At 34.4% G+C, this 72,089-nt stretch overlaps 1 protein-coding gene across 1 annotated transcript; it reads right to left on the bottom strand.

Moving 5' to 3' along the window:
- Positions 1-33,919: 33,919 nt before the first annotated feature.
- LOC100250153 (probable polyamine oxidase 4) lies at positions 33,920-54,319 on the bottom strand. The gene is made up of 10 exons (XM_059736335.1): positions 53,698-54,319; positions 51,220-51,344; positions 51,040-51,128; positions 50,489-50,602; positions 49,882-49,969; positions 49,690-49,775; positions 49,485-49,602; positions 44,338-44,435; positions 35,094-35,523; positions 33,920-34,431 (listed from the first exon to the last, which is right to left on the bottom strand). Exons 1-10 carry the CDS (start codon positions 53,720-53,722, stop codon positions 34,117-34,119), a joined length of 1,488 nt encoding a protein of 495 aa, XP_059592318.1. The 5' UTR covers positions 53,723-54,319; the 3' UTR covers positions 33,920-34,116.
- Between the last annotated feature and the right edge of the window lie 17,770 nt (positions 54,320-72,089).

The raw sequence follows: 72,089 nt of genomic DNA, 5'->3' as shown, positions 1-72,089 counted from the left end.
GGTGCCTAAGTGGGCCTAGGATGGTGCCTAATGGGCCAGGTGTGTCTAAATGGACCTAGGGTTCCTAAGTGGGCCTAGAGTGGTGCCTAATGGGTCAGGTATGGCTAATGGGCCTAAGGTGTACTTAAATGAACCTAGGCTGCCTAAGTGGGCCTAAGTCTAAATTAGGGCTGCCAAGAGTCACAATGGGGTTAGATAAATCCCTCAACCAATGTCCCCAAGGTGGCTTAGAAAAGATAGGCTACACAAGTAGTAATGGGCCACTAGAGAATTGTTGTAAAGTACTAAACAAACACATAATAGGGCATGTGCTAGTAGGACAAAATGGAGGGTCTACACCTAATATGGTTTTTTAAGCCATTATTCTCCACTATGTTAGATCTAGGGAGCCTTAAGGATAGATGCATGCACCCTATGAGATCCGGGCAATGAGAACAAAGTAATCTAAGGTTCCCAACATCACTTCAAGGCAACCCTTGGAGTACTACTTGGTCACATCATTTCTAGAGAAGACATTAAGGCAGATCTAGCAAAAGTTGAACTCATCTCAAAGTTAGCTTCACTTACTACTATTAAGAATGTGAGACAATTTTTGGGACATGCGAGTTTCTATAGAAGATTCATACGAGACTTCTCAAATATTTATCGACCCCTATGTGCTTTGTTGCTTAAGAATGAAGAATTTTTATGGACCAAAGCAAGCTAAGAAGCTTTTGAGAGATTGAAGTCACTTCTTACCACTACAGCTATTGTGAGACCTCCTAATTAGTCTCTACCATTTGAGTTGATGTGTGACACCAATGATTATGCAGTGGGAGTTGCACTAAGCCAAAGAAAAGATAATAAGCCATATATGGTGTACTATGCCAATAAGACCCTTAATGATGCTCAAAGGAATTACATGACCATAGAGAAAGAGTTTCTTACAGTGGTATTTGTGCTAGACAAATTTAGGAACTACCTTTTGGGAACATCAATCGTGATCTTCACAGACCATTCAACCTTGAAATACTTACTCAACAAGAAGGATGTCAAAGCAAGACTTATTGGGTGGATTCTTCTTCTTTAAAAATTCAATGTTTAAATTAAGGATAAGCAAGGGGTAGAGAATGTGGCTGCTGATCATTGTTCCTAAGTTAAAGTTGAGTCACATTTTGAGGAGCTTCAAATTAATGATGAGTTTCCTGATTATGCACTTTGTGCAGTGGAGAAGTTGCCTTGGTTCACAAATATAGTCAGCTACTTGGAAATTAGAGAGTTTCCCTCATAATAGAACATGGATACGAAGAAGTATTTTCTTTCATGAGCAAAACATTATGCTTGGGATGATCCATATTTGTATAAGTTTTTCCCAAATCAAATTATTCGAAGATGTGTTCCAGATGGTGAACAACAAGACATATTGCAGATGTACCATGAGGAAGCTTGTGAAGATCATTTTGCCTTGAGGAAGACATCAAAAAAAATTCTACTGAGTGGATTTTATAGGCCAACTATGTTCAAGGATTTTAACACACACTGCAAAAGTTGCCTATAATGTCAACAACTAGGGAAAATCAACACAAGGTATCCAATGCCACAAAATCTTATTTATGTCATTAAGGCCTTGATTGTTAGGGTCTCAACTTTATGGGACCATTCCTTCTTTCTTTTAGCAATCTATATATTTTGGTGGGAGTGGATTATGTCTTCTAGTGGGTGGAACCATAGCATGCAAAAGCAATATTCATAAAGTGGTGCTCAAATTTTTAAAGGAGTATATTTTCTCTAAGGTTAGCATTCTAAAAGCAATCATTAGTGATGGAGGTACACATCTTTTGTAACAAGCCCTTGACCACTCTTTTGCAAAAATATGGAGTGAGTCATAAAGTGTCCACCCCATATCACCCTCAAATTAATGGGCAAGTTGGCTAGCAAATTGGGAGATTAAGAGAATCCTCACCAAAGTGGTCAATACTACAAGAAAAGATTAGTAGTATAACAAGTTGAGTGATTCCCTTTAGGTATATAGGACAACCTATAAGACTATCCTTAACATGTCACCGTATCAGATTGCTTATCACAAAGCATGTCATTTTCCTGTAAAACTCGAACACCATTGATTACTACTCAAAAAGCACTATTTCATAGCTTGTAATTAACTCTTTTAAACACTTTTGAGTAGTAGTTATCACCTTTTAACCCAATTAACATATTAAGGACCCTTGCAATCAATTCTAATCAAATTGTGTTAAGTTTTGGTGTTTTGATAGCTTTTTGATCACAAAAGCAATCTGAGATTGAGGAGAGTTCTTTGGAATCCATAAGCAAATCCGGAATACAAGGAGTATGGGATCCTGCTCATTCCACCCGGACGGGAATCATAGCTCATTCCACCTGGGTAGGAATTCCATCCGGCTGCCGCCACTTTCCACCCTGATGTATCACATCCGGAATTCTGCTGCCGCCGCCATTCCATCCGAATGTATTACATCCAGAATTCTGACGTCGGATAGGAGAGGAGAGCGTTTCAACTTCCCCGATCAAACATATCCGGATCATTTGATAGCGCTCACCCGGAGAGTTTCGCGACCAATATTTTGAGATATTTTTCTGCACAGTGCCGCGGTGTTCTCCTGAAGCTTCCCGATATTTCCGACCGACACTTAGAGATATTTTTCTTTAGATATTTTATGTCTAAATCCCCAAACTCTCCTTGTAACCCACCAATTATAGGATTCCTTAGTTATTAAGTTTGGAAAAAGGGTGAAAAACCCCTTATAAATAGTTTGTAATCTTCTTTAGAAGAGAGATGTAGAATAGGTAGAATATGTAGAATCTGGGGAACTTGTTCCCAGAGACGCATCCTTTGTACAGTTTTGGAAGGAAGTAAAATACAGAGTATTTGCTCTACTTTTCATATATATTTTTGTTTTCTTGTTATTTTACTTTCTAGTCAATCAAACTCTGAGGAATTTTGCTCAGATGATGAAAGGCTAGGCTCTTTGTCTCTTGGAGAGAAGAAAGCTGGGTAAGTTTCCACATGCATAAATTGGAAGTTTTGTTGTTTTAGTTTTTAATGAAGAGAAAGTGTGACCCGTTAATGGTTTTTATCTTTTTAGTTAACTTAAAACGCCTTTAAATCACCTAGGCCAACACTTGGTAAGGCAAGTGATCTCCATCCATAGAGATGCACTAGTTTATCTCTTGCGAGCCTTTGGGAGGTGGTTTGAAGGTAGGATTTTCTAGAATAGCCAACACTTGGTAAGCTTTTGGATTCCAAGGAGACATCCATTAGTTATCTCTTGCGAGCTTTTGACGGATAATCCAAGGTTAAAGATCACCTTGAATGGCAAGTGCTAGGTGAGAGGTATTAGTCATTGCAAGGTGCATCAGTGAGAGGGATTTAGTGTTTGAACCCATTAATGGGAAGCATCTGTACAAAACTGGTTTGGGAAATAACTATATGTTAAATCCCCAATGCGAGGAAAAGAAACAAGTGATCGGAACTCTCCTTTTGGTATGAGGAACCTGAGCCTAGTGATCTAAACTCCAAGAAACACTTTTCTTTATAATTAAAATCAGTTATTATTTTTTGTTAGTTTAAAACCAAACCTTTTCCACCAAAAATTATGTTTTCTTTTAAAGCTAACCTTGAAATGAAAAGGCACCAATTCAGCTTTGAACTAATATCAATTGTGGAGTGAAAATCCATCCTAGTGAACGATCCTAGAGCCACTATGCTATAGTAGTTTTGTCTTTGCTACCCTAGTTCATGGTGTAATAGGTTATAAATTTTGTTGATTACTCCCTCAATCAAGGAGCACCAGCTGGACACGAATCAGCTGATACACCAAGTGGGCACGAATCAAATGGCGCCGTTGCCGGGGATCGAATCCAGTATAGGCGGATGCATGTGACACACCAATTGGGAACGAATCAAATGGTGTCGTTGCCGGGGATGGTGCCACTTTACAGTGATATGACCTCTTCAGAGTACTTGTGATCTTCATCACAAGTTTGGTGACTTTTCTTTTCTTTTTACTAACTCTTTTTATTTATTTATTTTTCTTTGTTCATATTTTAGTATATCTTTTATTTAGTTTTTAGTTAATCTTAACAATTTTTTTTCTTTAGAATTTTTTTTCTTCTTTTATTTTCTTTTGTTTTCTCTATTTTTAATTCACAAATTTCTAGTTGTGCATGCCATATTGAATACGAGATAGCAGAGGAAGCCATGAACTTCATGAGTTATGTGGCTAAAATTTCAAGAGGATGGGATGAACCAAATGCTAGAGATATGGGAAGAATGACGTCTCAACCTAATGCTAAGGGTGAGATGTATATTTTGAATGACGGCATAGACATGAAGGCAAAGATTGCAGCTATGGAAAGGAGATTGGAAGAGTTAGAAATGAAGAATATGCAACAAGTGCAAGCCATCTCTCAAACACCATTGCAAGCTATGCCTTGTGACATTTGTCTATCTTATGAGCACTTGGGGGAAGAGTGTCCTACCATTCCAGCCGTGAGGGAAATGTTTGGTGATTTCAACACCTACAATTCCAATTGGAGGGACCATCCAAATTTCTCTTGGAAACCACAGCCACCTCAGTATCAGCAACCTGCTCAAGCACCACAACAAGCCTCAAACCTTGAACAAGCTATGGTGAATCTTAACAAGGTCATGGAAGACTTTGTTGAAGCTAAAAAATCCATCAATGCTCAGCTCAGTCAAAGAATTGACAGTGTAGAGAGTTCATTGAACAAAAAGATGGATGAAGTGCAAAATGATCTATCTCAGAAGATAGATAATCTCCAAGATTCAATCTTAAGGTTTGCCAACCTCAACACAGTACAAGAGCAAGAAAACTACCCTTCTCAACCTTATCAAAATTCCAAGGGTATCCATGAAATGGAGGCTAAGGAGGGAGATAAAGAGGTTGATCTGCCCACATGCAAGCTAGAGCATGAGGTAGAGAGTGAAGCAGAGAAAGAAAAGAGGGAGGAAATCAAAGGAAAGAGAAAGGGGAAAAGTACAGAGAAAGATGACTATGTAGATAAAGAACCACAAAGGATAGTCATCAAGGAAGAAATGAAGAAACACATGCATCCACTTTTCCTCCAAGCTTTGTATGGAAAAATCATACAAAGAAAGTGTCAAGTGAGGGATGCAAACTTCAGATGGGATCTGGGCAAGCTAAATCAAGATCAAATTTTTTTATGGACTTAGTCTTTCTAAAGACTAGCTAGTCCATATCTTTTTATTTTATTTATTACTTGTTTTAATTTTGATTTTAATGCTTTAATTTTAATTTGTTTTTATGTAACATAGGTTTTTGGATGATCAAAATCAAGATGAATGTGCAAAGCTGAACGGAAATGTTGCAGCCACACCCCCATTTCGGAAACTGTTGGACACATTTCGATTACTTTTCGAAGTTCAAATTATTCATACTATATCTCGTTTTGAAGCTTGGGAAGTCAAGAGTCCATAACTTCAAACGGTGCTCGATTTGGAGTTAAAACGAAAGAGTTATGGTCGTTTGAAGACTATGCAAACAATGAGCTGAAATGCCAACAGAGCCCCGCGACCATGCATCTAAAGAGGAGAGCCCTCTCACTAAGATCACGCATGAAGCCTCTCACTCCATTTCTTACCTCCTTAAACCATCAAAGCCCATAGCTCCAGCTAAGGAGACTATGCCATCTAAGGAGACTACCAGAACAGAGGCCAAAGTCCTGATCCAACCCACTCAAGAGGCCACCACAGATGCATCAGCTCCATAGGACCTTACCATTATTTTATCATCTCTTTACTTTTTGTCTTTACATATTATATTAGTATAAATAATTCCATATTTTGATGTCTTATATTCTGATATTGGATGTATTACTGATGATACATCATATATAGACATCATTTTTTGTTTAAACTTGGCATTTTTCTATTTTCTCTACTCAATAACTCTTATGTTTTTTTGAAACATGTGGTTTCTCCTATACGTCTCAGACTCCATGTCACTAAGGAGGTACCACTTCCTCCCTATTTTTCAATCGCTTTTGTCACATTGAGGACAATGTTCAACTTGGTTGGGGGGAGAGTTGAGGAAGGAAGTTTTTGTTAATAATGCTAAGTTATTTTGGTAATTTAGTTGCTTTTTGCTTAATTTAAAATTTTTTTAAGTTTTTAATCTACTCTCCATGGTTATTAAGGAAAAATTTTCAAAATGAAAAGGGAGAAATTGAATTTTTGTCTTTTTACTTGACTTAGAGTTTGTATTATGCTTACTAAAGTTGATGAATTGTTGAAACTTCTATTGGATTCAATCTTAGTTCTTCCACTTTAAGCTATTCACACACTGTGCACAATAGGTTCCGATTATAAGATGAAAAACTATTTCCCTCTTGACTTAGGAAAATTTAGACTTGGTACCTTTGACCTCATTTAATAGTGTTGGGACACCTTATAAAAGGCCAATGAGCCTTTGAAAAAAATAAAAAAGAAAGAAAGAAAAATGTTTTCTTGCCTTGAAACCCGAGCAAGATCGGAGGGGTATATGGTGAAAATCTTTAAAACCTGGTGCCCTAAGCTTTCATTGGTTGGGAGTCACTGACCTCAATGCTCGTTACAAGGGTGAATAGGTGGAGAGTAACATACTGTAGGTGCTTGGGTATTAAAATTCATTCTCAAAAGTCCGGGGTAAAATTCGAGGAGTTAGTGGTTGAAAGATCCTTAAAGCTTGGTGCCCTAAACCTTAATTGGTTAGGAGTCATCGATGGACCCCCGTTACATGGACAATTTAGAAAGAATACCTTTAAGCCTTGTACTCCTACAATGAAAAAAATTGTGAAATAAAAGAGGTGCGTTATTAGCCTATTGGAGGTTGATCAGCTTGCTAAGCTTTGAAAAAAAAACTAGGTTTGGGGGTGAGATTAGTTCAACATACTATATTCGGAAGCTAATAAATAACACTTAGATTTTTATGGAAGAGTAAGGTTTGACCCTTTGGAAGTGGAAATGATTTTAAAGCTTAAATTTGCATAATGCCTTCTCTTTAAGAATTGTGATTAGATAAATTATTTGATAACTCTTGTTGAAGTTTGAATTTTATTTCTTTAATGTTCCATGTGAGAGTTAGATCATCATGCCACTTGAAAATTGTTTTTGATCAGCATGATGTTGTAAATTAAAGTACTGTTTATTTTTATTTTTCTCTCCTTCATTGCTAAGGGACTAGCAATATGTCGGTTGGGGGGAGTGATTACTACTCAAAAAGTACTATTTCATAGCTTGTAATTAACTCTTTTAAACACTTTTGAGTAGTAGTTATCACCTTTTAACCCAATTAACATATTAAGGACCCTTGCAATCAATTCTAATCAAATTGTGTTAAGTTTTGGTGTTTTGATAGCTTTTTGATCACAAAAGCAATCTGAGATTGAGGAGAGTTCTTTGGAATCCATAAGCAAATCCGGAATACAAGGAGTATGGGATCCTGCTCATTCCACCGGACGGGAATCATAACTCATTCCACCCGGGTAGGAATTCCATCCGGCTGCCGCCACTTTCCACCCTGATGTATCACATCCGAAATTCTGCTGCCGCCGCCATTCCATCCGGATGTATTACATCCAGAATTCTGACACCGGATAAGAGAGGAGAGCGTTTCAACTTCCCCGGTCAGACATATCCGGATCATCTGATAGTGCTCACCAGGAGAGTTTCGCGACCAACATTTTGAGATATTTTTCTGCACAGTGCCACAGTGTTCTCCTGAAGCTTCCCGATATTTCCGACCGACACTTAGAGATATTTTGCTTTAGATATTTTATGTCTAAATCCCCAACCTCTCCTTGTAACCCACCAATTATAGGATTCCTTAGTTATTAAGTTTGGAAAAAGGGTGAAAAACCCCTTATAAATAGTTTGTAATCTTCTTTAGAAGAGAGATGTAGAATAGGTAGAATATGTAGAATCTGGGGAACTTGTTCCCAGAGACGCATCCTTTGTACAGTTTTGGAAGGAAGTAAAATACAGAGCATTTGCTCTACTTTTCATATATATTTTTGTTTTCTTGTTATTTTACTTTCTAGCCAATTAAACTCTGAGGAATTTTGCTCAGAGGATGAGAGGCTAGGCTCTTTGTCTCTTGGAGTGAAGAAAGCTGGGTAAGTTTCCACATGCATAAATTGGAAGTTTTGTTGTTTTAGTTTTTAATGAAGAGAAAGTGTGACCCGTTAATGGTTTTTATCTTTTTAGTTAACTTAAAACGCCTTTAAATTACCTGGGCCAACACTTGGTAAGGCAAGTGATCTCCATCCATAGAGATGCACTAGTTTATCTCTTGCGATCCTTTGGGAGGTGGTTTGAAGGTAGGATTTTCTAGAATAGCCAACACTTGGTAAGCTTTTGGATTCCAAGGAGACATCCATTAGTTATCTCTTGCGAGCTTTTGACGGATAATCCAAGGTTAAAGATCACCTTGAATGGCAAGTGCTAGGTGTGAGGTAGCAAGGTGCATCAGTGAGAGGGATTTAGTGTTTGAACCCATTAATGGGAAGCATCTGTACAAAACCGATTTGGGAAATAACTATATGTTAAATCCCCAATGCGAGGAAAAGAAACAAGTGACCGGAACTCTCCTTTTGGTATGAGGAACCTGAGCCTAGTGATCTAAACTCCAAGAAACACTTTTCTTTATAATTAAAATCAGTTATTATTTTTGGTTAGTTTAAAACCAAACCTTTTCCACCAAAAATTATGTTTTCTTTTAAAGCTAACCTTGAAATGAAAAGGCACCAATTCAGCTTTGAATTAATATCAATTGTGGAGTGAAAACTCATCCCAGTGAACGATCCTAGAGCCACTATGCTATAGTAGCTTTGTCTTTGCTACCCTAGTTCATGGTGTAATAGGTTATAAATTTTGTTGATTACTCCCTCAATCAAGGAGCACCAGCTGGACACGAATCAACTGATACACCAAGTGGGCATGAATCAAATGGTGACGTTGTTGGGGATCGAATCCGGTATAGGCGGATGCATGTGCCACACCAATTGGGAACGAATCAACCATGCATATTGAGCTATAAAAAAGATGAACTTTGATTCGAATCAAGCTAGAGCTAAAACAAAATATGATCTAAATGAGCTTAAGCCTTATCGAAATGAGAGTTATGAATGCTTCCATAATGCAAAGAAAAAACACAAATTCTACCATGACAAGCTTATTTTATAGAGGGAGTTCAAGCAAGGTGAAAAGGTGTTATTGTATGACTCCAAGCTTCACATTTTTCCAGGAAAACGTAGGTCAATGTGGAATGGCCCTTTTGTGGTCAAGGAAGTCTTCCCATATGGCACAGTGACCATTCAAAATCCAAGAAGTGGTAAAGAATTCAAAGTCAATGGTTAGCGCTTAAAGCATTTCATCGAAAGATTTGAGACATAAAAGGAAAATCTTTATTTTCTTGGTGGGGATGTTAAAAAAGGTTGAAGTATTTGCTTAAAATACAGTAAGTAAAATTAGATTTAGGTAACTACTTTTATTTATTTATTTTCTTCTTTTATTTTATTTTTCCTTTGTTTAGTTTTTCATTTTTAATAAGTCATTAGCAATATGGTTAGCATTTTTTTAGAAGTTGCTTTTAACTTACTAATGAGCTTATGAGTTGTAGCTACTTAGCTTGCAAACATTTGGGTGATACAAGTGAATGCAAACTTCAAGGGAGTGAAAAGGTAAGCCTCACATGTGTTCAAGGTGATAAAGCTCCTATAGGTACGCTAATCAATATTTAATACTATGGGTCTCCCAAAATATACTTGTGAGGATTATTGGTGAACTTCGAATACAAGAGATAGAGTACAAAAACTGAGTAGCCTTGAAAGAGAAATAAAAAAAACTTTAAGATAAAGGGTTAAAGGTATAGTAGATGAATTCAAAATTCCTTCATTTCTGAATTTGAAATCTCAATTGGAAATGACACTTTTTCCTACCATTAGTGGGTGATTTCGATATTATGATCCTTTTGAATTCAAAATTTTTGTCTTGGAATTGCAATTTTTAACCCATAGAGAGTGAATTCGAAATGAGATTGATTTTGAAATCATTGGTTATTTTTTAAATGGGTATTTTGAACTCACGGACAATGTGTTCAAAATACAAGGAATTTTGAAATGGATCTTGAATTTCGAAATGAGCAGTTTTAATGTTTTAAAATGGACTTCATACACCCATAGTGAGTTATTTTGAAATGAAGGAAAATTCGAATAAACAATTGCAATTTCAAAATGAAAGTTGGAATCAACGGTTAGTCATTTCAAAATTGAGTTATTTTTAAAATTACTAGTGGAATTTTGAAATGAGTTTTTGCATTGCATTGAGGTTACAGTTAGTAAATTTGAAATGGTGGGCTTTCGAAATTAAAATATCTTGCTTTAGAATTGAGATTTTTTGAATTTCAGAAGCTGAATTCGAAATTTGCCCCATTTAGGAATTTTCTTTTTTTTCATTTTTGAAATTAGATGTCTAAAGTGTTTTTGTATACTATGAACCATTTCAAAATAAGGTAGAAGTCAATGGTTACATTTCAAAATAGGCATTTTTTAACCATCAATTAATGAATTTGAAATAGGGTTACTTTCGAATTCAATAGTTAAATTTCAAAATGACTCTTTTTAACCAAAATCCAATTCAAAATACTTAATTTTCATTTCGAACTCATTCCAAAATTGCCCAAACTTTTTTATAAATTGTTGTTTCTGCTTCCAAACCACTTCATCTTTTCTTCCCCTTGTTTCCCCCTCTCTTGTTTGTCTTCCTAGCTTCCATTAAAGGCAATTTTTAGGGTTTCATCATGGGTTTGTTGCATTCCAGGTATGCACTACACTCATGCTAGTTTCTCATTTATTTTTCATGGATTTTTCTTGATTTTCATGGTTTCATTATGCGGTGTTACTCCATATTAATGTGGTGTTACACAACTCTCATTAGTATTGTTTAAGGTTTCCATTGTTCCAATTGGATAGATAAATAAAAAAAACAATAAATAAAAGGAAAAAGAAAAAAAAAATCTAGAGAGCGCTACCCCACAAGCTCAGCGAGGAGGTTGACCCCGAAACCTCGAGCGTAGCGTAATAGGATTCATTTGGTTTCACACAGTTCATTTGCTTCACTTGGAAATTTTGGGTTTCCTTGGAAACTCAAGGTGTTAGAAATTCCGATTTATACTTTGAGAAAATTCTTGAAATTTTTTCTACAAGATCCTTAGGGCTTCCTTAACATCTTAGAATACTTTGAGAGCAAACTTCTTATCTTTCCATGAGTTTTGCATAATTATTGCATAGCCTGTGTTTTATATGCCTTGGAACATTTTAAACACTTTAGTAGACTTTTTCTATTTGTTTTGCACATTTTCCTAAATTACCAATCACTTTGGTTTTCATGCCATATGATATTTGAGCTTAAGAATTGTTTAGATTATATCTAAGGCCTTAAAGACTCATGTTTTCATTATTGTTGGACACCTTGAGTGTTCTCCCTTATTTTAGGAATGGTCTACCACCGTTTCATATGAATCCACAAATTTCATGAGCATCCAATTTTTATCCACATAGGATTTCTTTGCTTGTTTTATTTTCTTTTTCTTAATTTTATTTTAGATTATTTTCTTAACCCTTATGAATTTGTATTTATTTATTTATTTTTGTTTTTTCTTTCCTTCTTTAAGTTTAATGTAGTTTTCAACATTTATTTCATATGGATTAAGATAAAAAGAAGGTTGTTATTGAGAGTGACAATGCGACTGAGTTTGCGGGGTCTAATTATGAGCTTCATGCCCCGAGATAAAAGCGTGCACAACCTCTTGTCTAGAGTCGAGGTGGTATAGTGATTAGCGAGCTTATTGGGAAGCATGTGCCTTATTAGGCAGTGCACATAAAGGCTAGGACGAAGGCCTATTTTGATTGCCCAACCACTTCTAGGACCACCAAGCCTACTCCCACTCCTCCATGTCCAAGGGTAACTCTTCTTACTCCGAGCCAACACGTCATCCATCTTTAAGAGTTTGTGATGATAGCATTAGGGTGGACCTATGTCATCGAGAGTTTGGTTAGGAGTTATCTTATGACATAAAGGCATTTAGTACTTATGAGCCTATAGCACAGTCTATGCACCTCCTCGATCGATATTATTTTCTTACATTGATAGATCTTCCCCCATATTTTTATGTTGCCAGTGTATGAGAGTTCTTCTCTACTCTCAAGGATTAGAGAAGGGGGTATCGAGAGCTACACTTTTCTATCAAAGGTTGAGCTGATATTATTTCCACTGAGACCATTACTGTAGCCTTTAGTTTATCGTCATCTGCTCCTCTTGGAGCCGATTTGCACCTCAGTCACAACCAACTTTTCCAAGGATTGCACATATGCTAGCACCTCAAAGGGCCCATTTTCATTCAGCCATTACTCGCCTTGAGATGCCATAGATCTTATGGTTTGTGGATCAGACCATTAAGACCAACATTTTTCCATTTGGACACTCTATACAGAGTGTTTTGACATTGTCTTATGGTGGTTATATCAAATGTACACAGGCAAGTGGTGGATTCTAGCTCAACTCATCATGGATACCATTATTTTTTTTTTCAGAAAGTGAGGGAGAAATAGTTAGCTTTAGCTCAAAGCTATCTCATTCCTTTGTATCAATTTCTCTCACACTACTTACTTCGTTGTGGACACCAATTACCTAAGTCTGATTGTCGCATGGCTTCTCAAACTTATGTTATTGATCAGTGGATTCGAGTGATTCATTCAAGATCATAGTTGACTACCCATGGCACTAGGCAAAGGAAAGCTCTACATGTTGTTACACCTCTATCTACTATAAAAAGCCTGTTTCCGCTTATTCCTACTTTTGACACAAGCTTACCAATGCTTCACGTTCCTCTTCTACCACCTCTTTTGAGTAGCCTAAAGCCTATTGTTCCTATTTCTACACCAATAGTACCAGCTTCCTATATCCCTAGACCTTCACAACCTTAGGTCGCTGATGCTACCCTGAGTACCTTATTGATTATGGCCCTTCTAGACACACTTCAGGAGTTATTTATGTACATGGACTCCCGTATTGATGCTCGCCTAGGCAAGATGGAGACTCAAATGGATGACCTCACTTTTTTTGTATCGCAGTTCACTTCCTTGGTTGTTCCACCTAGATAGAGGAGAAATTTTTTTACACAAGCTTAAAGGTTGATGGTTTCTCAAAGGTGATTGGTTTTGGCTCTAACACTAGAGCACTGATAGTAGCCCATGAGACCATGTCTATTCTATATACATTGAGTGATGCTACAACTAAGATTTTTACCTCGACTATTGATATTCCAAATTCTGCAGGACAGGTTGATGGCGAGATTTTCATTCAAGCTATTGACACTAGTGTAGACATAATCATCAGTGAAGACCACCTTATAGTGTAGGATGGTGGTGAGGTTGTTACAGCTATCTTGGAGATCCATGATCAGGCTACTACACCTATGTTGGAGGACATTGACTAGGTAGCCACCCTTGTGTCAGAAGAGATAAATAAAGTTGTTGATCTTGTCATTGGAACTTGATTTTCATTCTTATATATACCTTCTTTGATATGGTTGTACTTATACTCTTATACTCTCTTTTAGATTCTCACCATTTATATTTTTCTTTATGCATACTTTTGCTATTGATCTCTGGTTTATATGAAGTCCTTATAACAAATTTTTCACTTGATGATCTTAAAGTAACATTTTCCTTTTTTTTTCCTTTCTTTTGACCTATTATCTTACACATTGGGGACAATGTGTAATGTAGGTTGAGGGGGGAAGGAATATTAGCCCTAATTTTTTTCAAAATTTTGCATATTATCTTTGGTTAGTTAATGTGATTCTTGATTTGCATTAATGATGCATGAGAATTCTTTAAGCATGATTGTTTCTTTAGAATTTAAGAAGAGATACAATTAGAGTAAGAGTATTAGTTTACTTAACGTTTCTTTTTATACCTTTGATTGAAAAAATGGTTAGATTGAATCCTTAGGATACCTTTAATTTTTCTTTAATGGTTATTTTCTGTTTAAGACTCAAAGCACACACAAAGCACATGTACCCTTATGGTATCTTGACTAAGATAATTTCTTTCGCTTAAAAGGAGTTGTTTTTAAGTAACAAGAGGAGGAAATGGCCTTGTGTACCCTTATGGTTATATATGGAAATGATTGATTTAAGCTTAAGTAATTATCCAATGGGGTAATGGCCTTGTGTCTTCTAGCCTTGGTGCCTATTGGTTAGGAGTCATCAATATCTTGCTCATTACACAAATTGAATTCAATTTTGAAAAAAAAAAAAAAAAAGGTTTAGGAAATTCGGCCTTGTTCTACCTTAAACTGGGGTGAACCTGAGGGGTAAGTGACTTATAAAGGTCCTCAATACCTAGTACTTTGGGTGAAAACTCGGGAGTTGCTGACGGATCCCTATTAAGACATTTAGAAAGAGATTTCCTAAACTAAGAAAGAAAAATCAAAATAAATTTTCTTACCTCTTTAACTTAAAGAATTATAAAATTTGAGTTTAAGCAAAATTCTTAAGAAGAATACTATGAGGGGACGCCAAAATTAAGCACATGAGGTTTAAGTGGAAAGAACTAACCAAGGGAAAATTAAGAGACACTAAGGGGAAAGTTAAACATGGATGCACGTTTATGTATACGAAGATAAGGTGAGAAAACTAAGAGATTGCATATCTTGTGTCATCTCGCTCAATTCTAGGAAATTTAACTACTTGAGTATCTTGTGTGTGAAACATGCTATGTTGATTCATTATGGTTTCATGAATTCCATTACATATTTTTCATTCTTTTTACTCTTTCCATTTTCTAAGGGCTAGCAAAGTTTAAGTTGAGGGGGATGATAGGAGCCAAAATATGTACCCTAATGGAAAATATTCGATATGGTTTATGCACCCTAAGACACTCAAATTATCCAACTTGACCCCAATTGATGCTAAGATCTTAGCTATGAGTTTAAAGTTTATTTTGGAGATTTATCTAAGGTATAAGGGAAGAAAATGGTGCAAGTTGAAACCATTTTAGATATCGAAATATCAAGGGATTAAATGAAAATTTGAGCGAGTCAAGACTCATGGAATTTGAGGAAATGAAAGATGAGGATAGATCATTATAAAAGAAGAAAGAAGGAACACAAACATGGATAATGAGGCATGAAGCAAATTCATCAAGTTTGCATGAAAATTTGGAATTGGTCAAAATCTAATGATAACATGTACTTTGATGTTGAGGCAAACTTTGGAGTACTTTTTGAAGTCCATCTTAGGCATCCTATATATCATTTCGAAGCTTGAGATGTCAGGAGTCCAACGCTTCAAACTATGTGAAAATTTGAGTTGAAACAAAGAAGCTATGGTCATTTGAAGACAACTACGCAAAGTTGAAAGAGCATTTTGAAATTATTTCAAAATTCAACTTATGAATTCGAAATCCAATTCAAAATGAGCTCAATTTCAAATTTACCCACTGCCACTTTGGTGTTTAGCCTCCTCCACCTTGATAATTGCATCTATGGCACTCCATCCCCCCTAAATGAGCCCCACACAACTAGAAATCATCATTTTATTTTATTTTTAGTCATTTTTAGGTAATTATTTTGTAATAAGTGGCCAATGAGAGTGTGCCACTATTGAGATTGAGTCCCAAAAAGCAAATATTATGTAACAAAGTTAGACTTAACTATTCTCTTGTTGTCTCCTTAGTATATTGACATTGATTTGAGTATTCAACCCATGTCTCTTACATTGTACATTACTTGGGTGCATTAGGAGTTGCACAGAAGATACAAGTCATGGGTTCCTTATAAGTAGATAAGTTATCCATAGTTGGTTTATGAATTTGGGCAATCTAGTTGATACTGTAGTGCACCACCTCCTAATTGAAGGGATGACTTATCTTGGCCGTCAAGATGGGTTTCTTATGGTGAGTGTACTAGTGTATGTGATGCACACTGGACAGGACCTATGGTGAATCATGACGCAAGGCTATCAATTTTCATGATTCACCAAGCTACTAAATTGCATGGACTCTCAACTTTTAAGAGGATATTAAGGTTGTGTTAAAATCAACAAGAGGTTTTAACCTATGGGTGAGACCTTAAAGTGGTCATATATCCCTATGGATTGGTTCACTGTTGATGGAGGATGGTGGCAATAGGTATTCTCAATAAAGACACCATGATATCTCATGGGATTGAGACAGTGTGTCCTCTTTGGTGATCCAAAGGAAATGTGATAATGAAATATGTAGTCATAGTAATTTCTTTAGTGGAATTTGAATATGCTCCTTGGAGTTAGAGTATGTTAGTTGATCACATAATAAGTAGGATCTGTAACTCAAGGATTTGAGAGGTAATCTTGATAGGTGATAGCACTACCTTGTTAGATTATGGACACCAATTCATAGAGAGTCTGCATGTAGTGGATAGTAGGTCACGAACCTAAGCACTTAGTGTCTCTTTGTAATTTACATAGGTACTGGAGTGCAGTTGACTCTCTGTAGTGGGATGTTGAATCAATTTCAGGATTTAATTTTAAGGGAGCTAGTACTCCTATGGGTCCCAATGGTCCCCACTCTAAGCTCATATTCCTTGATGACATGGTTTATAAGGGTTGAATGGTTTTTACTTCACTTTTGTGCATAAGGGTATTTTGGTAATTACACAAGGTTGCATAGGGATAAGTGAGTGTCATTTTTGGACTGGGCTAATTGATTAATTAGGGTCTTGTATGGTTAATTAATCAATTAACAACCTTTTTGGGCTAGATTAAGTGATCCAAACCCATGGTGGGCTTAAATCACTTAAGCTTAGTAGGAAGCCTATAAATACCCCTTTAAGGGTTAGGGTTTCAATGTCTTTCCATTCTCCCCTTCAATCTAGAGAGAGAACCCTAACCTCCACCCTTGAGATCTTCATCATTTTAGTGCTTAGACACAAGGAAAAGTCATCAGGTGGAAAATACATATTTATTCGATGCGGTAGATTTAGAGAGCCTATGATAGATTTGCATGCACCCTACACGATCCAAGGCATGGGAATGGAGTAATCTGAGGTTCCCAACAACTAGTATCAAAGCCCTAAGGTAGGTTCTAGCATGTTAGATTTGTTCTAGGGTGTGCTAACTCTATTTTGCAGGGTTGTTTTATTCATCCCAAAGCCCGAAGAGATTAATGAATGTAATTATAGTGGTTGCAATTTTCTTTATGATTATTATAATTAATTTTGGGTTATTATTATGTTTGGATGTGTTGATGATCATTGATTATTGTTCTCTAGATTGGGTTGTACACCCCATAAGGGGTATAGGATTTTTATTTTATTGTAAAAATCTTTACTTTTAAATAGATGGGTTATAAGTTCCATTAAAGGAGCATAGGATTTTTATTGTTGTAAAAATTTCAGTTTTTCTTTTTTCATCCATCTATGGTGACCCAAGAGAAAAGATGGAATCTTGAAAGTTCTTTTTAAGATTCAATGGTGGTTAAAGAAAAAAGAAGAAATCTTGGAAGTTCTTAGTTTAAGATCCATGGCAACACAGTAACATTGACTTAAACTCAAAATCGGGACTACCTCCTAATAGTTCATTGGGGAAGCCACATATAGATTTAAATCTTAGGAATTCACAAATCAAATGGTTCAAGCATATTTCAATTCGGAGTTAAAATGAGGGAGATATGACCGAATGAAGCAAGGCTGCGCAAAGTGTATGGCAACACAATGATGTCAACTTTGAGCCGAAATCGCGGCATCTTCTAGTAGGTTTCTTGAGGCAAATCATTTTGAAGCTCAGGAAGTCAGAAATCTAATGCTTCAAACGGATCATAATTTGGAGTTGAAACGAGGGAGATATGACTGATTGAAGAAATGTTGTGCAAAGAGCATGTTGTTACGGGATTGTTACGGGCCTAATTCTTTTTGGTTGTTTGGGCTGAATTTTAGGCCTCTTGTTGGGCTCAATTTTTTTGTGACAATTGGGCCATTTGAGTTTTCTATTTTCACTAACCCAATAATTTGGATTTTATCCAAACTTTAATTACCAAATATGCAATAGGATCCCTAAAAGCCATGGGAAAATTTTTTTATTTAGTCATTTCCTTGTTTTTATTATATGCTATTGATATATTGCATATGTGGCCTCAAGATATTTTGTATCCTTAATTAGAAATAAATTTTCATATTTTTTTCAAAATTGGAAAACTAATTTAAATTGGAATGTGCATGGTTAGGAAATTTTATTTAAAAAAAAATGATAAGTTGGAAAATGATTAAGAGTTTTCTTACCTTTTTTTAAATTAATTCTTAAATATTTTAATTTTATTTAAAATCTTCTCAAATCTTTGAGATCTCTAAGAATAAAATCTTTCTTTTAAGGAAAAGTTCTTATTTTTTCAAATCTTTATAAAATAGTATATTTCTCATTTTGCACAAGATTCCGATTTAAAGAGAATAAGTTAATTTTGAAAATTCATGATAGATAATTTATAATTAAGAATGGTTACCAAAATAAGTATTAGAACCAAAATAAATTTTTTTTTATATATTCTTAGTATATTTTCATGAGAAGATATTTTCCAAGATTATCATTTTAAACTGGTTGTTGTTAAGAAGATTTTTATTTTTTTAGAACTATGTGTTTTTTAAACTTTAGGAGGTTTTCTTGTTCTTTCTCAGTGAGAGAAGGAAAACTATACCTATAGTTGGTCCTCGAGGCTCTCCCCCAAAGAGGAGGAAACCGTTTTGTTTGGATAATTCAATGGTAAAGAATAAGAGAACAATTCTTTTAGCATAGGAGTCTTGTTTTAAAAGAAATTAATAGATTTGGAGAATCTCATGACAAAGAATTTTTTATAAGAAGGGTTACCAAAATAACTTTGGAAAGTTTTAGTAATTTCATGAAGATATAAAATATTTTCCAAAATGGATTGTTTAATTCCTTTTTGGAAATAAACATTTTTTTAAGTTTTTCATAGAGAATATTTTATCTATTAAGGAATTACTAAAAGGTTCTATTTTTGGTAATATTTAATGGAATAAATTATTTTGGAATTTCCATTGAAATATTTATTAAGTTGGAAAAGTTTAAGGAATAAGGAAAGTAAATCTTATGAGGATTTTTTAATATGAGAAGCAAAAGTTCCTTTTCTTGGATAAGGTGCTCTCAAAATTATTCAAAATCTCATAAATTGGTAATTTCCTTATTATACAAGAGTCTCCAATTTAGAAAATAAATATTTCAAAAATTTTCATTAGAGATAATTTATCATTAAAAGATTATTACCAAAAGGATTAGTAATTTGATGGAAATAAATTTCTTTGAAACATTTCCTAGATAAAATATTTATTAATTGGAATTGTGTATACAATGAGAATTGTATGAAAATAGTTTTTAAAAATTTTGAGAGTGGATATTTTATCAAAATTCTTTTTGAAAGTTACTCTCATAGAAATTTTAAATTTTTCATGTTGGTATTCTCCTATTACACTAAGTTTCCAATTATGAAATAAATATTTGTGGAAATTTTCAAAGTAGATAATTTATTCATCAAGGATATTACTAATGGTTTTAAAATGCTCTTATTTATCTCAAAAGATTAAGTGGGAGAGGACTTAGGCAAGCCACGGCCTCCATTGTCGAGCCCATCTTGATTTGGGTTCATCACCACCCCCACGGTAGGTTAGCCCTAAGAATAAAGAGATATGGACTCTCCACATGGATGAGACTAGATATGTCTATAGTGGGAACGACCACCCCCACGATCGGGTTCTTTACTTGGTGACATTGATAGTTCAAGGACAATGGTTATACACTTGACATTGGATATGAAGTGGTAAAATTGCCCCACAAGGTCCCACTTGCATAGTCCATGGGCCAAATAAAAGGTATACTCATCTTGCCTTTAGATACCTTTATGGTTAAGGCAAGGAGATCAATCTGAGAGGATCTCTAACTAGTAATAGTCGTCATGACCTTCCCCATGTAGTCTTGATTCTTATGATACTAGGATACCTTGCAAAAGGATATGTAGTTTGAGAGCACTATATTTTTGCTAAATTAATTACCAAATGCCATGAATGCTCAATTATGTCATATGCTTAGTTATATTATTTGTTACAGATATCATGTTGGTTACATTATCACTCTCTTTCTCACAATAGGCTATGCCCACCTAATCAATTGGACTAACTTTATTCTAGATATAGTAATTAACTGTAGAAAAGCTAGTTTAGGTAAAGTTAGCTATTTCTTATAAACTAACCTAGCAAAAGGAAAGAGTGGTATATCAAAGTGGTATTAGATGGATCAAAATACCAAGTGTCTAATACTTAGATCTTTGGATAATATGTTGCAATAGCAACACATGTCTATTACTATAGACTTTGATATTATTTTTCAAGTTTGTAATGGTCATTTAGTGATAAGGGTAGGTCAACTTTGACAAGCTATTCTTAGGACTGTTATGAACACTAGTATTCATATGATCTTCGAGATCTTGCCATTTTCCTTGGGATGGCTAAGGATATTCTCAAATATTATAGGGTGTTCATATGGAAGTCAAAGGTTCTTCATGTTCTTTTACCAAAAAGAAGAAGAACAATATCAAATAAGGAAAGTTCAAGAGAAGGAATAAGAGAGCAAGCTCAAGGGTAAGTGATTCCTTTGTGACTTTTTAGAACACTCGAAAAGGAATGCCTAGTTTACCTAAAGGAAAAAAGGAAAGCATACATCATTTTCTCATTGTTGAGTATTTAATGGTGGATTTCACCATTTTATGGTGGATTTCACCATTTTATGGTGGATAGATTCCAAGCCCACTGCCTATAAGTCCTTATAGGATATTCAACAAGTGAGAAGGTTAAAATATGAGATTATACTTACCTTACCTTCAAATACAAGGTTAGTTATGCAGGTAAGTGAGAGGGAATATCCTTTTCTTTTATATGTATTCCATTATCACTTTGCCAAGTGATGAGAATAGTCAGATCTCAGGATTAAACCTAGCACTAATTAAACATTTGGTTTCCAGACCTATGTTATATTAATCTAAATAGGATCCAAAGACTAATAAAGTTTAGACTCATTGATTCCAGAAGATCTTTCAGTCTACAAATCCTATATAAATGGTAAAATGACCAAAAGGACTAAAGCCAAGGAATGTTTGGAGTTAGTGCATACTAAAATATATGGAACTTTTAGTGTCCTTGCATGGGGAGGGTATGGGTATTTCATCACTTCTAGCGATGATTACTTTAGGTTTGGATATGTACATAGGAGATTCGATGCCTTGGATACATTCATTGAATTTAAGGCAGGATTGAATAACCTATTTGGTATATATAACAAGTCTCTTCGATTAGATCAAGGTGATATGTCTAGTACGTTTAATTCTTTCCATTGGAGCACCAAATTATTTCCTAGTCATGTGCACCAGGGTTTCCATTGCAAAATGAAGAGGTGGAAAGGAGATATCAAACTTAGTTGGACATAGTGAGATCATGGATAGGTTTCTCATATTTTCCCTGATTCTTTTGGGGATATATATGTCTTATAAACCGTGTAATACCTCTTTTTCTTGAGAGGTATATCAGTTTATAAGATATCTATGATGACTTTTAGGTTATTACCTTTATAGTCAAGTTCATAAGAATATATTTGTTGATACAAATGTTAGATTTTTTATGAAGACTATATGATAAGGAATAAGGCAAAGAATGATACAAATTAGAGGATATATTACAAGATAGTTGCACATTGCATAGAATACTATGGATCTAGAAGGTTAAAGACATACATTCCTCTGATTTCTAGTACACTAGTGTCTCATCATAGTGGAAGGTTCATATCCCAAAAATTATGATGAAGTGGTGGGCAATGTTTGTGCTCACTTAAAGTAAGGAGCTATGAAGAGGTGGTCAGAATATTTGTATTCTAACATAGTTTAGGTTCTTGTAGAAGCACCTAAAGGAATAAAACTCATAGGTGTAAGTTGATCTACAAGAAAAACACAAGAGTAGATGGAAAACTTGAGTTTTATTTAGCTAAGACTGTAGCTAAAGGTTATAGTTTGAAACTTTGTTTCAACTATGTTAAACCTTTTCAACAATGGTCGTACTCAAATCCATTAAATTACTCCTATCTATTGTAGTGTGTCTCATTTATAAGATATAACAACCAAACATTTTCATAGCAAAGGGTCTTGTGTGTACAAGAAGGCACAACAGAAGCATGGTGATGCTCTAAGATCCTACAGGTAGATGATAATATACTCATTGGATATGATGTAAGGATATTGTCATCAGTCAAGATCTAGTAGTCTACTCAATTCTAGATGAAAATCTAGAGGAAGGCACAATATATTATTGGGGTTAAGGTCCCTTAGGATTGTAAGAATAGGAAAATTGTGCCATGTCACCTATATAGATGAGCATTTGGTCAAGTACTTGATACAAAACTCCAAGAAGGGTTTGTTACTCTTTGGATTTGGAGTTGTTTTTCTTAAGATCAATGTCCTTAGACATTTGTGGAGAGAGATAGCATTAAGGCAATATCCAAGGCCTCTACTATGGATGGCCTTAAGTATGTGATGTTATATGCTAGACCAAATATTTGTTTTGTTGTAGGAATAATGAGTGGATATTTGTCCATTTCCTTATTAGACCTTTGGGCAACTGTCAAACATATACTCTAGTATCTTTAGAGAATGAGGGATTATATGTTTTGGAGTCTTTGAGATGAGTTGGTACTCCTTTCGTATTGGGAAATTGGACTTTTAATCTAATAAGGACTCTTGTAGTTTTACCTCTAAGTTTGTGTACACTCTTAAGTAGTTTTTATTGCTTTTATAGCAACAAAGGAAGCCTTATGGTTTATGGGTAGTTACCTTGGCTATATCCTCTAAGATACTATTATGTGATAACAATAGGGCGGTGGCATAGTCTAAAGAATTGAAGTACCATTGGAAGAGGAAATGCATAAAGAGAAAGTATTACGTTATTGTGAGATAGTACAGAGAGGTGATATGACTGTGGAGTAGAATATTTCTACAACACCTAGTCTGTTTTTGGGGCTAGTAGGAGTTTGTTGGGGTTGAGCCCCAAAAAGCAAGACATGATGTAAAAAAGTTAGACTTAACTATCCTCTTGTTATCTCCTTAGTATATTGACATTGATTTGAGTATTCAACCCATGTATCTTACATTGTACATGACTTGGGTGCATTAGGAGTTGCACAGAAGATACAAGTCATGGGTTTCCTGTAAGTAGATAAGTTGTCCACATGGTTCATGGATTTGGGCAATCTAGTTGAGGTTGTAGTGCACCACCTCCTAATTGAAGGGATGGTTTTTCTTTGCCATCAGGATGGGTTTCCTATAGTAAGTGTACTAGTGTATGTGATGCGTACTAGACAGGACCTCTGGTGAATCATGATGCAAGGCTATCAATTGTCATGATTCACCAAGCTACTAAACTGCATTGACCCTCAACCTTGAGAGAATATTGAGCTTGTGCCAAAATCAACAAAGGCTTTGACCTATGGGTGAGACCCTAAAGTGGTCATATATCCTTATAGATTGAGTCACTATTGATAGAGGCTGGTGGCAACAACTATTCTCAATAGAGGCATCATGATATCTCATGGGATTAAGACATTGTGTCCCCTTAGGTGATCCAAAGGAAATGTGATCATGAAATATGTGGCCATAGTAATTCCTTTAATGGAATTTGACATATGCTCCTTGGAGCTAAGGTATGTCAATTGATCACATAATAAGTGTGATCTATAATTCAAGAATTTAAGAGGTAATCTTGATAGGTGATAGCACTACCTTGTTAGATTATAGACATCAGTTCATAAGTAGTCTGCATGCAGTAGATAGTAGGTCATGGACTCGAGCACTTGGTGTTTTGTTGTAATTTACATAGGGTACTGGAGTGCAGTTGACTATCTATATTGGGATGTTAAGTCAATTTCAGAATTTGATTATGAGGAAAGCAGTACTCCTATGGGTCCTAGTGGTCCCTGCTCTAAGCTCATATTCATTGATGGCACGGTTTATGAGGGTTGGATGGGTTTTTAGTTCACTTTTGTGCATAAGGGTGTTTTTGTAATTATGCAAGGTTGCATAGGGATAAGTGAGTGGCATCTTTGGACCAAACTAATTTATTAATTAGTGCCTTGTATGTTTAATTAATCAATTAGAAACCTTTTGGGCTAGATTAAGTGACCTAAGCCCATGGCGATTTTAAGGCACTTAAGCCCAGTAGGAAGCCTATAAATACCCCTTTAAGGGTTAGGGTTTCAATGTCTTGTAATTCTCCCCTTCAATCTAAAGGAAGAACCTAGCCTCCACCCTTGAGATCTCCACCATCTCAGTTCTTAGACACAAGAAAGAATCATCAGGTGAAAGATCATGGTATTTACAAGATCTACTACGACTTTGGGGTTATCTACATCAATTGGAATCGATCCATGAACATTTGGATCAAAGATATGTGGCTTTATTCTCTAGATCTATGTTTTCTATGGTATTCTTATTGTTTTTTAATACTTGGTTATCCGCTACGATAGATTTAGAAAGTCTAGGTAGATTTGCAACACGATCCAAGGCATGGGAACGTGGTAATCTAGGGTTCCCAACAACCACATGTTAAGTAATTGATGATATTATATAAACTCTCTTAGTTCTAAGGTAGAGACATTGAAGGCGAAAAAATAACAAGAACTTTGGTTTGTTTCTTTTCTTTTTTATTAAGCATATTGTTTTTCTTTTCTTTTTTTATTCAAATTATGGAATTTTACCCTTCCATGGATTTTGATTGTGACATCACCCCCATGAGAGACTAAAAGACAATTTGGGGCTTGAAGCATGAAAACCTAAGGGCTAGGAAACTTATAGGGACAATAGGTAAATCATTATAACAATGAGATTAATTATTGCTTGAGTTGCGATTTATCAATTTTGATTTTACCTTATCCTTGTGAGTTAGTTTAGGGAATAATATGATAGGTTATTACCTGATACTAGTGATTCTTAGTTTTAGCCTAGGGACTAAGTACCACACATCATTCCCAGTGAATTGATTTAACTCTTCTTGGAGTGCAGTAGTTTATGATTCATCATTTAAAGCTTCCTCCACATTCTTTAGCTTTAATGGTATAGCATACAAGACCCATCTCATTTAATCTTGATTGTCTCCTAGTAACCACACATTCATTAACATTTACCTATAATATTTGAGATTGGGTGGTTCTTAGGTACTTTAGATCTATGTTTATTCCTCATTTCTTTAGGAGTGTCATCTAAAGGTACAACTTTATCCCTATTAGAGTCAATATTTGATTCAAGGATATCATTAAGGTTATCTTTTGTAGTCTCCTCATCTTTAAGGTTATCCCTAATTGATTTCTGGGTTAAAATTTGACTCTTAATTATATCTTTATTGTGCTCAGCATCATTTATAACCACATTAAAGGATTTCTAGATGACTTGTGAATTTTGATTATAAACCCTATAGGATTTACTCATAGTAGAATAGCTTAGGAAGATACCTATATTAGATTTAGCATCAAACTTTCTAAGGTTGTCCCCATCCTTGAGTATATGGCATTCACTATCAAAAGTCCTAAAGTATTTAAGATTAGGTTTTCTCCTAGTCCATATTTCATAAGATGTCTTCTTTATTCCAAGCCTAAGAAAAATCCTATTAGTGATATAACATGTATTAATTATTTATGCACAAAATTGCATAGTGGTATTATGAATGTGAATCATCGCCTTAACCATTTATTATAGTACTCTAATCTTTCTTTCAGCCACTCTTTCTGTTGATGAGTTTTAGGGGCTAAAAGCTCGTGTTTAATTCCTTTAGATTCCCAAAAGAGGTCAATATCCACATTGTCAAACTTGCTCCCCCTATCACTCCTAGTCCTTACAATTGGGTGACTTATCTCCACTTGCATTCTATTGAATAAAGACTTTAAGTGCTTTATAGCCTCTAATTTCCCCCTAAGAAAACTCACAAAGGAGTATCTTGAAAAATCATCCACAACCACAAGGACATATCTCTTACCACTTATACTTTCAATCTGCATGGTTCTTATCTCCTTAACCTTTTTGTGTGAACTTTTAGTTTGTTTACCTTTCATACACTCACCATAAATAGGTTTAGGTTCACCACTAAGTCTAGGGTTACCTCTAACTTTTTGTACTATTCACTAAGTGCACAAGGTCCTTATAGTTTATGTGACCTAACCTTCTATGCCAGAGTTCTGTCAAATCTAGTTTTATCCTACTACACATAAGTGGTGTTTTAAAGTTAGGATTTATTACATAACAGTTATCAACTATCCTATGTCTTATGATGATTATGTTTTCCTCTTTATTAACTATCTCGCATAAGTCATAGTGAAAATTCATCCTATGGTTATTGTTACACATTTGACTAATGCTGAGAAGGTTTGCCTAGTGTCCTTACACATTGAGAGTTCCACCTAGTTTTGGACAACCTAGGATAGTTATACTACCCTTGCTTTTTCACTCGAGCTAAGCTTCCATCTCCAAACGTAACAATGCCACCATTATAGTTTTCAAGAGAAATGAAATAGGTTTTATCACCTGTCATGTGTCTAGAGCAACCATTATCAAGGTACCACTCACTAGAAGATTTAGCTTTAAGAGCATTTAACACAAAGTGACATTTTGCCTTACCTTTCTGAACCAGACTTGTTTAATCTTATTTGGTGACTTAAAGGAACTAGGTTAACTTCTAAGTTTCTTATTAGTTTTATTCCCTTTCCCATTATTCAAGATGTTGTTTTTAAGGGAATTGAAGTCATTCATAAGCCAACTTATTTGAGATTCAAACCTTTCTAGGAACCTAGTGTAGCATCTAAATTGAGAGTATCCAGTTTTCTTACAGTGTGTGCAAAGTGATGTCTTTTTAGGAGATGTTGTTTTGTTAGGGGTTTCATCTCTACATTTGACAAACACAGTTTCTCTACTAGAGGGAATTTCATTTTTGTTAATGTACCCCAAACCTCTTTCATCACGATGGGTTTTGCATTTATCAAGTATTTCATTAAGCACTTTAGTTCTAAGGTGAAAATTTTCATTCATAGATGATGAGGGCTTATTGTTCTTGATCTCTTGAGTAAGATTATTATTTTTCTCAAGGAGAAAATTGTTGGAATTGAGCCCTTAAAAATAAGACATGATGTAATAAAGTTAGAATTAACAATCCCTTTGTTATCCTTTTGGTGTATTGACATTGATTAGGGCATTCAGTCCATGTCTATTACATTGTACATGACTTAGGTGCATCAAGATTTGCACAAAACATAAAAGTCATGGGTTCCTTGTAAGTAGATAAGTTGTCCACAATTGGTTCATGATTTGAGCAATATAGTAGAGACTGTAGTGCACCACCTCTTAATTGGAGGGATGGCTTGTCTTGGCCATCAGGATGGGTTTCCATGGTGAGTGCACTAGTGTATGTGATATACACTGGAGAGGACCTACGGTGAATCATTATGCAAGACTATCAATTGTCATGATTCAACAACCTACTATACTACATGGATATTGAGTTTGTGTCAAAATCAACAAGAGGCTTTAACCTTTGGCCTAAAGTGACCATATATCCCTATGGATTGGGTCACTGTTGATCATGGAGGTTGGTGGCAACAGATATTCTTAATATAGGCACCATGATATCTCATGGGATTGAGACAGTGTGTTCCCTTGGGTATTACAAAGGACATGTGATCATGAAATATGTGTCCATAGTAATTCCTTTAGTGGAATTTGACATATGCTCCTTGAAGCTAAAGTATGTTTGTTGATCACATAATAAAGTAGGATCTGTAACTCAAGGATTTGAGAGATAATCATGATAGGTGATAACACTACCTTGTTAGATTACGGACACCAGTTCATGGGGAGTCTTGTATGCAATAGTAGATCACAGACCCAAGCACTTAAGTGTCTCATTATTATTTATATAGGATACTAGAGTTCAATTGATTCTCTGTAGTGGGATGTTGAACCAACTTCAAAATTGGATTCTGAGGGAGCTAGTACTCTTATGGGTCTCAATGGTCTCCGCTTTGAGCTTATATACCTTATTGGCACAAATTATAAGGGTCAAATTGGCTCTAGGTTCACTTTCATGCATAAGGGTGTTTTGGTAATTATCAAGGTTGCATAGGGGTAAGTGAACAAGGTCTCTAGATTAGGCTAATTTATTAATTAATAGGCCTTATTGGGTTAATTAATCAATTAAGACCCATTTTAGGCCTGCTCTGAGCTTATATACCTTGTCGGCATGGATTATGAAGGTTGGATTCGCTCTAAGTTCACTTTTGTGCATAAGGGTGTTTTGGTAATTATGCAAGATTGCACAGGGGTAAACAAACAAGGTCTCTAGATTGGGCTAATTGATTAATTAATAGGGCCTATTAAGTTAATTAATCAATTAGGACCCATTTTAGGCTAGATTAAGTGACTCAAGCCCATATGGGCTCAAGTCACTTAAGCATAGTTAGGATCCCTAAAAATACCTCTTAGGGATTAGGGTTTCCATAACTTTTGTCTTCTACCATCCAAAGAGAAAGAGAGTCATAGCCTCCACTCTCTTTTCCTCCCCACTAGAAGTGTATCAAGAACAAGGTTGAGTCATCAGGCGGAAGATTATGGGTTTACAAGAATTCCAACAACTTTAAGGTTGTTTTTAACACTTGGAATTTAAGGTTTGGGAACATCCAAACCTAAAGGTTAGTAATTTAACCCTAAAAGACCAATTTTTAAAAAATCGGTATTACTTCAATTACTTATATCTAAGATGTCAACAAGAATGATGCTTAGATTCAAGAAATCTAATTTTCTCAAGTAAATTAGTATTTTCTACATTAAGCATATCAATCTTGTTTTTTTGAACTTTAAGAATACTGTGATCTTTCAAATAACTCTTAATTAGTTTCTCATGCTCAACAACAAGATTAGTCAAGAATTCAATCCTTTGTTCATCAAGAAAGTCATCATCACTATCACATCACTATATTCATAGATTCTATAAATGCAATAAAAGCTAAGAAGTCATTTGGATCATACCTTGTTTCTTCAGAAGCAATTGAAGCACTTTCTTCAGAGTTAGTATCACTGCATGTTGTCTGCATAGACTTTTTGACATCTTTGGGAATAGGACAATCATTGGCATAATGTCCCAAACCTCCACAATTATAGCATTCAATTTTCTTGCCTTTAGAGGCACCTTTTCCTTTGTCATTAAAAGACTTTTCAGGTGTTTGTTCATTAAGTCTCTTTCATTTTCTAGATTCTTGGTTTTTGTAAAACCTTTAGTTAAATTTCATGATCTTTTTTATTCTTTTAGCCATATGTGTCAATTTATCCCTAGTTATGTCATATGACATTTCAATATCTTTTTCCTCATTCTCAAAAGCCTTAAAGGCAAAGTCTTTAGGCTTTTGAGAAGGGTTAACTCATAAGTCTGTATGGATCCTACAAGTTCATCAACTCTCATGGAATCGATATCCTTACTCTCCTTTATGGCAGCAACCTTATGTCTAAATCTCACTGAAAGAGATCTTAATATTTTCCTAACTACCTTTGAATCCAAAATAGGTTCTCTAATATTGAAGGAGAAATTAAAAATATCACTTAATTTAAAATAAAAGGAATAAAATTTTGATTTTCATGCAGCCTAATATTCTTAAATCTAGTGGCAAGCATTTGCAACTTAGAAATCTTTAAAGTAAACATACCTTTATGAGTGACTTGGAGAATATCCCATGCTTTCTTTACACGTTTATAGTTTGTTATCCAGCAAAACTCATTTGGACAAACTCCGTTAAAAATACTAAATAAAGCTCTACAATTGTCTTCATTACCTTCATTATTGGTTTTGTCCCATTCATGTTTAGGTTTAAGTTCTCCAATTGATATATCTTAAGCATCAAGGATCAATGGGAGTCCCCATCCATACTCTACTAAATTCCATATCCTTTCGCCTTATATTTTAAGGAAAAACATCATTCGTACTTTCCAATGGGAATAGTTATTCCCATCAAATTAGGGTGGACCATTCAAAGGTGCCCTTGATTTTGATTATCCCATATTGAACTTACAAAATCAATAAAAAATTGATTTTTATCCTATGTGATCAATAAAAATAGAATTTTTAATCAATAGGATAAAGAATCGATTATTTATCCTACTCTAATATTAATTGAAAAATCGAAAGTCCAATAGGAAACACCTAAAGGAGGGTGAATGAGTGTTTTAAAATTTTTCAATAAAAATTTATATGCTATATACCCAATTCTTTTACCCAGTGAAATGTTAAGGATAATCAATTCTAATAATTATAGGCAATTCAAATAGAATATCAAATATAAAAGATATAAACAATGATGCATAAGACTTTTTACTTGGAAAACCCCCACACTAATTGTGGAGATGAAAAAACCACGAGGTCTAAGATGTATTAATCTAAATCCACTATTCAAAGTCAAGTTACACAGTTTTACTTGGTCGTTTTTCTCTAAGGACTTACTCTCCAATACCTACAACTTGATTCACATCCGTGACACAACAAAATCTTGTTGCTCCATAGTAGATCCTTCAACTACTCTGAAGGGACAAAGGTTTTCACCAGAAATTTCAAAGAATCAATCCTTGAATGAGAGATCGAGAATGGTGTGGCACTTTAGGTTTTCTCCCTAGGAAACCCTCTCTAGAGAATAATATGAGATTTCTAACCAATCTCCAAAAATCTCTATGATTGCTTAACCCTCTAAGGGTTAATAGGGAGGTGTTTATAGGCAAATGCCTGAAGAATCTTGGTTTTGGAAGGTTCCTAAATTGAAATTGTGTGAAAAACTTGACAGAAAATGCATGACCACTTGAGCCAACTTATGGACCGCATGAGCACCTTGGGTGCTTGGGCGGTATGGCTTACTTGAGCAATCCTACTCTCTTCCAAAAACCAAATTTAAATCATTTTAAGTTCAAAAAAAAAAAGTGATCCTCTTAATACCTTAACAAAGCCTAATTTGCCACAAATGAAACCTCTTTAAACATAATTGTGACTTCCTGGTTGGACAAACAACAACCCTTGATCTTGAAGGGAAAGCAAGTCACTATCTAAAAAGATTTCTATGACTAAACATTACATAGAACAAAATTGTCAACATTTATACAAGACTTATTGTCCTAACATAATGAAAATAATCAACCAAAATATTTCTAGGTCAAGGCAGTTAATACCACATGTTATGTTCTAAATAGAGTGTTAATAAAACCTATTTTAAAGAAAACCCCCTATATGAGCATTGGAAAAACAAACCCAACATTTCTTTTTTAAAAGGCTTTAGGTGTAAATGCTTTATACTTAATATTAAAGACATTTATGGAAAATTTGACTCAAAATCGAATGTTAGGATTTTTATTAAGTACCCTTCTTTAACCAAGGCTTATAAAGTTTTTAATAAAAATACCTTTGTAATGGAAGAATTAATCCTTTTAGTTTTTTATGAATCTAACAATGTTTTTCAAGAAAGAGCAAGGGTTGATGATGATGTAGGTTTGGAAGAGAAATTGCAAATTAGAGACACACAAGAAATAGAAAAGATTGAATCAAAAAAAAAAATCTCCACTAGCACTTCCTCCACCTCTTCAAGAGCAAAGTCAAGAACTACCAAGGGATTGGAAGTTTGCTATAATCTTTCTTTCTTACCTCAATTGAACCTAAAAATTTTCATGAAGCTGAAAATGATGAATATTGGCTAATTGCCATGCAAGAAGAATTAAATCAATTTGAAATGAATCAAGTTTGGGAATTGGTTTCTAAACCATCAAATTACTTGATAATTAGCGCTAAATGAGTTTTTAAAAACAAAAATGATGAAAATGATACAATAGTTAGAAATAAGGCAAGATTGGAGCCCAAGGGTTTAATCAAGAAAAAAGAATTAATTATGAAGAAACCTTTGCACCCGAAGTTAGACTTGAGGAAATTAGAATGTTACTTATATTTAAATGTTTCAAAGATTTTACTTTATACACTCATTTAGCGTAAGAGTCTTTATGAAAGTGGTTTTCCAACTTAACCAAGGCTCTTTTAATTTTGAAAATACACTCAAAATGTTGGTTATGCTTTGAAGGAACTCATTGAAAATTAGTTGTCCCCTTCTAAATAGCCTTTTTATGCATCCATGAGCACAAGTGGACATCCAGATGCTCTATCGTCGAGCTTTTGACAATTGAGGTCAAGTAGATGTCCACCTGGATAACCACTTGCTTTAGTGAGGGGCATTTTAGCTATTAGAAGTCAAGTGAATGTCTACCTAGATGACCACTTACCCCAAGAATGGATTTTTGGCTATTGTGGACGACCAATTGGGTGTCCATATATGTCTTTTAGTTTCTAACAGCTCTTTACATCTCATTAAATGCTCTAATGGCTAGTAAGCAGATGACAAGTAGACATCCGATTCTAGGAAGTTTGTTTCTAACGAGTTATTTTGACTCCAAAACCTCTTTAAACTCAATCCTTGGTGCATTTAAAGATTAACAAGAACCTAAAAAATATATTTATTACTCAATTAATTCTTTTGAATTCAATTAAGTGTTTTATATCCAAACTTTCTCATCCTTATAAAGAGCACATACACTTGAGCCTCTACGTTCTTGTATATATATACTCATTGAGAGAGTTTTTCTTCATTTATTACAATTGTACTTGAGAAGTTCAGTTTGTATAGAGTTGAGCAATACTTCTTGGTTGATGTAAAGGTCCATTGGGACCTAGGAATCCAAGTTTACAAAATATTTAAGAGCTTTTACGATAGTGGAAGGACCTCAAAGCTTGGGAAGAAGCTAGAGAGAGTGAACGTAGGCATTGTTGAACCACTATAAATCATTGTTTGCAATCTTTCTTTATCTCTTACTCCTCCTTGTTTTGGCTATATTTGCATCATTTCTTTATTACTCTATTCATTTCTTGTATAAGTTTGAAAAAAACTTTAATTTTATCATCACCCAATTCAACCCAACATTCCCCCAAACCCCACCCCCCCTTTCAAGTGTATTTTAAGATTGGATTAGTTATTTTTTTTCAACTTCATCTAGGTATTTATTATGATTAATGAGAATTTAAGTACTCTTTCCTTTTCAATCATTTTTTTCCTATTCACACCGCCCTTGAAATACCGTAATGAACCTCATAAAATAAATCAAGCTCTTGTCATAAGTTCTTTAATGCATTATAGTGTTGAGTTATAGTTTAGCTACCTTATTTTGTGATTTGATCTTAAATGTTTGTGTGGAACCCCTCGGAACTAAGTAGGTCATTTGTACGGCATCTAAAAGATGCTTTGTAGTTGGTAGGAAAAGTATTACGATAAAAATATTATAAATGTTTTTCATAGTATCAAAATATATCAAATTCGTTTACTTATTTTTTCTTATTTATATTTCCAAAAATTCAAAACCCGAAAAAATATTATAAAAACGATAATAGGAAAAGACAAAAAGATATTTTCTTTGTATTGTTTTTTTTCAAAGAAAAACAGAGGAAGATTTCAAGTACATCTCACTCCAACTTTTCCATGGATCTCTTTCCTTCTATTTTTCCTCTTTATATATTTATTTTTTTCTTCTAACTTTATGTTGGTCAAGTAGGGTATTCAAAGGGGAAGAAGGATAGAGATGCAGTTTCACTTTGGAATTTATATTTCACCATAGGCTCTTAAAGATTGTAATTCCATGTAAATACTAAATAGAAACGTAAATTGCAGCAAATAAAGGAACATAAAAAACGAGCGAAAGCTGTGCCAACCACAAAGTTAAATAAGAATAGGAGCATCTCTTTGAAACTCGGAATTTCACACTGCTGGATTGTGCAGCCAAGGAATGAAAGAAAGGTTTTCCACAGTATCAGCGGAGCATACAAGTTAAAAACACTGAATTAAAGGATAGCACCTGTTCTTTTTTTTCTTTTTTTTCAAGTTGCTGAATGTATATGTTTCACATCCTTGATATCTGGAGGGGGACTGCAGCCTCATGAATTGCACTCCTAAGAGAGACAAGCTGGAGCTTTTCCAAGTTTCCCCGTCTCTCCAAGATATACCTTTGACAGTTTTCAGCAGCCATAATTCCAGCTGAGTAAGCCCCATGAACAGATCCCTGGTGGTCCAAGCTAACAGCTTCCCCTCCAAAGAAAAGATTGTCCAAGGGTTCTAGAAGCCTCTCATATGAATCTTCGGGCTTTCCAACCACATCATGTGCATAACAACCAAGCGAGTTTGGGTCAGTTCCCCACCGTGATACAAGATACTGAACCTGTAAACATACCGATCAAAGCATTAGCTTTAGTTTACAACTTAAAACATTGTCCATCAATTCTTCTTGCTTGAGTTCAGAAAACATGCAGTTCATAAATGCAACTCCATTAGGTTCACATCTAATCCATCTGTAAGAGACTAAACTTTTAAGATTTCAACAAATCTGGTAATAATAATAATAATACAATAACAATATCAATAAGAATAATAAAAATAATCAGTGTGAGTCAAGATTTTCTACACCAAAAAGTGAGCTTGTTTCTCTTAGTTTAGGGCTTAAACTGATTGTCTATTTAGCAGGATTTATGGGCCTAAAGTGGTACTTCACCCAGGAAAAAAATTTCACCTACTCTTGAAATGCATGATAATTGACAAGAACACACCATCCATGATTTGGGGCAAGGGTTTCACACTCAAGAAACTGGAAAGCCACACCCTTGTAAGCATAGCCATCCTCTCACAATAAATAGATCCTCAAAACTGTTCCAAATGGATCTTATTGGAGCCATAGCAGGACTGAATAATTTTATAAAATAGTAGGTGACAGCTAGTAACATTGAACATACATGTTAGATTCTATCCGTTCACCAACATTATATGTTAATGGAGGAATATTATACATGGCACAAGATCATAGGATTAGGCAAAAAGGGAACTTACGGGCTTAGTTGCATCAGGAAACATTTTCTTGAGCTGCAACATCACGAAATTTACAGCACACTCATCAGATAGCTTCTCAAGACCACAAGCAGAACTTCCAGCAGTCATATAAACAAGAATGGGATAACCTGTTGCTTTGTGAAGATTGAGAAAATAACCACAGGCATAAGAAGTGGGAGCAACAATGCCCAACAGTTCCACATTTGGCCAAAAAACATCATCAAATCGTAGTGCAATCTTATTTTCATTGCCCACACCAATATCTGAAATTGCATTAACCTTCCAATCAGGCAATTTTGGCTTGAACTCGATTAAATTGGCTTTAAGAATTCCAATGGGAACAGTTATAATGGCAGCATCTGCAACAAAGTTCCTTCCACCCTCAACAGTGACCACCACCTTTTTACACCCATAGGATATATTTGTAACCCTAAATGAAATCAATTCAAAAAGAGAATCAAGTCTTTTTTTTTTTTTTTGGTCCTAGCAAGTACAACAAACCAATTTACTACTCTTATCAAGATAACGAAGCACTCTACTTTCTTCTTTAATATTAGAATTCATATACGACTCTTCGACTCATACAAGTATGATGGTCCTATATGAATACGTCAACAGAACCAAGATTCTTAGGAATAAGTACAAATACCATATTGCAATAGTTAGGTATTATTAACTGAAAACCAGAATAATTTGTTTGGCCCAAAATATGGAGCTTCCTTATCGAGGAATACCAGACATCTCTACTTAGAGAATTTGTTTAAAAACAAAATTGCTCAAGGGCATCGATTTACAATATAAACAAAATGACGAAGAGGACATGTAAATATTAGGAAGCATAAAATATCATGAGATTATATGAACATATAGCATAAGTTACAAGTACAGATCCTAAAAACCCCAAAGGATAAACCTTTAAGGCCAAGATCAAGTGCTTAGGGAACAAGGTGGGGATGGAAAGGTTTTGAGTTTGATTCCAAGTAGCAGCCAAAAATACTTACCTATTAAAAGTAAAAAAAAAAAATGAAGCAAGACTAATAACAAGGAACTGTTAAAGATAGTCCACGGTAAAGGTAGAGTTGTCAAGAACTTTATGATACATTGTGTTACATGCTACATATATCATCAGTATTTATCATATTTTTATAGTTATCATCATAGTTGTTAAAAACTTGTGATACACAACACGATATAATGATACGATACATTTTTTTATAAAAATCAATACATATTGCAATCTGTATCTTATTGTAAAACATATCTTATAATATATATACAATACACAATATGATACATGATATAACAATACAACAATACATCTTCAACTATAGTTTTTAAGAAAAATCAAATTAAGTTTTCTTTGTTAAAAGAGTTTATTATGTTAATTGTTTAAAATGTACTAAAAATTTGAAAACTGATCATAAAAAGAGAAATAGGTAAAATAATTTTATATGAAAAGCTACACTTTTGTTGTCAAATATTATATTAGAAATCAAATAAATTTATTTTTACAATGAATATTGGAGAATTTTCATTTGAATGGTTGGAATATTGACAATGAAATGATAGTGATTAGTAAATAAAAAATTTTACTTAATATATTATATTTTTTTAATTTCTTTTTTGGCGAGGAAGGAATGATGACAAACTTGAAAAGTTGGAACCTTGAAGATGACACATAAAGGCATATATATATATATATCAATCAACAACTCAATAAGTGCATATGCCTAGTTAGAATTTGGAACTAAAAATTGAAGTAAGTTTATTTTAGTGGATTATGTGATGAATCTAAATATTTAAGTCATATTTTGCTAATTTGAACTTGTCAAAACTTTAAGATTCAATATTTTCATATGATATGATATAGTTTTAACTCTAAAATCATACTATCTTCCATAAAATTGGCTATATATAACTCTATATTTCATACTTTCAACAGATATACACATACATATTTCTTCTATTGATTTTTCACCATATAAAAAAACTTACAATAAATGGTACAATATGACACATGATATAGAAAAACATAAAAACGATAGACAATGCGTTTTACAAGTTAACAACTATGGTTATCTCATAAAACATAATACATATAATAGGTTGAGTATAAAGACTATAGGCCACCCCTAAACAGGAGACCAAGCAAAGAAAAAGCCCATATATAATAAAACTTTTGAAAGAGCTCATAAAGTAAAATATAGTATAAGAATAATAAATTGACAATTTTCAGTAGCTCTAAAGAAAAATCAATTTTCAATTTTTACTCCTGGAAAGGCTATTATACTCTTATCTCAAAATACTTTAGGTTAAAACAACTTCAAAAATTCCTATTCCCTTTTTTTTGCCTTCCTTGTAAAATGGTCTTCCCTTTATGGAACTCGGAATGTAACATTATTTCGTATTTTCTCCCTTTTTTCAATATTTCAAATAGTTCTCTTTATGAATCTCCCATTCCTATCCTATTATTTTACTAGTTTCACATCCAAAGAACGATTTCACATTGTTTTACATGGTTTAAAGAATTTAAGGTTTCCACAACATATTCCATTCAACTCTATATTCCATTTCAAATAGTTCACTTCTTTTTGTACACATGTTCAGATATTTTGTTTTGTATATTGGTACCAAATTGGTTGCAACTTTTGATGAAGTAATTGAGATAGGTAATTGGAACTAAAACATATAGTTAAATTTTTAGAAGGCTTTTATGAATCTTGCTATTAGTTAACAAAATAAAATTTTATGCTTTTGTAGAGAATATTGTTTAGGATCAAGTTCGTTATTCTGTTTTTAACTTAAAATATAGTTGTTATAGGTGATTAGGAAGCTTTATCTCTCTGAAATTTTGGTTCCTATTTTTAAGAGATTTAGTTTAGCCCAAATTCTATATGTTTGTTAGGTTTTTTCTCAACAAATGTACTGGTAGTTCATTCCAATAATCAAGAGAGTTATTTTATTTATTTTCCATCATCTATTTACATGGTATCAAAGCAGTACCTCTGGTCCTAGGGTTTAATAGCTAAAACAGGCATGATTGGGACAAGCATATGGCAGGGAGGAAAGAATGCTTCTCTCCGAATTACAGCCCACAAGTTCAAGTGAAAAGTTATCTACAATGATCTCAATCAGTCAAATTGATTATTCGAGAAAGAGGAAAATTTGAACACCTGACTAGGGCCAAAAAAACAGCGAAGGAGGATGATCCTACCTTTCAAGGATGAGATGGTGAAAATTCAATTGTAATTGCATGCTAATTAATTCTATGGAAACTGAAATTGGCCAAAAATACCTCTTTTTGCTGACTGCAAAGGGTGTTTGGGGGATGCTTTTAAAATTTACCTACTCAAATTTGGGCAATTCCACACAAATATTTGAGATCAAATCAAAGCTATGGGATACAAGACAAGATAGTCAATCCATGACTCAATACTATAATGCACTAAAGAATTTATGGCATAGTAATTTTGTGGCTGATTAATTCCATGGAAGCTAAAGTTGGCTAAACATACCTTTTCCTACCAATTGCAAAGGGTGTTTAGGATGTTGTAAAAATGACCTACTCAGATTTGGGCAATTTGGCACAAATATTTGAGATCAAATCAAAGCTACAGGATACAAAACAAGGTAGCCAATCTATGACTCAATACTATAATGCATTGAAGAATTTATGCCAAGAACTAGAGTTATTTAATGACTCTTATTAGAGGTGTGTCAAGTGAAGTGTAAAGCAAAAAATAATTATTGAAAAGGAAAGAGTGCTTGAGTTTCTCATTGGTCTCAATAAAGACCTAGATGAAGTAAGAAGGAGAATTCTTAGAAAGGAACCATTAACTTCAACTCAAGAAGTATTTGCAAAGATTAAACGAGAAGAAAATAGAAGAAAAGTGATGATGGAAGAAGGCAGAGACTCGGTCACAACATCCCTGAAGACAGAAGGTTCTACCATGGCATCAAGCGGGTTATGTGAACTCAAGCTGTGGAAGCAGAGATCAATGAACAACTAGAAGAGGAGAAAGAATCTGGTGTGATCATTGTCATAGGCCTCACCACACCAAGGAGACCTGTTGGAAGTTGCATGACAAGCCACCAAATTGCAAACTGAGTAGACCACCTAATGCAAGAGGTATCTAAGCAACAATAGATGATCCCACTACCACTAAATCCAAGAGTATTGCAAGGGAGAATTCACTCAAAAGGGAACAAATTAAAGAGCAACTAAATAACCTATATAAGGTCATAAATAAGTCCTAATCTCAATGACAACCAGTGGTCCATACTTCCTCGTGCACTCTAGCCCAAACAAGTACATTCATTACTACTCTTCATGCTGGTCAAAATAAAAATGAGCTCTGGATTATTGATTCAGGCACCTCAGATCATATGACCAATAGTCCACATTCCTTTATTTCTTATTCTCCAAGTCTCTATAACTACAAGGTAAAGATATTGATGGGTCACTTTCCATTGTTGGTGGAAAAGGTTCGATAAAAATCTTTAAAAACCTAACACTTCATTCAATTCTCCATGTTCCAAATTTGTCTAGTAAACCTTTTATCAATTAGCAAACTCAAAAAAGAAGAAAAATGTGTCACTAAATTCTCTCCATCTTTCTATGAATATCATGAAACCACTTTCGAGGAGGACAATTGGCAATGGTAGAGAACATGAGGGTTTGTACTACTTTGAAGAGGAAGAGTCCAAGAATAAACAAGCCCTAGTTTCTAGTTGTAAATCTGCTTTTGTTTCTAGTGATCAAGAAATAATGTTATGACATTGTAAGTTAGGCCATCCTAGCTTTTCTTATTTGAAAAACTCGTTTCCATTGTTATACAAAAAAAGAAACAAAGAAAAAAAAATGTGTAGTATGTCAACTTGCCAAACACAACCATGCAACATTTCTTGCTCAACCCTATAAATCTTCAAATCCATTTTTCATAATTCATAGTGACATTTGGGGGCCCTCTAGAGTAGCAAACACCTTTGATAAAAAATGGTTTTTTAAATTTATTGATAGCATACACAAGTATGTTGGGTTTACCTCTTAAAGGATAAATCTGAAACTTGTCAAATCTTCCAAAACTTTCATTCCATAGTCTAAAATCAATTACAAACATGGATTCAAGTTGTAAGAATGGATAATGGTAGAGAATACTTTCAGTCAACCTTAGGAGAGTACCTAACCAAACAAGGGATAATTCACCAAAGTTCATGTGTAGACACTCCACAACAAAATACGGTTTCCAAAAGGAAAAATAGGCATTTACTAGAGGTTACACGGGCTTTAATGTTCACTATGCATGTTTCTAAGTATGTATGGGGAGAGGTTGCCCTTATTGCCTCTTACTTGATAAATAGAATGTCATCCACGGTCTTGAATTACTTTTTTTTTTTTTTTTTGATGAATAAATAGCAATATATTAATAAATAAATAAAAAGGCATGTCAAGGAAGCGCCCCAAAGTATACAAGTGGTATACAAAAGAGGTTAAAGAACCCTTTAAACATAGCTTAACCAATCTACAAAAATCCACAAAGGAAGGGGGGCCAAAGTCTAAAAACCCCTTGGCCCACGCCCATAGGTTACAAAGGAAAAAAGATTTACACCCTTGAACCAAATGACCCTCATTTTCAAAAGCCCTACTGTTTCTTTCCTTCCAAACTATCCAAAAAAGATACAAGGGAGTTGAAAGCCACACTTTCTTCCTCTTCTTTCCCACACAAGACCCAAGTCACCACAATAACGCCTCTCTAACTGAATAAGAGAGAACCCATGACACCCCAAAAAGGGATAACAGTAAGTTCCATAAACTTCTTGCCTGCTCACAATGCAAGAGGATGTGATCAATAGACTCTTCCTCTGAAAGGCACAAATAACATCTATTAGCCAAAGGGCACCCTCTCCTCTAAATTTGATCCAAGGTTAAGACATTTTTCCACGTAGCCTCCCCAGCAAAAAAACTCACCCTCAGAGGCACCAAAGAGTCCCAAATTACTCTTGCAGGAAAATCCCCTTGTCTTTCCAATTCCAAAGCCTTATGGAGAGACTTAATAGAAAATCTACCGTGCTTTGACTTTGTCCAAACTACTTGATCTTCCACATCACTATAAACCCCCCTCCCTTACAGTCTTAAGAGAAAACGCTTCACATCGAACACCTCCCAATCATTAAGTCGCCTAGAGAACCAAGGAACCCATACTCCCCCTCCAAAGTGGCTCCACACTTCCTCCACCCAAGCCTCCTTAGCCAAGGAAACACCTAACTCCAATTTTGAGCCTCATGAAATACTATCCTCATTTCAAGTCCATTAGCTGTCACCCCCTTCGAATCTCTGGTTGTACAAAAGTTTATTTATAATCATTCACCTAACCAAAGTAAGCTTGAACCACGATCCATTAAATGTCTTTCTTAGTTATTTACCTACTCAAGAGGGTTACAAATGCTACTATATAATCACAAAAAATTCTTGGTGTCCAAGGATGTTACCACCTTTGAGTCTCAACCCTATTTCCTAGCCATTTTTCTTCAAGAGGAGACCTAACCAAGTGAAGATCGTTTCAAGGAATTATCATTGCCCAATCCTGCTTCAGTCCTTTTGATTTTTTTCTCCTTTTGTCACAACCAAACCCACTATGTCATCACCAAACCAAGAAAACTTAGAAGCAAGGGTGAGATTTTCAAAGGTTAAAACAACCAAGGCTTTATGTTTATTCAAGGAGATCCAATCCTCGAAGTGGATGACATCCCATGTCTCCTCATTGGTCAAGACTTTGAATCGGAAGTGGCAACCAAAATAATTCAGGTAATCCCAAGTACATTCCTATCTCAACTCCATCTATGGAAAATGATCTTATAGACTTAGATTTGCCCATTTCCACTAGGATAGGAATCAAGTCATGTACACTTCATCCTATCTCTCAGTTTGCATCCTATGAAAACTATCACCTTCCTTTCATGCTTTTACTACTAATTTCTCTAATGTAGAAATCTCAAATTCCATATAGGAAGCTCTAACTGTTTCAAAAGAAGGTTGTTTAGGAGAAAATGAGTGCATTTGGCACTTTGGAGTTGATGAGTTTGCCTAGAGGGAAGAGCACAGTAGACTACAAGTGGGTATTCATTGTAAAGAATAATTCATTTAGCATAATTGAGCGATGCAAGGTGAGACTGGTGGTGAAGGGATTAACTCATACTCATGGAGTGGATTATTAGAACTTTGCTCTTGTTGCAAAACTCAATACCATAAGGGTTCTACTATATCTTGTAGTAAACTTAGACTAGCCACTACACCAGCTAAATGTCAAGAATGCTTTATTGAATAAAGAATCAGATGAAGAGGTATACATGGACCTACCACCAACATTTAAGGAGATGAGGAGTTCTAACAAGGTGTGCAGTCTTCAAAAAAGTCGTTTTATAGTTTGAAACAATCACCAAGAGCATGGTTTGACAGATTTGGGAAAGCAATCAATAGCCACACCCAAGCCCAAGCAGATCATACCTTATTCTTTAAACAAATTTGGGAAAACAATCAAGAGCCACGATTTCACCCAAGCCCCAGTAGATCACACTATATTCTTTAAGCATTCTTAGGACAGTAAGATCACTATCCTAATAGTCTACATTGATGATATCATACTCACAAGAGACAATATAAGTGAGATGGAAAGCTTTAAGGGAATTCTAACAAAAGAATTTCAGATCAAAGATCTGGGACTGAAATACTTTCTTGGAATGAAGGTTGCAAGGAGCAAACAAGGAATTTCGGTCTCACGGATGAAGTACAAAGGTGACCTCTTGAAGGGAACTGGGATTTTAAGGTGTGAACCAATAGAAACATTCATGAAGCTAAACTATAAGTTTAAATGGAATAAAGGAGGGACACCCATAGATAAGGGCAAGTACCAAAGGTTAGTTGGTAAGCTTATAAACCTAACACATACTAGACCCGACTTAGCTTCACTATAAGTGTGGTAAGTCAGTATATGCATGCACCATGTGAAGAACATTTAGAGGCAATAAATAGAATATTCAGGTACTTGAAGATGACTCCATGAAAGGGATTGTTCTTTTGGGAGAAGAGACAAGAAGAAGATTGAAGCTTTCATTGTCATTGGATCAATAGAAGATAGAAGATCTATCTTGGGATATTGCATGTTTTTTTAGGAAAAATTTTCTGACATCACGAAGTATAAAAGAAAAGTGTAGAGGGATTTGTGAAATGATTTGGCTAAAGCTGCTACTAAAGGATTTAAGGATGCCCTCACATGGTTGTTTGAAACTCTATTGTGACAAAAAAGTTTGCATAAGTATAGCTCAACCCAGTCCATCACAGCAGAACAAAGCAAGTAGAAATTGATCGTCATTTCATTAAAGAAAAGATAGAAGAAAGACTAATTTGCATCACCTACATTCCAACGAAGCAACAAATTACAAACATCTTAACAAAAGGTGCCAAGACAAGACTTTGAGGATCTAACATATAAGTTAGGAATGCTAGACATTTTTTCCCAAGCTTAAGGGGGAGTGTAGAAAATATTGTTTATGACCAAGTTTGTTATTGTGTATTTTAAATTTACATTAAAGTTGTTGTAGGTGATAGGAATAAGGATCTAGTTTAGCCTAGATTCTATCTGGTTGTTAGGTTTTTTTTTTTCTTTAGGAGTCACTGAAAACTCAATTTTGTAAATCTAACCCTTCATCCTTTTTTGGCCTCATTTTGACAAAAATGCTCTCATTTTTTTCTTGTAAAAATAACCCTTTCTTTTAAAACATACATGTGAATATTTGAAATAATCAAGAGCATTTATATCATAAATGAATTACTCTTCAAACAAAAACATGGGAGGGGTTAAAATCACAAATATGAGGATTATTTCATCCCTTTTAACCAATTAATTATTTTTTCTATAAATGTACAAGTAGTCAACTCTAATAATCAAGAGAGCTATTTCATTTATTGTCTAGCCTCTAATTACAGCTTTGTTAAATTTATTTAGCATGAACATTAACTCAAGATCTCTCTTTTCAAGAAAAGCGTAACAAACTCTCTCTCTCTCTCATCCTTCTCATTTTATTCTCTTACTTTGTTCTTGTTTGTTCTTTTCTTTTTCTTTTTCTTTTAAGGATTTTCATTCTTCTTTCTTTTCTTTTTTTAACATTACTTTTATACAATAAAAGTATAGTTTCTTATCAAAAATAAAATGAATATAAAAGTCAAAAGCTAAAACTAAAAGCATACCTATGATTCAAACGTATATCGAGATCTTTAGAGAGGGTCTTTATTATTGGGTCGTAACCTTGTACCATAAGTCCATGACCACCAGAAAGAATATGCTCCTGAAGACCAAGAGGCACCCAAAACCAAGTAAGCATTCAAGTGAATATCATGATAATGCTTATTATATATATATATAAACTTCATCAACCCTGAGCATTAAAATCCCAGCAAATTTGGCATGCAGGTAAACTCACATGCTAACACACCACACAAGGAAAAAGATAAATATTACATTTTTTTTATTCTAATCTTCAATTTGTCATTTGTAAGAGAGTTCAAACTTTGAGTTAGCATCCAATTTCCAATATATTTATTATGGTCATTTTCACCTACTTATCTTGATTTTACAACTCAGTTATTGAGTGTTTCTGTGACCAGTAACAGAGCATAAATGAAACAATGAATGTTCTAGAAAGGGATATCTCTTCCTTCGATATAGAGCCTTCTTATATTGAGAAAAAAAATTGTACAAGGAAAGGTTAAAATCACAATCCCAGAGATCGGGAATCCACAATTAAGGTATAGTCTAGCAAATTCCTAAAATCATGCGATCATGTCAATTATACAATTTGTATAAAACTACTTAAACTATGCCATACAATATGCTGAGAGACTAGCTTTGACACCCTTCCTCAAATTGATGCTAGTGATTGACAAACATCAGTTTGTCAACTAAGAATTGATGAATCTTTGTCAGTATTTTGCAAAGTTATCAGCTCTTTGAAACTCTATGGACACAGGAGGTAGTTCGATTATACGATCAGCATATGCATCTCGAATGTAGTGACAATCCACCTCCATGAGTTTAGTTCATTCATGAAGAACAGGATTTGAAGTAATTTGAATAGCACTCAAGTTATCAGCCTATAAAGGTGTAGGATTTGGCTGCAGGAAACCCAATTCAAATGGAAGTCAACGAAGCAAGACAATTTCAGAACAAGAAAATGACAGCTCTATCTTCTACTTCCATACAAGATTTGGATACCTTCTCTTGTTCATGCAAACAAGAGCATCACCAAGATACATACACCAACCTGTTGTGGATCGTCAAGAATCAAGACCACTGCCCAATTAGCATCAATATAAGCTCTGAGAGTAGGATGAGATCCGACCTTATAAAAGATCTCATAATCAAAAGTCCCAAGTAAATAGGGAATTACTCTATTAACAGTTGCAGGATGTAAATAATGAGGTTGATGCATAAACTGACTCATTAAATTCACAACATAAGAGATGTCCGGTCTAGTAATTGTCAAATAAATCAAGCTCCCAATTAATTGTCTATATGTAGTAGGATCAAAGAGCAATTCTCCATCATTGTTTGAATATTTCACATTGATTTCCAAAGGAGTATCCATAGAAGTTGAATTCATAAGTCTAGCTAAAGCAATCAAATCTTTGGCGTATTTATGTTGATTAACAAAAATACTTTGTGTTGAATGATAAACTTAAATCCTAGGAACTAGATGAGGATGCCAAGATCTTTCATGTGGAAGGCAGAATGCAAAGAGGCATGTAGTTAATACCAGTTGTGTCAGCTCCAGTGACGATGACATTGTCTACATAAACAAGAAGAATGGTGATACCAACAGCAAAACGATGAAAAAACATAGAAGAATCATGGGAACTCGGATTAAAACCTAACTTATGCAGCAGTTGACGAAATTTATCCAACCACGCACAAGGAGCTTGTTTAAGCCCATAAAGAGAACATCAAAGAGAATATGCCTGAGTTTTTGAACCAGATCTTACTCCAGAAGCAAGATTCATGTAGACCTCTTAAAGATCACCATGCAAGAAAGTGTTTTTAACATCCATTCGTGGTCAAGGATTTTTGAATCCAGAGAGGGATTGCTTCCTAAGGGAAGATCCTTTATTTTATAGGTAAAATTATGATGGTATAAATAAAAAGAAAAGGGTGCCTAAAGGACAACCTAAAGCATACAAGAAGTATACAACAAACACCCAAAGCCAAAACAAAAAGAAAAGAGGGGCTACAAAAAACCTCACACGCCCTCACCTAGAGCCCAACCAATAAAAAAAGTTGATTGAAGATAAAGGTCCGTCATCTATAAACAACTTAGTCCAAGACCAAAAACTAGAAAAAAAGATTTTTTCCGCCTTTGAATCAACAACTCCTCATTATCAAAAGTAATTATGTTTCTTTCCTTCCAAACTATCCAAGAGATCTATAAAGGGGTTGCCTTCCAAGCCTTTTTGCCCTTCTTGCCCACAAAGGAGTTGTGCCATCCAAGGAGAGTCTCTAGCATCAAGGATAGGACCCAAGTCACACCCAAGAGAGCAAAAAGTACCTGCACAAAACCCTAACCTTAATGAAGTGAATTAGAATGTGGTATATAGATTCTTCTTCGACGAGGCAAAGGAAACATCTATTTTCTAATCACCACCCCCTCCTCTTCACTTGATCCAAAGTTAAGGCGTTACCCCATGAAGCTTCCCAAGCAAAAAAAAACCACCTTGGGAGGTACACGGGGGCTCCAAATAATGCTCCTCGGAAAAGGGATTGCACCTCCTGGCTCTAATGCAACATTAAGGGACTTGATAGAGAACTTCTCACTCTTAGTCTTTGTCTAACGCACCCTATCTTCCATGTCTGTAGACACCCTCTTCTCTTGGATTCTCAAAAGAAACCACTCCACCAACTTCACCTCCAAATCATTGAAAGGCCAAGAGAAACGAGGATTCCAACCACCATCCTCAACCATCGAATCCCAAACATAAACCGCTAAGGATACAAAGAGAGGAAGATCCTTAACAAAGGAGTGCATCTTCAACTAAGTAAATTTGTCCATATTCCTCAGATTTAGGTTTTTCAATATGTTTTAGATCTAAAATTCACTGCAAGTCTCTCAGGATTTAGCATATTTGATGCTTATTGTTCTTATTGAGTGCTTGCATTAAGGGTTTGATTCAATGAAATTTAATTTCATCATTTATGTGCAAGACCCAAGAGTAAATCTTGAGATGAATTAGGGTTTCCAATATTTTGAGAACCAAATGAGGAGACCATTTTTATGAATTCTGGATCCTATTCCAAGTTTAGATTCAATCCTAGAAGCATGACCACCTCTGGAGGACTTTGTTTAATTGTTTTTCCCTTCCTTCAAATTTCTTTATTTGATTTAATTTAGAAAGTTTTTATTTTTACTTAACTAACTCAAATCTAAACAATAAAAAAAAAATTTCACTTAAGCAAGTGAATTGCCAAACCCTAATTCTCTATGGGATCAACCAAACCACTATCACTATAGCAGTTTGTTTCTTTATGAATTTGTTTTTGTTTAAGAAGCAAAAGTGCTTTCAACCTTAATTTGCAAAAATTAAGTTTCCTGTTTTTATTACAAAATCCAAGTCAAACCAGATCCTCACTACTAACCATTAGTTTACAGCAGCAAGACTAACTGATAGGTGTTGCATGCATGAGGATGCATGGAAGTTAGTGAGTAATCATCCATTACATTCTAACACCATCAAGGTGCTTGATTATTTCTGCCACCTGTGTTGTTAGATGATTCCAAGGTCCATTAAGGAGCTTCTGAAAGGGATAACTGGGTGGGTCAGAGGAGAAATAAGGCCCAGAACACAACCCCTTGCAGAATTCTTTTGTGCATTTGGGAAGAGAAAAATAGGCAGACTTTTGAGGGAGAATAATTTCAATAATCAAACTAAAGTCAACTCTTATATATTCCATTTCTGGTGAAGGTCAGTAATATATAGAGGTTTTGCTCTGTTTGTGGACTTTGTAGAAGAGTGCAGTCAAAGGTAAATTTCTTTGCTATTTTTGTTATCTTGTCTTTTCTTGGGGCAGTTTCCAGTATAATTGACATGTACAAGTGTTGTGCCCTATTGACAACTATTACTAACCAAGAAAAGCATAAGGAAACTAAAGGTTCATAAAATTAGGAGTATACCTAAAACCAAAAAAAAAAAAAAACAAACAAGAAGGAAGCATCAAATAAAAATATGGGAGAATGAGTAAATGCAAGATCTAACCAATGAGAAACACATATGGACCATTAATTGAATAACTGTAGGAGGATTGCATGATTTGGTGTAATTTCTTTATAACACATTGGAAAGGGTGAGAGTCAAAAAGTGGTCTATATTTAAAACCACTATCTAAGTTTCATTGTTTTGTAGAAAGATGGTGTAGGCCTACATCCGCACATAAGGCTGAAGCCAACCTACTGGGATTTCAACAAACCAGAGAACTTTTACCCATCCACACATGCCCAGAGAGTTGGGGTGGGGCCTGGGAGGTGTGTACAAATTGGGACACTTTTTGCTCCATTCCCTTACACCTAATTTTGGCCCAAATTGTTATTTTGGATTTTGGCCCAAACCATGGTTGATGGAGGTTATTTATATCTGTAGCTTAATTAGTGGAGTTAGCGCCTGTTAAAAGTCAGTTCAGTTGCTGATTTTCTGCCCAAAAACAAGCAACAATTTCCCTTTTCCCATCACAGCCTTGGTTGAATAAATCTTGTCCATCCCCCCCACCCAAAGAAAAAACAGACTTATTTCCATTCTCCTGTAAAAAACTGTAAAGCCTATGGCCATTGCTGTTCTGAGAGAAGAGAGTGCTCTGTAATCTGCTTTTGCTTCTGTGTTTCTTTATCACAAGCCTGGAGGAATTCTCAGGAGAGCTGTGTTGCTACATGTAATTGGAGTGCACCATCACCAGCAGGCAATGGTACAATGGTGGAAGTCAACAGTTTTAGAGGGGAAAATCTACCTTAATGACATCAAACATGCCTCAGCCAATTAATTCAATAAATCTTTTTCATTCCAGTTTATTTTCAGTGTTCTACTTTGGTTTATTCAGCCTCCATGTACTTGGCATTTAATAACAGTTGCCCATCTAAGAAGCTCTATGCCATTAGAAAATTTCTTACTGAAATTTCTTAGATTTACACTTGGGTCTCAATTCAATAGTACTTTTTATTTTAAATATGTATGATATTACTACAACATAAAACATAAGGGGTCTTATAGCCAGCCACACCATATGAATCACCAAAACAGTAACAGATACATGACTAAACAGAAGTATAATGGAATTTAAGATAATAACACTGTGAAGTAACAGATGTTTCACTTGCCTGATCCCAACTTTTCAGTGATATCATATCTGCATCAACAGCAAACCAAGCCTCCATTCTACAAATATACCATTGCAACACTTCATTGGCAAGCCCTTCTTGTCTACAATATGGGAGTTATATTAGTGGTGCAAACAGATCCCATGCTCAAAAAAACTAATGCAATAATTTTTGTTCCAAATTCTTCTACCTCAACTCTGGGTGCCTATCCAGCACAATAGAAATTGCTTGTAGAACAGACATATCATCACAATGTTCAATCCTTACATTCTCTGTCTACAGGAGTGAAAATAAATAAATAAATCATATGCTGGTGTTCCCCATGATAAAATTCTTAACTAAAAATGAAAAGTTTCGCAGAACTTTTCCAAAAGAAGTATACCTCTTTCAGAATTTTCTTGAATGTCTCTCCAACTTCAACAACCATCTTCTGAGGAACTTGATGACCATCCATATCAAAAAGTGTGCAACTGAAAGGACCAAATCCAGATCCTCAAAATAATAGTTCAACTGAACACACAAGAAACCATACTCCCAAGGGAGAAAATATTATATGTTCGTGTGTGGCATGATACCATGACTATGATCAATGCAAAGAACTAGACCTGGCTGAATTCATTCACTACCTCAGAGCACAATGATAGCTCAAATTTTGTATATATACAACAGCCAGTCCAATCTATTATATTATTTGTCATAAAAAATTATTGCGTTATTCATTGATTTAATACAAGCTAAATATAGATCTGCAAGTCACACAGAAGAATATTGCCAAGAGTGACAATCCTTATCCTCTGACAACATTCTTCACCCAGACATGCAGCCCAATGCAGCACTAGCCAAGAACAAGCTTTAAGGCTACAACATGCATAGAGAGCAATCTAATCTCATTCTTGAAGTGAGAACATCACCCTCAATGACTAAATTAGAGTACAATATACTTCCCGACTGGATCTCAAACACAAACACATAGAAAGCAAATGAATTACCTTTCCAAATCATGGTCATACAACACAGAATCATCCCCACTAGTACGATATAATGTAAGGCCCAGACGACATATCAATGGAGCCAAGGGATTCTCATTGCAAGCACCATGAAGCCTGAATAAAGTCCAAAAGAAAATCATTCAAATGATATTTGCACGTGACAGTTCATAATTGCTCCCACATATGCATAGCTGATATACATCCAAGAATAAAAACTAGAAGTGACATGATTATGTCTCAAGCCAGATGCAATTTATAATTTTAGAATAAATAAACAAAGTAAGATAACAAGGCAAGTATGCAAAATGCTAACAAACACTGAGTGCATGGTATCTTGCTAAATTTGCATAGCAAGCTTTTAGCATGCACTACTTGATTGTGAAAGATAATCTTGACTGAAGATTTAGCTAATTCAGGCAGTAAATCAAGAGTAGTGGCTTATGTGAACAAGCACATTCGAGTACCAAGAAATCCATTTGTATACCAAATCCAATTTCGCATAGACAACAAAGAGTAGCAAAAGGAATCCAGATAACAAAGCATCAACTCACCATGATGCTCCCATATCTACTGGACAACCAAGTGAGTAATCAGTATGAATGCGGCCGCCAAGTCTATCCCGTGATTCCAACAAGACCACCTGGACAAGATTATAACAATGATCCATTGATGAAAGAAGCACAAAATCTATCACACAAGTAAAAGGCATTTAGCCTTAACAATATAATCACCTGAAAAGATGCATTATGAAGAGTATGGGCAGCAGCTATCCCTGAAATACCGCCACCAATCACAATGACTGAAGGGATTGAAGAGAGTGACCTACGTCGCCTCTCAATGAATGAAACAAAAGCACCTAATCATCAGACAAAAGAAATCACAAAGGCAAACTGAGAAATTTCAGGTTCAAAAGATTAAACAAAAATGAGATATAAACATCTTTGGTACAACTGTTCAGGTTACAAGGGAATCTGACAATTTTGATATCTAGGTTGATGGTAAATCCTAGGTAAGTCTCTTTTTTAATCAATATCTTATGTATGTATGTATGCGCGCGTGCGTGTGTGTGTGTGTGTGTGTGTGTAAACCACGATAAAGGCAAAGAAAAGCCATCACAGATCAAAAGTTAAAGAATTTGATTTTTCAACCCATTAACCATACTGCACCTAAAATTGGGAAGGTAACCACCATACCATTGAGCAATGAACTTCAGGGGACACTGGTGATTTTACCCATTCATGGGCAATGCCACCCAATATTTTGGAAGCCTTAGTTTCTCTGTTTTATCAAATGGCAAAGGGAGCCTTTTTTTTGTGATGGTTAACAGTATTATTATTTTCTTATTCTAGGAACTGAACCTGAACCTCCCACATCCCCACCCCAACCTCTTGCTACTTGAGTCAGGACCAAAAGGCAAGCACCAAAAGGAGCTTCCTTTCTAAAGAATCTCTACAAGCATGAGCTACATCTTTTTGCCCAGCCCCCAGCCAAACCTGTCTGTTTACAGCATTAATGAGGATTTTCAGTCAGATATATAAGAGAATTGGTAACAGTACCAACTACAAAATTAGTCCTACCACCCAGGAATGCAAAACCTTTCTTCCAACTTACCAGTCTTTTGACTCAACTATCTCTGAAAGGCTCTTCTGAGCTAGCACCCTGTAGGGATCCAAATATTTCATAGCCCAGAACCTAACCAGGGCAAAAGTTTGAAGCTTTCAGTGAATCTGCCTTTCATCAAACATAATGTCATCCAAGAGGCTTATATCATCTTAATTCCAAGCCCTATTCATGATTACCCATTTAATTCCAAGTCCACAAAAGAAGAGGATGGTGTCTGAAAAGAAAACTTTCACCTGATAAGATGCAGTGTAATGCTCCAACTACTCAATCAATGAAAAACTCAAAACTCAATAACAATTTGATATATTAACAGGCATAGAAAAGCCAATCACTCCAACTTACTCAGCAAAAAATCTGGACATAATCGGGTTATTTATATCCATTTACTATATCTCAGACAGTACTTGCCTCACTATATATCTCTCACCTACATATCTATTTACTAAATCTCAGACACTACTTGCCTCACTATATCTGTCTCCCTCTTTCCCATTAAACTGCCTACATTAAACGGCCTACATTACCTTCCTTGAAATAGCCTGTAGCAATGCACCCCCTCCCATGTAGATATTGTCTCCACATATCGTGGCAGCAACTTCTTGCCTTATTGAAGTGGCATATCATATAACTTCACATTATTGATACCCCTAGTTCTCCATGTCTTTTCTGCTACCTCACTTATTCAATTATCCCTCAAGAAATGCAACCAGTCAAACACCTAAAATTCCAATTGTGTGGAATTATTCACTTACTGGCAGTGCCTCTATAAACAAACCGACAGCCTCTCTTTCCTTCCTATAGTGCTAGTAGCATAAATGTGGGGCAAAAACTTAAGATTTGACCATATTAACTTCACAAAACATCTAATTCCAGTTCATTGATCATTACTAATACAAAATCAGCACCGAAATCATCATTGCTGTGCCATAAAATCCTGAAAAGGCCATTCAACCTTCTCTCCCACACTATCTGCAGCTGCCATAGACAACAATCTGAAAATGCTTTGGAATTCAGGAAAAGAAAAAAGCTAAAAATTCACAATCACACGCCCTGTTGTCGTTTTTTTATTTTGAGTATGTTTGGTTCCAAAAAGTAATAGGAAAGAAAAAACAATATTAAGGACAACTATTTTTTCTTGATCATACCATGAAAAATACCAAACAAAAATTAAATACAATTAAAATTAGGTAAAAAGTTATACATTTTAAAATTATTTAATTTTTATATTTATATAAAAAAATTTGAAATATTATATAAAAATAATTTATTAAATTTAAATCTATTTTTTATTTTACATTACTCTTTCTTTTTCTTTTTTTTCTCCTTCCTTTTGATTTTCTCCCACTTTTTCTCCCTAGTTTTTTTCCAAGCATTTTCCCGGAAGCAAACGTATCATTTATCTTTTCAAATCGCATCCATTGAATCCTAGGAAAAAAAAATGGAAAGGGAACAAAAAGGTGAAAACCCCACAAGTTCCTTCCCCTTTTCCCTCATTCCTTACCAAAGATCCAAACAACAAAAGGAAAAAAGGAAAATCGAACAGATAAAAACGCACTTATATGAGGAATATATAGCGTGAGACTAACCTTGAAGAGATTGTTTGGAATCCATGGAAACGAGTACTTCTGAAATTAAGGCTGTATAGGAATCAAGAAGTTGGAGACTAACTGGAAGGAATGATAAAGAATGAAGATGAGAAGGCCGGCAATGAAGCGGCTGAAGTGAGAAGAACGCAGCTTATCAAACCAGCTCATATGGTGGTAATGGAGGGGGTGGTGGTATTACACCACTGCTTCACGACGGTTTTACGCGCGAACAGCCCACGACGCCGTTTCGATGATAATAGCGTAGGTCGCATGGATCGAATATCCAAGATCGATCTCACCACCCCTCTCTCTCTCTCTCTCTCTCTTCTCTCTCTTCTCTCTTCTCTCTTCTCTCTCTCTCTCTTCTCTCTTCTCTCTGCAAACAAACCAGATACACAATGCAAAGAAGACCCACCTGGTCGTCCTCCAACTCCCATTTATTTCCCGTCTTGACTATCGTTCATCGCTCTCAGGGGCATTCTCGACATTTCCGGCTTTGGATTGTGACCTTTAACCTTTAGTTTGTTTTGTGTTTCTGCCGCCTTTATTTATTTTTATTTTTTCCTTTCGCAGGCAGTGTCGCCGTTCCTTCGTAATACAAAACCCACACGGTGTTTGGTATATTAAATTATGGTGTTATTAGTTGGGCCCTTGATGTCTGAAAATAGAGGACCACTCCCACTCCAAAAATACGAGGATGGTTGAGAAAAATATCTTTATCTAATGCTACATTTTTATCGGATTTTTTCAAAATTACTATTATTTTAATTAATTATTATTAAAATAATAAAGTTTTCAAAAATATTTATAAAATTACTTTATTTTGTGTCAGGAATATAATCTTTTTTATTAAAATAATTGTAATTTTCAAAATATTTATATATAATCTTATTTTATGTGAACTCTAACTATATAGTAAAAGACATATTTTTTCACAAAAATAATGTATTTTTTATAAAACAAAAGTCAAGGGCAGTTTGATAACTGTTTTTAAAAATAATTCTAAAAAATAGTTTTTAAACATTATTCTTCAATATTTTGTAAAACAAAATTCCGTTTGAATACTTAAAACATTTTTAATCTGTTTTAAAAAATTTTAAATATATTTTAAAAATATTAAAAAAACTATCAAATCAGCAAATAGCAAAAAGGTAAAATAGAAAACCACAATACTATGGTGCAAAGTTTGATAATTTGAAAATAAAAACTATACAAAGGATTGGAATACGTCAACTCAAGGATATCGACATAAGGAGGAGTATGCTTGTAAAAGGGTGTTAGTATACTGTATTCTTTTTTCCTTCGTCCAAGTTTTGTCTTATGGGGTTTTATTGACAATGTTTTTAACGAGGCGGTCCTAACATACCAAGAGCAACTTAAAGAATTATAAGAATATTGTACTCTTTTTCCTTCGCTAGGTTTTTCCCATAGGGTTTTTTACTAGTAAGGTTTTAATGAGGCATATTCTTCAATGTGGTGGACATCCAAGGGGGAGTGTTATAACCGAAGTAATGAAGATCACCACATTAATTATAATAAATGTTAATTAAGTATTATTTATGACTTCCATTAATACTCATTTATGGAAACCATTAATGTTATTTATGAGTTCCATTAATATTCATTAACAGGAATATTAATGGAAGCCATTTGGAAAGCCTATAAAAGGGCTTCCCATCTCTTGTAATATACATCCCTAAGCAAGAAAGAAATTTCTTACTTTCTCTTATTCTCTCTGTCTTTCATTCTCTCAACTTTCTCAACTCTCTTCTCTGATTCCTTCTTCCCTATTATATATTATTATCAAAGTAAGATATATTTTATCTTTATTACTTTGATTTGCATTGCATTTATTCTTGTTTTACAACACGTTATTAGCACAAATTGGTGTTTGTAGATTTATGGAAATATTGATGGGAGTGTCTTCCTATCTTTTATGTGTTTTGCCTATACGCTTCTTGTATGTTATGCACTTTCTACCCTTTATGTGCTTCTTGCCTATTATGTGCTTCCTATCCTTTATGCACTTCTTGCCCTTTATATCCTTGATTTAACACCTCTTTGAATATTTCCTTTAATATTATATTCTAGCAAATGTAAAAAAAATAAATAAATAAATTTAAAACAAAATTAAAAAAAAAAAACAACATGTGAAATTTTAAAAATATTTGTAAGAATCGGTATCATATTGAAACTACAAACGAAAGTAATTTAGAATATCTTTGCATCTATTATTCGTGGCTAAAAGCATATATTAGAAATCTCTCAACCTTCGCCTCAAGGTTGTACCATGTAACCATAAGACTTATCGAGTCATATGTTATTGTAAATTAGAAGTTCAGCGATCTAAAGATTTTTATGCTTTAGTATAATTTTTGAGGTCATTTGAGGTCCTTAATGATGTTTTGAATATTAGAACACTTATATTGATTGTTCATTATTTTTTACCCATTGAATATTCATGTGTTACTCATAAGATGTATTGTTGGTTAGATCATCCTCAACCTAAGTAGATGTTGAGTCATCGAACGTTTTAAAAAGAGTATATAAGGACATATGTGGACCTATCTACCCATCATATGGACCATTCCATAACTTTATGGTATTAATAAATGTCTCTAATACTAGGTGGTCAACCGTTTATATCCTTTCTACACGTATGTTGCCTTAGTTAAGATCCTTACTTAAATAATCCAATTATGAACCTAATTTCCACATATCCAAGTAAGATCCCAACACAATACATCTTGATAATGTTTCACTAACTATTATTTATTTCTCAATCATTCATTCACTAATATATGTCTGGATTGATATTAAGCATCCAATTACTCATCCTCACCTCCAAAGTGGTTCGATAGAATCATTAATAGTTAAATGTTGGCAATTGATAGTCTAACCCTTGTTTATAAAAACAAAACTAACTACTTCAACCTAGGGGCATGGTACTCTACATGTTGTGGTCTTAAGTCACATTTACACTACTACTTATCATTCATACTCTCTCCTAAAACTTGTATTCAGTCAATGACTAAATATTTCTCATTTATAAACCTTTGGTATTGTTATACATGTACTAAGCACACCTCCACCCCCACAATGCACCAAAATAGGTCTTCAATGATTATTGTGAATCCATAGTCTTTTTTTTGTTCATCTATTATTATTATTATTATTAAGATTGCTTTATTTATGAAAATATTAAAAAATCAATCCAAATTTATTAATTCAACAACCAAATAAAAAATAATAATAAATAAAAGATTTTATCTTTGTTTGATTTGAAAAAAAAAGGTTTATTTAATTTTATTAGAATTTAGAAGAAAAATTACCCTTGATTTTATAAAATGAGATTTCGAATATATTACTTATCTTCAAAGATTTGGAATTTATAATAAATAAATAAATAATCATTTAAAATTTTTTTTACCCAATTTTTCATATTTTATCCACCAAAAGGTATATCAATCTTGTTTTTGTTATTTTTTATTTTTCTAAAAACAGAATCTCTACAATTTTGATATAAAATGAATTTTGATTTAATTATTATTTAAAAATAATAATAACCTTACCTAAAAAGTAGAATTTTTTTACCTTCCAAAGAGAAGCAAGTTTATCTTAAAAAAAGAAGAAGGTATTTTCATAATTTTATTTACAAAAGAATTCTATTCCAATTACATTTATTTACAAAAGATATCTTGATCAATTTTTTTTTTGGTAATTTTGTAAATAATAATAATAATAAATAAATAAAATAAAATAAAGTTTTTAAAAGAAATGATTTCAATTCTTTGTATCATTATAAAATAAAAAAAATAAAAAAGTTTGAATTTTTTTATTAAAAGAATATTTGACATTTGTATATAAAAAGAGTGATATCAATTTCCCCAAATACAAGATTTCATATTAAAAAGCATAAATTTCAATTTTACAAAAAAAAAAAGTTACTCCAATTGATTGATATATATATATATATATATATATATATATATATATATATATTTGTTGAAAGTAAAAAAGTCCACTTTTCAAAGAATAGGTTTGGAATTTGTAAAAATTAAAAAAAAAATGATTTTATTTATTAAATAAAAAACGATTTCCTATTTTAACCTGATCTCCAAATTTATTATAAATAAAAAAGTAATAATAATTTCAAATAATAAAAAAAAAATTCAACATATTAACAAAAGAAATATTAATCTTATTTTACCTAAGAAAATTTTTATATTTAGGGGAAATGTTAAGTATTTACTAAAAAAGAAATTTAGAGAAAAAAAGAAAAAGAAAAAGATCCGTTCATTAAGAAAAACAATTAATTCAAAATATGAACTTCTATTTATTTATTTTTAATAAATTATTATAAATTTTTAAAACTTATTTTTTTTAAAAAAAACTTCAATTTTGTTATTATTAATAAAATAAAATAAAAACAGTTCTCTCAAAATATTAAACAAGCAAAAAGATTATATTTTTTCTAACAGATTTTCCTAACATAAAATAAAGAAATAAGAACAATGATATGCACAAAAATAATAAAAATTCATACTTACCAAATAAACACACATAAATACCAAAATAAAAGATAAAAGTGAGATATTTATAGGATAAATAGAAATTGAATATACACAATTAAAAAAAACAACTGATATTTACATTGACTAACAAAAAAAACTGTATATGCAAAAATGATAAATAAAAATAAAAATCAATATATAAATAATAAATAAATAAATAAAGAGGATGATGGGGATAAATATACAACTTTACACTATAATCTCGTTAGCATTGACTTTCCATAGCTTCCCTCAAAAAATACAAACCAAAATATTTCAATCTCATTGCACACATAAACTCAAAAAAATATAGAGATATCGAGAGAATTTTGAGTCATCCCCCCACTCCTTTCTGCTTCCATATTCCTTTTTAATCTTAACATTTCAGTCCTCAGCTAGCCTTCTGTCCATGCCTCATACCTTGTTTTCAACTGCTCCCATGTTACTTTTCTTGCTCTCAAAACAGTGCCAAAACATAACCCAATCACATAAAATCCCAAAGGGATAAGTAGAATATATGTCACAACCAAGAGGAATGTGCAAGCCTAATAAATATAAAAATGAAAGCATAAATACAATAATATCAACCCAAATCAAATTTGCAACCAAGCCTGAGCTAATCACATGTACTGGCCAATAGAACTAATATCTCAAGCACAAAAATATTACAAACCTGAAACCCACAAACAACCCAAACTAAAAAGAAAACTAAACACTGTGTAAATCAACATGAGAATGTTATTTCATTTCAATCTCAAAATGAATAAATGTGGTAGTCACATGAGAAAGTGAGGAGGTATGGGATTGGCGCCTGCTAGAGTGGGACGACGATGGTCGGAGGCAGTGCCAGTGGTAAAGGGCGGTGACCCCGTCACAACGATTGTGCCAATCTAGGATGAAATGGGGTCATTGGATGTGAAAATGATGGTTGCAGAGGGCGATAATGTTGGTCGTGAGAGGGAAAAAGAAAATAAAGGGGAGGGAATAAAAGAAAGAAAGTGCGGGTATGAGCAATTCCTCTGGATATGGGAGAAATGGGAAAAATAAAATAAAAAAAAAAGAAAGAAAAATGAAGAAGATGATGGAACAACTATGATAGTGGAAGAAGAGGAAAGGAAGAGAAATGGGGCTTAAGGTTTAAATGAAGGGTTGAGATTAATCAAAATAAATGAAGGCCCTTGGTTTAGTCCCATTTATAGGGTATAGAAAATTGGGCCAAAAATAAAAAATGAATGAGACATATTTGGGGTATACAATAATTTCCTAATAGAGCAAACACCTATTATAGAATCTAAGGTAACACTTACAACGTGGTAAACCTGTCAACTTAAAGGATTTAACTTCCTAAAAAAGGAAAACATAAGAAAAAAACAATAAAAAAAAACTTGGCATTCTCGAAGATACCATAAAAATATATAACTAATCCAAAATTGATAAACTTATAGACTCTTAAGAGACACATATTGAACAAGTAGTATCTGAAAAAGGGGTATAAAATAAACAAATAACCCCTAAAAATGATATATGTCTAAAACTAGTGAGATCTTAACAAGTTACATACATAGGAGAGAAAATGAGGTTGAAATGATATTGTCGTTCAAATGGATTTTAATATTAGTGATGAGGATCCCAAATCACATAAAATGTGAAAGAATGCTAACATAGAAATAATTATTTGAAATGGAAAAAGTAATGTACGAAAAGCTAAATTCGTTAATAAAACAAAAAATATTTTAACTATGTTAAGCCATAGTCTTCTATCATGAGCATAATCGCATTTCAATTTTAGTGTTATGGATGTTGTTATAACATCTTTATATGGAACCATACATACACACACACACACATATATATATATATATATAATGCAAAACCTCATAGCATATACTCAATCAAGTTACAATAATCCTTCTATGAATTAAAGGAATTTGGACACATGTGATACAATTACCTCAACAAATAACAACTAAAAGAATGGTATGTAAATAATTGTATCAATGCATTTTCATTAAGAAATTAGAAACTAAAATTGCAATTATTGTAACGTATTTTAATAACTTAAATCTTGTTAGAACTCTTGAAGAACTCGCAAGAATACTAGCCTTATTTGAAAAATGAATTTAAGAAAAAAAACTTAGAAAAACAATTTTTTTTCTCTCTACCTACTGATTGAACATTCTGCAAATAAGGTTTTAGCATATCAATCAACATACAAAGAGAAAATCTTAAAAAAAATTTATATAAATAAAACACATCCTTTAGGTTCTTCATTAAGGAAAGACGTTCAAAAACTACTTAATCCTAAAATACCATATTGTAATATTATTAATGCACTTATGTATTGTGTCAATTGTATATACCCAAACATTGTTGATTGATGTCTACAAATGGGGCATGCATTTAATTATAATGATATTGTTATTTCATAGAGATCTATTGAACAAACAATAGTGACTACATCTTCAAATCATTCAAAAATAATTACAATTCATAAAATAAATTATCAATGTATATGGTTAAGATCTATGATCTTATATATTTGAGAATTATGTAGACTATCGTTGATCAAAGGCAACCCAAAAATATTATGTAAAAATAATATTACATACATTTCATGGATAAAATGAGATTATATTAAAGAAAACATAACAAAAATATATATATATATATATATATATATATATATATATATATATATATATATATATATATATATTAAATTCTTTTATATGCATGAACTTTAAAAGAGTGGTGAAATTGATGTTTAGTAAATATGTTTAAATGATAATCTAATAAATTTATTTACAAAGATATTGTCAATCTTGATATTCAAGATGCTAATGCATGTATCATATCAAAATCCATTGATTCAAGGATTTTTCTTACTAAACTTTTGAAGAAATCATACTTATGTTAGCATGAGAGGGAGTATACTTATAAAGAGACGTATGCAAATGATGTAAACATATTTTATTCTTTTATTTTATCAAAGTTTTGTATCATTAGGTTTTTCTAGTAAATTTTTTTAATGGAACAATCTTAATAGTCCAGGATTAAAATAACATTTATAAGAATATTATATTGCTTTTTTATTACTATCTTCTTCCTATAAAGTTTTCTACTAGTTATTGTTTATGAGACATATATATTTTTTAGTGTCGTGGATATCTAAGGGAGTGTTATTAGTGCATTCATAAATGTATGCTAGATGACTATTTGTAGACCCCAAAATTTGTCACAATTTTATTTTTACATTAATTTTGAGCCTAATTTTGTTAATAAATTTTAAATCCTAATTACATGTGTTTTTTTTTTGCCCACTCACCCTTTAATTCTTAGTTTTTATTATTTTGTAAATTGTTTTATTTTTATTTGTTGTTATTATTATTATGTTATATTATATTATATTTTTATCTTTTTTATTTTATTATATTTTATTTATTTATTTTATTTTCTCTCTCCTCTTTCCTCTTTCTCCTCACCCTACCTACCCTGACCTACCCCCCATACCCCCACGTCCAAGGCCTCCCCAATCTCCACTCTTCATTATTTTTTTTTTCTTTCTCTCCATTGCCAAGGCAAAGTGGCTGCCCCCTCCCCCAATTTTTTTCCACCATTCCCTCTCCATTCTTCTCTCCCATTTTTTTTTTCTCCAGCCATTTCTCTACCTGAACGCACACCCCCAGCCGGCCCCCCATTCTTGGCTCCCCAGCTTCTCTCCATTTCTTCTTCCCCATTTTTTTTTCTCTACCCAAACACCCACACGGTAGTCGGCTCTCCTATTTTCTCTTTTTCATTATTTTTTTTTCTTCTTCCCCCTCAACTCCCACACAGGCCAATACCCATATTTTTTCCCCTCACTGCACACACTCCATTTCACTCAGAACATCCACACAGGGTCAGCCCCCATTTTCTCTTGCAATTTTTTTTCTTATCCATGTAGCTCTCCGCCCCAACACCCATTCATGCCGACGCCTTTTCCGACACCCCTTCATCCTCATTTTCTCTCATTTTCTTCCTCCCATTTTTATTTTTATTTATCTTCCTTTTATTTTATTTCATTTTATTTTTGTTTTCCAAAAACCCGTCAACCCTCACTGTCGCAGGTAGGATCATCGGTCAGTCGCCACCAGCGACCACTCCCGGTTGACGACCTCTTCTCTCATTTTCCCATCACACACTTATTATTATTATTATTATTATTATTATTGCAAATTTTGTTTTATTTGATTTTAATATTAATTGTTGTTGAAATTGGGTTTGTGCATTTATGTTTGTTTGTGGGTCTTATGTTTGAGCTTTGTTAATTAGTATGGAATTTAGGTTAATTTGTTATTGGTAAATTAATATGAAATTTAGAATAATTTATTGTTGATGAATTAATTTAGAATTGGTTAATTTGAGTTAGATTAATTGATAATTTATATGGTTGTGCTCATTTTAATTATTTAATTTGGACATGATATAATATTGTGGTGTATTTTGGATGTGAGTTTGTATATTAAATTTGGTTAATTTTGGTTGTAGATTTAGGTTTGCATATTAAATTGGGCTTGGATTATGAGATTTATCTTAATTTATTATGTTTTGGGTTTGATTAATTGAGCTTATATTTTGACTATTCATTTGGAAACTTTAGACTATGGTCTATGATATGTGGGATACTTTTGTTGGATTATATTTGTTAATTTGAACCAATTTTTAATTGGTGAAATTTATTGGACTAATTTGAAGTTTGAATTTGGGCTTGAATAATTATTTTGGACTCTACACATTTTTTGATATTTACTTTGTGCTATTTTTGTCTTTGCATGGGCCTATTTTGTAATTCCGTTGACTGAGTATGAATTTATGACACGTGGAGCATGGAATTTCATGGAAGAAAGTGATTGAAAAAGGTTGTAGGAAGACATTGAACTTGTTGTAAGTTTATTTGGGTACATATTTTATTTTCCACTTTTATTTGATTTAATTTTTATTAATTCTTGTAAATATTCATTTGTATATATTTATTGAGTATGTACAAAATTGAACATCGAACAAATCAGAAATTTTGTTTAAATAAGAGGAATAATTCAGTAAATATGTTTTAATAAAATAATAATTTTAATATATCCTTTTTAATAAAAAAAGGTTTTTTTATTTATAAAAATTCAGAAAAATGCATTTAGAAAAATCCAAAAGAATTGTTTTTAAATTTTTTTTTAATAAAATTGTCCAAAAATTTCTTTGTTTAATAAAAATTGTCCAAAAATTGTTTTGTAAATAATGTTGTCCCAAAAATTAATTTTTAATAAAGTTGTCCAAAAAATGTTTTTTTAAATGAATTCTTTTTCCTTAGTTAAAATGGGATTAAAAGTATTTTTGAGAAATAGAGGATTTAATTTTTTTTTCTTTTTAATTAAAATTTCTTTTGCAAATAAAGTTATGTCTTTTTAAATAATTTGTGTAAATCAATTTTTTTTTTTTAAAATGAAAATGAATCAAAATACTTTTGTAAATAAAATTGTAAAAATTCATTATTTTCTAGTAAAAACAAGTAAAAATAATCTTTGTGCTCAAATTGAAATTTTGTAATAAATTCTTTTGATACGATAAGTGCAAATAACTTTTCTTGAAAATTAAATACAAATGAAATTAAATGAAATCACTTGAAGAAAATGTTTTGTAAATACATAAATTGAAATCACTCATTCAAAATTGTTTTTAATAAAATCCTTTGAAATTTTCAGAAAACTATTTTTTTTTCATATATTTTTAAATTAGTTCAATAAATCAATTTGCATAATCCTCTTGTTACTTATTTTGTGTATCATTGTAATTAGGTTTCATCATTATTTCTGTGTATATTGATTTTCACCATGACTTGTACATACTCATTTGCATGATTATTTTTTTTGGTATCCATAATTAATTAATTAATTGCCACAATTCCCTTAATTCGTTTAGTAGAGGTCGTACGTGTACGGGCTTAGAGAGGTGTTACGACTCACCACCGTACCTTCCTAATAAGTAACCTGACCCTCGGACCTAGACTCGGTTTTTCACAGACCTGTTTTTCCTTCAAGAGTCACACTTAGGGTTTTTCTTTCTTATTTTGTTTTTCCCTTAAAAAATAAAACAAAAATAAGTGGCGACTCCTAGTCTTTTTCTAAAAATCAATTTTTTCATAAATAAATAAAAAAGCGAGTCATGCCATCGAGTGGGAACGCATCAAGAAAAATACGTGGTCCACAAAATGGCGACTCCACTTGGGATTTTTAGAGGGTCAAACTTGAACTCGAGTTAAGGGGAATGTGGCATTTGATTGGTTGATCAGTGGATACCCCTCTCTATGTGTCTTTGTATGATTGGGTGTTGATTACATGTTGAGAGCTTTGATATGTTTATCTATGATGCATGTTTGGTTATTATTGTTCATTGGAGATGTTGACATGTTGATTACATCGAGTGGGAACGCATCAAGAAAAATACGTGGTCTACAAAATGGCAACTCCACTGGGGATTTTTAAAGGGTCAAACTTAAACTCGAGTTGAGGGGAATGTGGCATTTGATTGGTTGATCAGTGGATACCCCTCTCTACGTGTCTTTGTATGATTGGGTGTTGATTACATGTTGAGAGCTTTGATATGTTTATCTGTGATGCATGTTTGGTTATTATTGTTCATTGGAGATGTTGACATGTTGATTACATCGATTGATTCTCTTACCTACTTTAGCATAGTGACTCTTCTTGTTATATGATTATCTTGCTTTCCTAGACATGTATATTCTCATTTTGGTATATCTCATTCATCTTGACATGATTGATTCTATTTTTTGTATATTATCTTGTTTATCTCAACATATTGTTTATTCTTGTTATATACTTATCTTGCCTATCATATTCTTGCCTAACTTGTGTGTATATATGAGTGATATACCTGTTATTTGCATGACTGCTTGGTGCATGACTGCTATTCTTCTATGTGATGCATATATTACTTGTCTGTGTGGGACACACATCTATCCCCTTACCTACAATTCCCTAGTCTCGATTAACCTTGTTTCCCTTGATCTCGTATTTGATATGAGACTTGTTACTTTGTTTGCTCTTCGATCGAGCTAGTGGTTAGGAGTAGGGTCTAGCAATGGGCTATATCGATGTTTGGGAGCATTCTGGAGAAGGTGGACATATTGATGCTGATTGGAGTCCGATCTTTGAAGACCTATATAGCTCAGAGCTAGGTTTCAGGATATTTGTGTGATCAATGTGTTTTTTTTTCTACTTTAACTTCATAGGATTTTCGGATGCACCTACACCACTCATTGTGCACTTTAGTCGACTACTGAGTGTTGAGAGTTGCGAGAGCTTTCACCATAGGAAACTCTTTTGGATGTCGAGGTAGTGCATGTGTGGAGGTGATGACCACCTTGCATGGAAGCGCCCTGTCTCTTCGGAGGCATGCAGAAGGTTGAGTATCGCTGCCAGAGGGTATGATCGCTTCTACTAGGGATTTTTTTTAAAGTCTACCCTTCTCCTTTTAGAGCCACCTTGACCCTATAGGTTGAGCTTTAGATCTTTCGACTAGGATTCCCTTTCTACACGTGGATGCATTTAAGGGCCTTCAGAGCCTCTTTGGTTACACTTTGGGTCTAGTACTCCCTCATTTGGTCTCCAGTTGAGAGTGCACAGAGATTAGTACGGGTTTAAGTTATAGTCGGACAGTCCTTCTACACTTTGATGCCTTGCTTATTCCAATTCAGACTAGCATTTCTTCCATGTTTTCCCTAGGCATACCATATCTCGTGCTTCATGCTCTTCAGGATTGGTTCTTCATTCTCAGTGTGGATTTACCATCTTGGGTAAGAGTAGAGGGGAGCTTAGTTCGCTTTTTTGAGAGATTAGACATGGATCAGCGGGTTGTCACAGTTGATCCATTCACGATCGCCATGGCTTCTATTCAGGAAGCCTTGGCCAGTCTTAGGTAGGAGATAGGCAGTCAGCAGAGTAGATAACCCATAGTTCAAGATGAGATGCCTTATGACTCATTGCCACCTCCACTACTACCATTTGTTCCGATAGTGTCACAGGCCCCACCCTACATATTACATGGTCATTCTAAGGTTGCCCCGTTTGTAGTAGTCCAGACCATAGTCCTTGAGGATACTCATGCATGTATGGATCGTATTGAGTAGCGTATCAGGCAGTTGAGAGTATTTGATAGTTCATCGGCTCGGGATGATCTTGAGAGTATACTAGTGGCCAGTCTACCGGCTAAGTTCAAGATGCCTGACATTGGAAGGTACACGAGCGTTGGTTGTTCCCGCATTCATCTTCGACTCTACAGTACTGTGATGAGGGTTCATGGGTTAGACGAGTCACTGATGATCACCATGTTTCCTTTATCTCTGAGTGGCGCAACCTAGCATTAGTTTGCATCTTTGGAGTCCTCGCGACGTAGGACATAGGATGACCTAGCTTAGGAGTTTCTGTGACAATTTTCATTTAACACTATCATAGATGTGTCGAGGAGAGAGCTTGAGGGTTTCAGATAAAGATCGGATGAGTCCATTTCTTCCTTCATCTCCCGCTGGCAGAGGAAGATAGCAGAGATTGTTGATAGACCATTACAGAGGGGTGACTCAGTCTTGAGAGACATTAGAGGATTGATCAGAGATCCTAGAGGGAAATTCAGACCCAATTGGAGTGGACCTTACTTCATTAGGGAGCTGACCCTAGAGGGCGCTACATGGTTGATGGATCTAGATGGAAACTGATTCTCGGAGCCAATTAACGTAGATCAGTTAAAGAAGTATTATGTTTGAGACCATGGTCGTAGGATGGGTGGCCATCATTTCGGTTAGCCATATACCTTGTTATTCCCTTTTGACAAACAAATCGTTGCTAGCCATATACCTTTGGTGTATGAATGCTTCATTTAGGAGTTTCATGAGCCTTGGGCCTACGGGTGCATCTTTCTCTCATTATTTTTCCTACCATCACACTACTGCATTCCATCGTATCTCATTGGTTGTGTTCTTCATCTCTTCTTCTTTATTCTATCTACTACTTGTTTTGCTTTATATTCTCTCCACCCTGAGTGGTGATCCTCCTTCGTTCATTATATGGAGGATAGTCACATCATTTTTCCTACCATGGACACTGATTCAGAGATCTTTAGTTTGAGAAGTTCATCTTGTTAGAGAGATTTTTTGTTACCTTAGCACTTGAGAGTGTGTCTATCCATTATTGATATCATCTTTGGGGTTTATTTGTTTATGTTCAGGGTATGTGTATTTGTATATATGTAAAAAAAAAAAAAAAAACTGAAAAAAATGATGAAAAAAATGAAAAAAAAATTGATGAAAAAAAAAAAAAAAAAAGCACATGTGTGTATGTGCATAGTATTCTCCATCATTGAGTGTGTATATTGATATTTGAGGGTCATTTTATCAAGTATGTTTGTTTATGGGAGTTCGTATGTGAGCTTTTCGAGACCCTTCATTCTTTGTATTCATTTTGTCATATTTCTTTGAGAGTGAGATGAGTGACCTTCTCCTAGGGACTCTGGGTCATTGTCCTTTCCATCATTACATTCATTATTGATGCGACTTCACTCCGTGTTTGATTTGAGTTGATCATCACTTTTCTTCGTATATTCATTGTTTCGCTATCATCCTCGTCATTGCTTATGATTCATCCCATTCGCTTCACCCCCTTGTTCTTTTCCTGCACCGACCTATTCCATATTTGATATTTTCCTGGCATCATTCTTGCATATCTCATTATTAGTTTGATTTGCCTCATTGTCTCATTATTGATATTATATTCACATTAGGCACCCTCAAGTCCATGGCTCATGAGATTTTCTATACATGTTGCATTTTATACATGAGGGCATGGGTTTTTGATCATTGGGTATTTGGGTCTAGTTTCCCTTCATTTCTATTACCTTATCACCTTAGCCTAAGTTACGTCCCGTGTCTTAAGACCACCCTAAGGCCATGGAATCAGATGTCGTCTTCGACAGGCCCTACTTAGACAGATATTTGAGATTTGGTTGATATTTGGACATCATCATGGTTCTTCTTTTGGGAGACGCCTCTTTGACGTTCGGACCCGATTCAGTTGTGGATTTGGATGATTGGGATTACACATTTAGTGATGGATGATTTGAGGTTATCTGATTTTCCGATCTACCATACATCTATTCCATATTGGGGCATATTTCCCTTTTGGTTGAGATTTGTAGATCTTCATGGAGTCACATGATCCTCACCACTCACAGGATGCATGACAAGTTGATAGTATATTGTTATCTTATCATGATCCCCCAATGGAGTCTCTTTTAGGCCATCCAGTCAAACCCACATTTTTTCAGCATTTAGATATCATCATTCTTCTTCTTCAGGGAGACATCTCCTCGATGTTTGGGTTTGATTCAGCTGTGGATTTGGGTGACAGAGATCATACAGTTGATGATGGATGATTTGATGTTGTCTGATTTTTGGCTTATTCCACAACTGATTCCATACTAGGGCATATTTTCGTTTCGGTTGAGATTTACAGATCTTCATGGAGTTGCATGCCTATCCCCACTTACGAGATACATGCTGAGACGATGACCTGTTTGTTATCTTATCATGATCTCCCAGGGGAGCCTTTTTTGAGCCATTCAGTCAGACCCACACTTTTTAGCATTTGGATGTCATCATACTTCTTCTTCTAGGATACGTCTTTTTGATCTATGGGTCCAATGCAGTTATGGACGTGGTTGACTAGGATTGCACATTTGATGATGGATGATTTGATGTCATCTGATTTTCCGACCTGTCACACATCTAATTCCATACTAGGGCATATTCTATTTCGATTGAGATTTATAGATCTTTATAGAGTTGCATGCTCATCCCCACTTATGAGATACACGTCGAGATGATGACATGTTTGTTATCTTATCATGATCCTCTAGTGGAGCCTCTCTTGAGCCATTTAGTCAAATCCACACTTTTCGACCTTTAGATGTCATCATACTTCTTCTTCCAGTAGACGAATTTTGACCCGTGGATTTGATTCAGTTGTGGATTTGGATGACTAGGATCACGCATTTTATGATGGATGCTTCGAGGTCATTCAATTTTTTGGCTTATCGCACATCAGGTGCCATATTGGGGCATATTTCCTCTTCGATTGAGATTTGTAGATCTCCATTGATTTGCACGATCATCCTCATTTACGAGATACATGTCGAGTTGATGATCTATTTTTATTTTACAATGATTCCCTAGTGGAGCCTTTCTTGAGTCATTCAGTTAGGCTCATACTTTTTGGTATTGTCGTGATTCTGTGATGGAGTTATCTCAGGCGCATAGACTCTCATATCATCATTTCAGTGGAGTACATGTCAGATCTCTTATACATCCCCATTGAGTTATTCTTGAGTTATCAGGACAAACCAGATGCCCTAATTGCTATACTGGGGCATATTTCTCTCTTTTAGCTATGAAGATGATTGTTTTCTCATAGACCTGTTACAGTCTTCATTACTCAAATGAGGGATATTTCTTTGCATTACTGGTCACAGTTTCGGTGATTTTGGTTGAGGTGAGCCTCCGGAGGAGCACGACCTTCTAGATTTTGGCTACCCTGCTATCCATGACTTTTTAGTAGATTTTTGTGTTGAGGTCGCAGTTGTTACCCCGACGGACTATTCTCTTGAGACTCAACATTGGATCATTCATTTGAGATGACGATGGATTCCTCTAGTAGAGCATTTTGAGTTAGAGACGTTCAACTTATTGTGGCACTTCATTAGGCCTCGCGATTTAGTCTAATGGGCTGTGAGGCCATATTTATAGTCAATTTGACCATTCCAACTCCCTAGTGGAGCATTTTTTGAGACTCGGGGAGCTTCTTTCAAACCCTTCCAATGGATTGAGAGTTGTGGTGGCACGTTACACTAAGGCATATTTCCCCCTTATCATTTCCTCGCAGATCGGCGTTCAGAGCCGCCATATTTTATCAGTTACGACGTTCAGAGTCATCCTTCACAGTTTGGCGTTCAAAGCCACCATCTCCTTACAACTCGGCATTCAGAGCCATCATCGCTTCTCAGTTACGATGTTTAGAGTCATTTTTCTCAGTTTGACATTCAGAGATGTCAGTTCTCAATTTTGGCGTTCAAAGCCTTCATCTTCTTCGGTTTGGCGTTCAGAGCCGCATCTCCAGCTTGACATTCAGAGTCACTATCCCTGCATAGTTTGGCGTTCAGAGCCACCATCTCCTTATAACTTGGCGTTCAGAGCCACCATTTCCTTATAACTTGACATTCAGAGCCATCATCGTTTCTTAGTTACAACGTTCAGAGTCGTTTTTCTCAGTTTGACATTCAGAGATGTCAGTTCTCAGTTTTGGCGTTTAGAGCTTTCATCATTTTCAGCTTGGCGTTCAGAGCCACATCTCCAACTTGACGTTCAGAGTCACTATCCCTGCACAATTTGGTGTTCAGAGCCACCATTTCCTTATAGCTCGGCGTTCAGAGTCATTTTTCTCAGTTTGACATTCAGAGATGTCAATTCTCAATTTTGGCTTTCAGAGCCTTCATCCTTTTCAGTTTGGCATTCAGAGCCGCATCTCCAACTTGACGTTCAAAGTTACTATCCCTACACAGTTTGACGTTCAAAGCCTTCATCCTCTTCAGTTTGGCGTTCAAAGCCACATCTCCAACTTGATGTTTAGAGTCACTATCCCCTCGTAATTTGGCATTCAGAGCCATCATCCTATTACGATCGGGCATTCATCGCCACCATTTCGGCGTTTAGAGCTACATTCCTAGCGTTTAGACAAATTTGGTGGTCTTTTTTGTTCTTCGACAAAGTTCACTTTGTTTCGTTTGTGTATATACTCACTTTACTCATGAACTATACCGAAGAGGGGCATATTTGTAGACCCCAAAATTTGTCCCAATTTTATTTTTACATTAATTTTGAGCCTAATTTTGTCAATAAATTTTAAATCCCGATTACATGTGTTTTTTTTGCCCACTCACCTTTTAATTCTTAGTTTTTTATTATTTTGTAAATTGTTTTATTTTTATTTTATTTTTATTATTATTATTATTATGTTATATTATATTATATTTTTATTTTTTTTATTTATTATATTTTATTTATTTATTTATTTATTTGTTTTTCTTTCCCCCCATTGCCAAGGCAAAGTGCTCCCCCCCCCCCCCCCCCCCCCCCCCCTCCCCCCTAATTTTTTTCCACCATTCCCTCTCCATTCTTCTTCTTTTCTCCCATTTTTTTTTTCTTTTTTTTCTCTAGCCCTTTCTCTACCCGAACACACACCCCCAGCCGGCCCCCCATTCTAGGCTCCCCCAGCTTCTCTCCATTTCTTCTTTCCCATTTTTTTTTTCTCTACCCAAACACCCATACGATGGTTGACTCTCCTATATTCTTTCTTTCATTATTTATTTATTTATTTTTTCTTCTGACCTCCAACACCACACATCGCCAACTCCCATCTCTTCTCCCCATTTTTTTTTTTTTTCTTCTTCCCCCCCAACTCCCACACAGGCTAATACCCATTTTTTTTTTCCTTTCCCATTTTTTTCCCTCACCGCACACACTCCACTTCACTCAGAACATCCACACAGGGTTAACCCCCATTTTCTCTTGCCTTTTTTTTCTTATACTTGTAGCTCTCCACCCCAACACCCATTCTTGCTGGCACCTTTTCCGGCACCCCTTCATCCCCATTTTCTCCCATTTTCTTCCTCCCATTTTTATTTTTATTTATCTTCCTTTTATTTCATTTCATTTCATTTTATTTTTGTTTTCCAAAAACCCGTCAA

The sequence above is a fragment of the Vitis vinifera genome, chromosome 4, assembly GCF_030704535.1.
Source record: "Vitis vinifera cultivar Pinot Noir 40024 chromosome 4, ASM3070453v1".
NCBI classification, from domain to species: domain Eukaryota; kingdom Viridiplantae; phylum Streptophyta; class Magnoliopsida; order Vitales; family Vitaceae; genus Vitis; species Vitis vinifera.
This window is presented reverse-complemented; position numbering and strand designations above follow the sequence as displayed.

What these genes read in the sequence shown, in the direction of transcription:
- LOC100250153 (XM_059736335.1), bottom strand. Translation starts at nt 53,722, where the DNA reads ATGGATTCCAAACAATCTCTTCAAG. An exon ending in TTCCAAACAATCTCTTCAAG is followed by an intron (nt 51,345 to 53,697) that starts GTTAGTCTCACG and finishes TCTGATGATTAG; the next exon opens with GTGCTTTTGTTTCATTCATT. An exon ending in TTCATAATGCATCTTTTCAG is followed by an intron (nt 51,129 to 51,219) that starts GTGATTATATTG and finishes AATCTTGTCCAG; the next exon opens with GTGGTCTTGTTGGAATCACG.